Raw genomic sequence first — 66,800 nt, 5'->3', positions numbered from 1 at the left:
ATTTTCAAATTAATATTAAAATAAATAAATTGCATCCATGTGTAAAGTGATAGGCTATTTTAGGAATGTTATAAAATTATTGTGAACTTTTGTTGTACTCCTAACTATATTATTGTTAAATTAGTTATTTTTTTGTTAATTTGATCTCTCATTTCAGTTTGGGAATTGTTTATTTCTGGTAGTTTATTTGCAGCATTTATCAAAAGATATAATTTTTTTTGTAACTTTTATATTAAGTGTGTTACCAAAAAACTAAAAGCTAGATTATTTTGACACACAAAAAAGAGCTTAGACAAAAAAGCAACCAAAAAAAAAAAAAAAACTTTTTTCAACAATTCCTAAATGCACAATTTATAAATTGAGTCAATATGGTCCTTTTGTCCAATTTTGTTAACAAATAACATCGTTTTAAGGTTTAAACATTCTTTTTTAATTAAAAAGTTAATTGAAAACGTTCATTATATGTCTTTTAACATATCTTGTTATTAAATGAGTATTTTTTAATCTCGGCAAAAAAAAAAAAAAAAGAGTATTGCTTAAAAATAAAAATATAAAAAGGAATGTTTAAATGTTTTCATATGTTAATGGATTTGCAAAATGATTAAATTGGATCTTTTTAACAAAGTGGGGGATTAAATTGACAAAAATTAAACTTGAAGGACTAAAATAACAATTGAAGTTCTTTAAATAAAATAAAATAAAAAATTAAAGCAAAAAATCAAGAACTAAATCGAATTTTCGATTTTTTTTTTTTTTTTCAAATCACCAAAAACGAAAAATATTTTAGCTTTTAGGATATTTTGAAGGAGGTTCGGAATTCGATGCGTGTAAACATTGGGCTGAAGAAATTGCTTTAGGCATTTAAATTAGGTGGTATCCCAAACCAGGCCATGTTCGCCAGATTGGGTTGAAATAAATAATCATTTCCGGCCTAACGGGCAATAAGGCCCACCTTAGTTTTATTGACTCAATTTTCTAAGGAGTTCAATGATTTTTCCAATTAAAGCCTATTGTATTATGTGGGCACCAAGGTTTTGGTAACTTTCAATGGATGTTCATCTAAAGTATCTAGCGACAAGACCAATCCAATCCAATCCAGATCAACTATCTAGCGACAAGACCAATCCAATCCAATCCAGATCAACTCAACGCAGTGCAGCGCTTCAGGTTGATTTTTTGTGGGTTGGGTTGAATTTTTATTTTTAAGTTTTGGGTTAGATTGGGTGAAAGTTTTTTCAGACCTATCTCACTAAACATGACCCACCATATATATAAATTTATATTATTATTATTATTATTATTATTTTAAAAAAAATTAGTTGTCTTCTTATGGGAATTAGTTTTGATGAATTTAAAATTTTAGAATAAAATTCAGGCATATTACATAAATTGTAATAATTTATTAAAAAATGCAAATTATTGATAAAAGCCTAATTTTTTATAAAGCATGAAACATGTAAGCGCAATCTGTCTACTCAACCTAACTCAGTAAGTTGGATTGGGTTGAAAAACAGAAAAACTCTTCCAAAGAAATTGTGACTTTGAGTCACAATTTTAGTTATTTTTTAGACTGTGTAAAACAATTTGTGTGTAACAAATACGGCTTGCTTTCTTATATACCTCACAACATGTGAGACAAGAAACACAAAGCAAATTTTGAGTTAGGTAAAAAACTCTTTAACATAATGTATGTATCACTCTGTGCGAAATTACCCCCCCCCCCTGCGGGCGCGGGTCAAGAGTAATGTTTGTGCTAATGGTGTGCTAGACATTATCCATCAATTCCACATAGAATTTCCTCCAAAATAATTTTCCTTATCACAATCTTTATACCCAAACACCTCCGATCCTCGCCTAACAGTATCTAATAAGAAGACAGCAAGGGATCAAAATTGTTTGCTTAGCTCCCCTACTTTTCTACAAGAAGACAAGAAGCTAATACATTTAGGTGCTGAACTCAAATTTCTCCCATTCGTTCCCTTGTTCCTACTTTCTTCTTTGAAAAGAGATTATTGTTTGTACACCATTTGCAAAAGAAACTCGGAATGTGAATCAAACTTCATGGTTTTCATTATTATCCATCAATCATCATTAACTGGTTGGGCATAACCATTTTTTTTGCCATGTCCTTAGCAATGGACGGAGCCATGGTTGGACTTGGGGGGCAATACCCCCCAAAATTTAAAAAAAAATATATATATATATATATTATTAAATATATGGTACTAATTTTAGCAATTTTATTTTAGAAAATTACACTTTTGCCCTCTTAAAAATATCATTGATTCGTTTAGGAGTATTGTTATAGTAACAAATTTTTCTATAACATTTTTACAAATTGTTAAAGTAGTAAATTTTTATTGGTTTGCATTTGGGCCTATCACTTACATTATCAGCAATTTGTAAAAAAGTTTGTAATTCAAACATTTGCCTCATTTTAAAGACTAATTAAAAAATATCAATAAGTCTAAAATCTAAAAAAGAAATATACAAGCTCAAAAAATTTAGTACAACAACAAAAATTACCAATAGTAAAACTAAAAAAAATTAAGCCTAGTCAACAAATTTTTACCTAAAACAGACAATCTAACCCTTTAAAAAAAATTTAACAACTAACAACTAAGCAACTAAGTAGCAATAAAGTCGGAAGCCGAATTCACTATACACAACCAACAACAAAGCCACCTCCCCTAATTCTAAGTTCTGGCTTTGTCTCTGTCCTTAGCATTGGGGTGCTCTACATGCCTTGTATGTATTTTAATGGGATTCTGAAATAGAAAAAAAAAAATATATATATATATATATATATTAATGGGGATGAACTTATGAAAATTTCACATTACTGATCTTTTGAGAATGAGAAATATTTCATTTTTCCCATTTTTTCCACTACACTGCACCTTATCCAGCTAAAATTGTGAAAATTAAAAAGTTTTACTGCTCTAAAAAAGAAAGTATCAAATACTGTGTAACAAATGTTAGTTGATTACACACAAAAATTCTCAATAAAAAAGAGTTTTATTGATACTTATAACATTACACATACTTTGCTACATACACCACTCTTCATTATTCACTCTATGATTGTTTATTTCCTTACACTGGCATTTGCTTTCTAGCTTATGTACTGCTTCTCAAAAAAAAAAAAAAAAAAGCTTATGTACTCATTTGAGTTATCTCTTTCTGAAAGTGCTTATGCACTTAGAGCACTGGCATCAAATGTGTTAAATGCTAAATATTTAGCATTTAACACACCAAACACAAAAAAATTACAATCATGAGATGTGTCAAATTTGGTATTTGCTATGGTATCGATCTAATAATAGAATAGTATGGACAAATATGCTATCAATATTTTGAAAATTTTTTATTCATACATTTTCTCTCATTTCTGTTGACCGGTTGAGCATTACTGAAATTTGCTCTCGTGTGACGTGGAGACTTGGGAACCAAAAAGAAATAATAATAATAAAATTAAAAAAATAATATTTAAATAAAATATAAAAGAATAGAAGATATAATATAGAGTATATTATAAAGTAATGTGTTAAAATTTAAAATAAATAAAATAACTTTTTTTTACGTGTCAAAATAAAAAAATTTTTTTATAAGAATTTGGATACAAATTAAGTTAATAATTCTTTATTATTAGACCAAGATACCAATCACTTTTAATATAGACAAAAATTAAACCCTAAATTTTTTATATAACTATCAAAAACTTCACCAATTTAACGGAACTACCGGTGAATGAAATTAATGAATAATGTGTAGAACTCATGAAAAACAAACCTAGCAGAAGAGACAGAATGCATTAAAAGCCTATGACCTACCTACATGAAAATGTTTCATGCGTGGAAGAAGAAAAGCCAAGGAAAGCGGGCCGGCCCTAGGCCCCTAACATAAGAAACGCCCTTAGAATCAAAAAACATAAGAAAGGCTCTTAAATACGGGGCCACTTGTAATTTTCTTTTTAATTAAAAAAAATATGTGAGTTGTGTACTTTTTTTTTTCACTCTTAAAGAAGAACTAAAAAATTAAAGTTATGTTAGCATATTTCAAGTTTTACTTCAAAACTCGTAAGTTATATAAATTGATACTTTACCGATGACAAAAAAGAAATCAATATTCATTTGTTCTTTTGTTGATGTGTCACTTCATTATTACATTAATTTGTAGGTTTTTTATATTAAAATTTGTAATAACTTTTAATATTTTTTCCAAAAATATTATGAATTAATAGATAACCAATCCAACCACCATTAAGTGAATGAAAAAAATGATAAAGCTATCACAAATTTTACAGCAAAAAACTTACAAAAAGATGCAGCAAGAATATGATTGGTGTTTCTTAAAAAATATAATAAATGAATATTTTAATAATTTATTTTTTATTGGTGACACCTCTGTTTGTAAAACCTATATAATTGTATCACTAGCTCACTATGAGTGAATTAGAGATACGTGTGGGTGAAAAAATGTGTAAAAATGCATGTAATATTGTTTAAAAACTGAAAATATATGTGTAAACACATGTACCAAACGACCCCTAAAATGTAAGAATTAATAATACATTTGAAATTTAAAAAAAAATTATAATATAAAAAACAAATTAAATATTATTTAAGTGATACTTGAATATAAAAAAGTTTTTTAAAAACTTTCACCTTAGCCCTCAAACTATCTTGCGCCAGCCTTGAAAGCAACTTGCAAGCATGACTATTTTGTGCAATATTTCTAACCGTGTGTCCTTTTTTATTTTTATTTTTTGAGAAAATAGTGTGTCCGCTTTTCTGTTTTTTTTTTTATTATTATTTTTTATAAGAAAAAAAATGCTACCGTTAATTTTAATGGTTTTAAAAAAAATTATAATATAAAAAACAAACTAAATATTATTTAAGTGATACTTGAATATAAAAAAGTTTTTTAAAAACTTTCACCTTAGCCCTCAAACTATCTTGCGCCAGCCTTGAAAGCAACTTGCAAGCATGACTATTTTGTGCAATATTTCTAACCGCGTGTCCTTTTTTATTTTTATTTTTTGAGAAAATAGTGTGTCCGCTTTTCTGTTTTTTTTTTTATTATTATTTTTTATAAGAAAAAAAATGCTACCGTTAATTTTAATGGTTTAAAAAAAATTATAATATAAAAAACAAACTAAATATTATTTAAGTGATACTTAAATATAAAAAAGTTTTTTAAAAACTTTCACCTTAGCCCTTAAACTATCTTGCACCAGCCTTGAAAGCAACTTGCAAGCATGACTATTTTGTGCAATATTTCTAACCGCGTGTCCTTTTTTATTTTTATTTTTATTTTTTTAGAAAATAGTGTGTCCGCTTTTCTGTTTTTTTTTTTTTTAAAAGAAAAAAAATGCTACCGTTAATTTTAATGGTTAAACATTTGGGACATTTTCTACCTTTGCCATTCATTAAAAAAAGTTTTTCATGTAGTTTTTGTATGTTAGCTGTAAGGACTCAATTTGTAACGACCCTAAATTAGTGTATTGGGTTTGAATGTTAAAGACCCAAACAATAAATTTGTAGAGAGTGGGCTAAAAGGTTAGGCCTTGGTGAACGAATGGCCGTTAGTCATGGTGTTCAAGATGATCGTACAGAGGTGAACTGTGTTTGCCCAAAAAGACTTTCTCCTTGGCACAACCTGGGTGGCTCTAGTTCTTGGCCTTGGTCCCAGCCCCTTTTCTGGACTGCTTCATTCTCCTTTTATACTAGCTTTTCCCCTCCCTCCAACGTCCACGTGTAGGTTCAGCTTTCTAGGGCTGATACTTATCCTATCAACCCATACCCAAAGTGGTTAGGAGTGATTGTAAAAGCTGAAAAGCATGGCTTTGTCAGGCGCAGAGTACTTAATTGCAGTAATGGCAGCCTTTCCCTTGTTCTTTGTCGCCACACTGTTCAGGGGTCCTTTCCCTATCAATGTGGTCAGGACGTTTGTTGGCACATTCAATGCGGAGGTGTTAGCTTTTCCTTAAACTCCTATACTGTACTCGCTCTTTCTTCTGTGAGCACTTTGGGGACTGCCTTTGATGGCGTGCCGTTCCTTCCTTTTAGGTTTTGGGATACCGAGGACAGAATCGTTCTCGACTATATCTCTAGGCCATTTGGACTTCCGTCGCATGTCCTTGGCAACGCCTTTCCTCGGCGCGAGCCTTGGGCCCTAATATAAAGTGGGCCGGGATCACAAATTCTCTGACCCCACATTAGCATATTTCAAGTGATACTGTATGTTAAGGCATATTAAAGTGGTATAATTTGGCCCAGCTGAGATTTTTTTTTTCCGATTCCGCCACTGTATACAATATATTAATGATGAAAACATTAAAAAAAAAAAGAAAAAAAAAGAAAGAGGGAAAATGTTTTCGACATCATTTCTTTGGTAGCAGACAAAACCAAAACAAGTGATTTTCACATAACACGTTTTTCTTAAAAAAAAAATATTTGAGGTGACAACAAAAATATCTATTGCTTTCTCACTTCTCAATAAAGTCCTCGAAGATGAAAGACTTCCAATGGAGTCACATCACATGTATAGGGGCACGCTTAAAAAGACAAACAACTTAATGCCATTTAGGACCCGTTTGGTACATGTGTTTAAAAACTGAAAATTGTTATTTGAAAATATTTATAGAAATATTTATGGATAAAAAAGTGTGTGCAAATACGTGTAATGTTATTTAAAACTGAAAATAGTTGTTTGAAAACATAAACTAAATACCCCCTTAAACTTTGGAGGGAAAGGAAAGAGGAAGAGTAGGACAAAGTAGAGTTAATAAGAAATTGGTAAATCCTTTCGTGATTGTTGTGCAGCCTGCAAATATTGAGAAAATATTACTAATGAAACACACAGTGTAGTTCATGTCTCCATTCCAAAATGGCAACAATCAGAAGCCTGATTCTCAGCTTTAATGCTTGAATCAAAGAGCTAGGGGCTGCTTAGTATAGTAGTTTAAGTAACATTTTTTAGTTTTTAAACAACATTATATGTATTTTTATACGCTTTTTCACCAACACATGTTTTCAAAAAATACAAACAACGTTACTAGAATAATGTTACCAAATGGCCCCTAAGTTACCACTGATCCAAGCATGACAAATTGACTTCCAATGCCGTGCCCAAGTGCTAACTTTGTTCTCTGCATTTACTATGCAAATCTATTATTGGATAATGATACAGAACCAAACTTCCATTGTGGATGCATGCTACGATGACACATGTTCCTTTCTCAAAGTATATATACTACAATGACATTTTAACAACTTCCTATATTTAATTGGTATTACATGGACAAACAATGTCATATTTCAAAAATTTATTTGTCCATGTCAATGAGTTAGCCATGACACTAGACATGTGGCATATAATTTAAAACTTTGAATTAAGTAAATGCATTTCTTTATTATGGTATTTATGTTCATATTTAAATTCGTATTTCATAACCATTCTCCTTCTGGCTGCTATTCAATTATTAATGTTTCTAAAAGAAAACTTCTCCTAATATTTTTGTTCCAATAACCCAAAATTCTTTGTTTTTCCAATTTTTTTTGTTACTTTACTTTAAAACAGTACACACACACACACACACACACACACATATATATATATATATATATTTAAGAGATAGTTTCAACATATGTTCTCTCATGATGAATATTTTTTATCATAAGACCAAGACACCAATTAGTTTTTAATATTAGTGGAGATCAAATCTCAAATATCTTATTCAATGACAAGAGACTTTACTTGTTGAACTAACTAATGAACCCACTTAAAACTGTACATATATGGTAAAAACTTCTATATGAAAATTTTCGAGCTTCTTATTTTGGGCTCATAATTAAGAAAAAAAAAAAACCCAAAAGTAATAAAAAAAAAAAAAAAAAAACTCTTTCTTTACTTTTACTACTGCGCACACTTTGTGCTATGGTTACTCCATAAGTATAAGTGCTTGTGGGGTTTAGGGAGTAAGAGTCAAGTTTCCAGGAAGAAATTTCACATACATACACTTAGAGTAGACTAGAGTAGATTTTCAAAAAAAAAAAAAAGAGTAGACTAGAGTATAATTCTATCTTAGATTTTTTTTTTTTAAATAGTAAAAAAAAAACGCTTTCTTTACATTTTCTTTGATTTCCATTGAGTTATTACCTATTAGTTTTCCTTAAAAAAATGATAGCGTTTAATAGTAAATTATAACAAATCAATTACACATTAAATATATATATATATATATATAAAAAGAAAAATATGATCATAAATTTATGTCACTTTTAATTAAACATTAACTTTTCTAAAATAATAAATAAATTAGACATTAACTATAAGGACACAATTTGTAATGACCCAAAATGATATTGGGTTTGCACGTAAATAGGCCCAAACAATATCATTTATAGAGCGTGGGTTTGAAAGGCTAGGCCTTGGTCACCAAACAGTGGATTTTTCGTAATGCTCATATATAATTAAATCGTGTTCGCCCTACGAGTCTTTCTCCAAGAGACGGGCTGGGAGGCTCTGGTTTTTGGCCATTTTTCCCAGCCCCTCTCTCTAGATTGCTTACTTTTCCTTTTATATTAGCCTGTATCCCTTATCCAATGTCCACATGTGGGTTCAACTTTTCAGGACTGATACTTGTCCCATCAGCCCATACTTAGAGTGGTTGGGGGTAGTTGTAAAAGCTGGAGAGTATGACTCTGTCAGGTGCAGAGTATTGAATGGCAGTAAGGGCATCTTTCCCTTTGTTCTTGGTCGTTATACTATCCAGCGTACCCTTCTTTATTGACATAGATATTTTAGATTTTTTCCCAAACTGTTCCTATACCGTTCTTGCCATTCCTACTAGGGGGACCTCGGATATGTCGAGGACAGAATCATCCTTGGCTGTGTCTCAAGACTATTTGGACTTTTATTACTTATCCTCGGCTATAACCTTCCTCGGCTCGGGCCTTGGGCTCCAATGTAAAAATGGGCCAGGGCCACAAATTATTGGACCCCACAATAACCTCTCAAAACCCTACTGTCTGACCTCTTGGTCGGAGAGGAGGGTTTTGGTAATGCCAAGCCTTTATTACGGCTCGTTCAGCTCTGTTCTTCATCAATGTGGGTGTCCCTTCATCTATCTAGGAAACACACCGGACTACGAGATATTCCTCTGAATTCATTCACACTACGTTCCTGCCGTTTCATTATCCAAAACGCGCCTTTAATGACTTCCCTTTACGAGACCATTTAATTTCGACGGTTATTGACGGTGTGGGGAAGTGGAGTGGGTATATTCTCGTTTACAGATTTTCTTGGAAATTTGGATAGATTGAATGCCTCCCATTTTGCCTTTCATATAAGAAGAAAGGCAAGAGGTTATTTCTCTTACACAGTGACCTTTTAATTCTTTTAAAGTCTGAAACCCTTAGCCTCCCCCAAAGTTTCCTTTATCCGCTAGTTTACACCTTGAATTATGATATGTTCGAGATAGGAGCGGGAATGAAAGGACCATACCCTTCCCAGAAATGTCATGTTCTTCTGAAACTTAAAATGGCTTAATCAGGGCAGGGATGGCAGAGACTCAAAATACCTCTCATCCTCCCTTCAGCCAAAATCCGAAGCAGGGGCTCATCGCGTCAAACTCTTGGTGCGACTGAGCTGGGGTTACCCATTATCAGTACCAGCCACTCTCTTATGAACATAGCTAACATGACACCAGCGTGTTAGGAGTCAGGACTGACGTAGGGACAAAATTTCCCTGCTTCTTCCTCTCTTCCTTCACTGGTGCCTCCTTTTGCCTCTCCTTCTTCTTCTTCTTTCCCATCACCAGATCCATCCTGGTGCTTTTCCTTCTTCCTCTTCTTCTCCTCTCCCCCCAAGGAAGGTCCTCCTCTCAATATGGGTGCTACTGGGGCAGAATTTGGAAAGACTTGGGAGCAGAGCTTAAAAAGATTTCTGGCTGTTTGCTTGTTTTGTTTTTTTATTGTTTTTGTAACTCGTTTTCTATATAGGCTTGTTTAAACCCTTCATTGTACGTTGTAATACCTCTTTATATTAATAAAAGTCAACATTGCTTTATTTTGTACATTCTACCTCTTCTTTTTAAAATAATTATGCCATGAATAGACGTACTACCATATGACTTCTTTTCTATTTTTGTATTCTGAACGATGCTTAGGGCCGAAATCCCAGTTAATAAAAAGAACTTGTTCTGTGCCTATTGAAACTATCCGGCACAACAATGCCGACTTGAACAAATGATGTTTAGGGAAAAAACCTTTGTTTGAGAGAAAGATGTAATTCTATATTTATCGGGCTATTTGGCCTGATAATGCCGTCCTAAAAAGAAAACAATACTTAGGGCTGAAAACCCTGCTAAGGAAAAGGTGTTAAGAAAAAGATGTTATTACGAACTTATGAGAGCTGTTCGGCACAATAATGCCAACTCAAACAAATGATACTTAGGGTCGAAACCCTTGCTAAGAAAAAGATATCTTTATGTTCCTAATAGAGTTGTTTGGCACAATAATGCCGACCTGAGAAAACGATACATACCCCAAAATAGCCGAGATGACAGCTGAATGCTCGGTGCGGTGTAGGAGGTAACCATCCGAGGATGGGTGATTCCAAAGTGGACTGTCCATGTGGGCCGCCAAATACTCATAGTGTTTCGCCGCCTTCCTAATAGCTTTTGTAGCCTTAACCTTTTCTGGTATTTGGTCCGAGGACTGAGCGACTTAAAATTCTTCTTAAGTAGCTGACCTTTCCATAGGTTTGAGTCTTGAGGACCATGTAATATCTTGGTTCTGGCCAAAATTTGATATTTTAGTAGTTGGTTTCCCCATAGGTTTGAGTTCGAGGACCATGCAATACCTTGGTTCTGTCCAAAACTTGATTTCTAAGTAGTTAGTTTCCCCATAGGTTTGAGTCTGAGGATCATGCAATACCTTGGTTCTGTCCAAAACTTGATTTCTAAGTAGTTGGTTTCCCCATAGGTTTAAGTCCGAGGACCATGCAATACCTTGGTTCTGTCCAAAACTTGATTTCTAAGCAGTTGGTTTCCCCATAAGTTTGAGTTTGAGGACTATGCAATACCTTGGTTCTGTCCAAAACTTGATTTTGATAAGTAGTTGGTTTCCCCATAGGTTTGAGTCCGAGGACCATGCAATACCTTGGTTCTGTCCAAAACTTGATTTTGATAAGTAGTTGGTTTCCCCATAGGTTTGAGTCCGAGGACCATGTAATACCTTGGTTTTGTCCAAAACTTGATTTTTAAGAAGTTGGGGGAATTAACCCCTTAGTTATGGCGTGGGACCTTGGTTTAGGGGGATTAGCTCCTCGGCCAAGCCCCTAGCACCATCAGTGTTGCTGACGCTACGAAGCGTAGCCCCTAGTGAAGAAACGTAGCCCCTAATGGAATTTTACGCTAGAACACTACAACCAGCTGTTGGAAATTATAAGGGGACTGTCTCGACCTACTGCCTATGCCAACACACAAGCCTTTCCCACAGACGGCGCCAATTGTAAGGACACAATTTGTAACGACCCAAAATGATATTGGGTTCGCACGTAAATAGACCCAAACAATATCATTTATAGAGCGTGGGTTTGAAAGGCTAGGCCTTGGTCACCAGACAGTGGATTTTTCGTGGTGCTCATACATAGTTAAATCGTGTTCGCCCTAGGAGTCTTTCTCCAAGAGGCGGGCTGGGAGGCTCTGGTTTTTGGCCATTTTTCCTAGCCTCTCTCTTTGGATTGCTTACTTTTCCTTTTATATTAGCCTGTATCCCTTATCCAACGTCCACGTGTGGGTTCGACTTTTCAGGACTGATACTTGTCCCATCAGCCCATACCTAGAGTGGTTGGGGGTGGTTGTAAAAGTTGGAGAGTATGGCTCTGTCAGATGCAGAGTATTGAATGGCAGTAAGGACAGCTTTCCCTTTGTTCTTGGTCGTTATACTATCCAGCGTACCCTTCTCTATTGACATAGATATTTTAGATTTTTTCCCAAACTGTTCCTATACCGTTCTTGTCCTTCCTCCCAGGGGGACCTCGGATATGCCGAGGACAGAATCATCCTCGGTTGTGTCTCAAGACTATTTGGACTTTTATTACCTATCCTCGGCTATAAACTTCCTCGGCTCGGGCCATGGGCCCCAATGTAATAATGGGCTAGGGTCACAAATTATTAGACCCCACATTAACTTATTAGAATAGTGACAGATGGCAATTATATCAAATGCATAATGCCTAATAATTACCACCAAAAAAAAAAAAAAAAAATTGGTGGTACATATAAATTTTTTTTTAAAGCAGAAGGTGGTACATACAAGTAAAATAATAATTCAAAAGGAAAGAAATGTCATTAACCTAATACATATTGCTTTTGAAACTTTGCATTACATGCGAAATCATAGCACAGGAAACACTGGGTATATGGCACTTAAATTGGATATGAGTAAAGCATATGATAGGGTTGAATGGTTGTACATGGGAGAAATTGATGACAAAGATGGGGTTTTGTGATGCATGGGTGAAGTTAATGATGGGGTGTATATCTACTGCCACTTATTCAATCTTGATAAATGGTGAGCCACATGGAAACATTGTGCCAACTAGGGGGCTTCGCCAAGGGGACCCTCTTTCCCCATATCTTTTTCTACTATGTACTAAAGGCTTTCATGGCCTGTTAAAAAAATCCAAAGATTTGGGAGAAATCAGAGGAGTGTCCATCTCTCGTAATGGCCCTAAACTAACCCATCTCCTTTTTGCAGATGACAGCCTTATTTTTTGTAGGGCACAAAATGATGACTGTCAGAAGTTATTGGAGATATTAGGTACATATGAGAGAGCATCTGGACAACAGATAAATCGGGATAAAACCACTCTCTTCTTTAGCAAGTCCACAACTCCAGATATGCAAGAATCAATAAAGCAAGCACTAGGAGTTCCGGTGGTCCAACAATATGAGAAGTACTTGGGGCTGCCATCTTTTATTGGACGGAAGAAAAAAAAGAGCTTCGACAACATAAAGTAAAGGGTGTGGAAAAAGTTACAAGCATGGGAGGGGAAATTGCTCTCACAAGCGGGAAGAGAAGTTTTAATAAAGGCTGTGGCTCAAGCACTTCCTACTTATACAATGTCATGTTTTAAATTGCCAATTGGGTTATGTCATGAAATTGAGGCTCTCATAAAAAAAAGAAATTTGGGGGCAAAGGGGAGAGAGCCGAAAGTTCCATTAGATTAAATGGGAGGAGCTTTGCAAACCAAAGACACAAGGTGGGATGGGATTCAAGGACCTAGCAAGGTTTAATGATGCATTATTGGCTAAACAAACTTGGCGACTTCTACATGACAAAACATCGCTATTTTATAGGGTGTTTAAGGCAAATTTTTTTCCAAATAGCTCCATCATGGAGGCAGCCAACCCGAGCTCAGCTTCATACGCCTGGCGTAGTATACTCAGAGGTAGAGAAGTCATTAAAAGAGGAGCGGTATGGAGGATAGGTGATGGACGGTCTGTGGATATTTGGGAGGATAACTGGCTGCCTCGAAAACACTCTCCAAGAGTGTTATCCCCACGGCCTGAAGCATTGATAGGAACCAAAGTGAGCTCACTAATAGACCCGGTGCAGAAGCTATGGAAAACTGAAGTAATGGAGAATATGTTGCTCAGCTTTGAAGTAGAAACCATAAGCATAATAACCTTGTGTCGCACAAACCAGCCAGATATACTTACATGGCCTTATAATCCTAAAGGGGAATACACCATTAAATCTGGGTATCAATTTTTGCAAAGGGAGTTTTAGAATGCACAACCTGGACAATCTGATGTTGCAGGTGTAAAACCACTGTGGCAAGCCATTTGGAACCTTCCCGTGCCTAACAAAGTCAAGAATCTGATTTGGAGAGCAGCAAAAAACTCTCTGCCTTCAAAGGTGAACCTGGTTCGTCACAAGATTATTCAGGATGATTGCTGTGATCTGTGCAAGGAACACAAAGAAGATGTGAAGCATGCTCTATATAGCTGTCCGAAGCTAAAAGACTTCTAGAAAAAAATGCCACAATGGAGTCATGATAATTTAAAATGAGCTGTGACCTTTATTGATTTGTTGGGGACTGTTTTTGCAGAAAACAGGGAGCCGGCTTTTTTTGCTATGGTGGTGTGGGCCTTATGGAATCGTAGGAACAATTTGATGTTGGGAAAAAAGGCTGAATTGTTGAATCATTTGATGCAGTAGGCAAAGCAGCGCCTGGGGGATTTCCAGCATCACAACACAGCACGGGTTGAACCTATGGGACGTCCACCAACAAGCTGGCAGCCTCTGGGTCCTTTCCAATACAAGGTAAACGTGGACGGAGCTCTCTTTGAGGCAGATAATACAGCGGGTCTGGGGGTGGTTATTAGGAATGAGCATGGACAGGTCATGGCTTCACTATCTGAACGTATCCTTTTGCCCTCTACGGTGTTAGAAGTTGAAGCGTTGGTAGCAAGAAGAGGGTTGGAACTAGCTGTTGAAACAGGCTTCAGAAACATGGTTTTGGAGAGCGACTCTCAAATCCTTATCAAAGCACTCCGAGAAGGCTCTTATTCATTATCTAGCTTTGGTCATATAGTTCAGGATATCAATTTTATTGCCTCATATTTGTCATCGATAAATTATACTCATGTTAGAAGGCAATTAATGTAATGCTCTAGCTCACTCTCTAGCAAGGCGAGCTAAGTTAGTCTCTCAATGTCAAATCTGGATGGAAAATGTTCCACCAGATAGTTCATTTGTATTACAGGCGGATCTTTTTGGCCTCCTTTAATAAGAAGCACGATATTGATTCTCAAAAAAAAAAAACCTAATACATATGAACATTAATTAATAAGATAATCTTAAATTACTCAAAAATAAACGACTAAATAAGAATAGTTTAAAGGAATAATTAAAAAAGTTTCCAAATATATTCCATTGACATTCACCTAATAATATATGTACATTTTGAAAAATAATATCTATATATATATATTTTTTTTTCTTTTGAGAGATAATTACAATTCCGCAGCTTGAACTTCTTTCTCGCTAGACCTCAAACACTTTATGCATGAAGAGGTGTCAATTCAACTACAAGACTTTTGACATATATATGTCTTTAAATATGCATTGTTAGTGGTTTTTTTTTTTTTTGGGAATTGCATGTAGGGGTGTGCAGAAAACCCACCGACTCGCCAAACCTGACCCGTCAGGTTGGGTTGGTTTTTAAGGCTTGGTGGGTTGGGTTGGGTTACAAAAAAAAATTTTATGGCGGGTTGGGTTGGGTCTGGGTCATAAAATTACAAACCCGCCAAACCCAACCCGACCCACCCATATTTAATATATATTTAAAATATATTTTCATATTTAATATTTTTTTTAAATCAATTGTAGGGAACTTTTATATATATATATATATATATATTATATTTAATAATTAAAAAAAAAAACAGTTGTAGAGCAGTATTTCCTCAGTTTCTCCTACTAATACTAATTTAATATATATAAAATATATTATATAATTAATAAATTTTTTTAAATAGTCAGTTCTTTCTATCCTATATAAAAGCCAATTAGTTCACACAAATCCTAATAAATTAATATTGTTGTTTAGTCATTAGTGTTGTTTGCCTTTAAGGAGTTACATTGTTACTAATCTTTAGGTTTTTTTAATATTTTAATTTTTTTTTACTTAATTTAATAATAATAAAAAAAAAAATTTCAAACCCATGGGTTCAACCCGACCCAACCCGACCCATGTGGGTTGGGTTGGGTTGGGTTGGACTTATGTGATGGGTTGGGTTGGGTTGAGTTTTTTTTGACCCACCATGGTGGGTTGGGTCAAAAAATCCCTCAACCCGACCCAACCTGACCCATGCACACCCCTAATTGCATGGTTAGCTTTGATGAATTAAATATTTAACACTTTGTTTCTTTAAAAAAAAATTAAAAATTAAGAGGTGTCAATTCAACTACAAGACTTTTGACATATATATGTCTTTAAATATGCATTGTTAGTGTTTTTTTTTTCTTGGGAATTGTATGGTTAGCTTTAATGAATTAAATATTTAACACTTTGTTTCTTTAAAAAAAATTAAAAATTAAAAAAAAAATTGTAATCCTACTAATTAACATCTTCGGTATTCAAGATTATAACCATGGTTGTCAAAATCCCGATCTGGATCTTACGATCCTACGATTTTACGATCCCACCTACCCAAAACGATCTAAATCTTTCAAGGATCTTTACGATTGTTCAAAATCGGTAGGATCGTATGATTCTGACGATCCCAAATGACCTTGGTTTCTTGCAATCTTCTTTAACTTAACAGAAGGCTCAGTTGGACCTAAATGAAAAATAAAATCCCAATAGACCAAGTTTTTCCACTCTAATATATAGAGAGTGTCAGTTAGACTCAAATAAAAAATATTCCAATAGAGTGTCACATTTTGATGTTTTTGGCATCTTTAAATAATGCTTACAAATGAATGTAGTGATGTATGATAATTATATCAATGAATATATAATTTATGTGATTATTTAACATACCAATGTGTATTTTTTGTTTTTTTCTCAAATAATGTAGGATCTTACGATCCACGATCCTATCCTACGATCCACGATCCCACCTACCTCCCACGATCCTGTGTAGGATCTCGATTTTGACAACCTTGATTATAACGGCTCAAATCCAAATCGCCTATAAATCCACTTTTATCAAATTTTAAAATTATATTGATCCTTTCTTTTTCTTTCACTCCACTTTAGATGCAAACTTTTCTTTTTCCTAATTTCTTATATGTATCAATGTGTAGCAAACTTGAAGGCATATGCAACAAGTCACTCTCTTTTTAATTTAGTTTGCAATACAATTTCTACATTGACTTTTGTATATTTAGTTTCAAGATTAAGGCCACGTGGTGATCTTTTCACAACATGTTTTATGTTTTGTTTCTAGAAAGACTATGATACCTTTAAACAAGATTGACATCATCAACCATGTCACCATGAAGAAAAATTCATCTAAAGAGTATATCCGGATTGTTCCAATCGACGGTTATGATTTTTGGTTTTTGAGTTTTGTTTATTATTAAGTATAACTGGTGGTGGTGCATTAAAAGAGTGACAATGGTTGTTGGGTTCATGTATTTACTGAAAAATGCTGAAGGCTGCTGATGGTGATGATTCCTGTCCCTTTTGTAGTTGTGGCACTTTCATTGAATTGTCACATGATTTTGACAAACCATTATTGCTTTCTCAAAATCATGCAGCGTGTTACACGCTTTTTAATGGAGGTGTCTATTTCACAGTGTTACACACAATTGATTCCTTTATTATAGAACTCGCAAAATGCAAAGTGGAGAAACACAATAAGCAAATTTGAGTTAATGGACCACCAAGCATTTTGGATAATACTTCCCATCGTGTGGGCATGCATTGCTGTGCTCACCTCCGCTCTAGGAGGCCGGAAGTCTGGCTCATACACACTTCCCCCAGGCCCCCACCCTTTTCCAATCATCGGAAACATCTTGGAGCTGGGCAACAAACCCCATCAAGCTGTTGCAAAGCTCTCCAAAACCTATGAACCCCTTATGACTCTCAAGCTTGGGAGCATAACAACCATAGTCATTTCCTCTCCAGACATAGCCAAAGAAGCACTCCAAAAAAAAGACCAAGCCTTCTCCAGCCGAACTATCCCGGATACCGGCCGAGTAGCTGACCACCACAAAGTTTCAATGGTGTGGTTGCCCGCATTGACTCGTTGGAGGAACCTCAGGAAAGTTTCTGCCACGAAAATATTTGCTCCACAACAACTCGATGCCACACAAGCCCTTCGACAAAAAAAGGTGAAAGAATTACTTGACCATATTAATCAATGTTGCAGCAATGGTGGGGAAGTGGTTGATATTGGTCGAGCAGCCTTCATTACAGTACTTAATTCCATATCAAACACTTTTTTTTCCATTGACTTAGCACAGTATAGTTCAAGTGCATTGTCCCAAGAGTTCCAGGAGCTTGTATGTGGTGTCATGGAAGTAGCTGGAAAGCCTAATATTGCAGACTATTTCCCAGTACTTCGTTTAGTTGATCCACAAGGTGCACGGCGAAGGGCCACCATTTATTATGAAAAATTGATGGGGATTTTTGATGGTATCATCAAGGAACGAGTGCAATTAAGAGCTTCATCAGTGAATTCTAAGGCAAGCAACGATGTATTAGATTCCTTTCTCAATTTCTCTGAAGAAGATGGATCGCAACTTAGCTTCCACGATTTCAAACATTTGCTTCTGGTAATTAACCACCTTTCTTAAGTATGCTTCAGAATACATAATTATATATTTTCTTTGATTTTCTTTTTAGGTAACTTAAGAAGTAGAAGGGCAGGATGAAGCTCATAATAAGCTTTCTAATTAAGCTCATCTTAGGTTATAAATACAATTTAGTCATTTTTTAAATGAGAGAAAATGATTCCTATATTTCTTCATGTAGTCATGGGAATCTAATACTACTCGGTAGCCTAGCTAGCTCATCATATTTATCAACTTCAAGGTCATCATCATTTTCGAAAATTAGTAACTATATTGTAGCACTGATTCGAGCAAGAATATTTGGAAAGTGGGAAAAAAGGAGAATATTGTCCAAAGGACAAAAATATATGAGTAGATTGTTCAGTAGTTTTGTTGGAGTCACGTAATCCCTACTCTTTGTTAGCACTAACCTTAAGCAGCAAAGCAAACGCAAGAGCGTTACTTTTTGTTTTCATTAATAAACTTGGGCAAAGTGCTCTGTAACTCTAGCTCTCACACTATGTTGTATTAGGATTTATTTATTGCAGGGGTCGACACAACATCAAGCACTGTTGAATGGGCACTAGCAGAGTTAATAAATAATCCTGAAAAAATGGCTAAAGCCCAAGACGAGCTTGAAGAAGTCCTTGGCAAGGATCGGCTAATTCAAGAAGTAGACATCTTAAAGTTTCCCTTTCTACAAGCAATAGTGAAAGAAACACTTCGTTTGCACCCACCTGTACCTTTTCTAGTTCCTCACAAGGCTGAGACTGAAGTAGAAATGTGTGGCTTTACTGTGCCCAAAAATGCACAAATACTAGTAAACGTGTGGGCAATGGGACGAGACTCAAGCATATGGACAAACCCAGATTTATTTATGCCTGAAAGGTTTTTAGAACAAGACATTGACTTTAAAGGCCAATATTTCGAGCTGATTCCCTTTGGAGCTGGAAGAAGAATTTGCCCTGGATTACCGTTAGCTAATCGGATGGTGCACTTGATGTTGGCATCTCTTGTACATTTCTTTAATTGGAAGCTTGCAGATGAGATGAATCCAGAAAATATGGATATGAGTGAGACCTTTGGACTCACCTTACACAGGGCCAAGCCTCTCCGGGCTATTCCAATCAGAGTGTAACTTCAATTACTTCTGTTCTTTAGGCCCGTATATGTGTGTGAGTAGAATTGTTTAATGTTAGGATTTTCCACGAGCATTATCGTTCACCTTTGGTAGTAATCTTCTTGAATCTTCATGCTGTATTACAATAAATTTAAAAATAATATAATAATTGCTGAGAAACAGGGTGGACATGGAACTATGTTTATTCCACTAATGTCAATATGCTTAGATGCATCTGTGTTTTTTATATTAACTAGCACGGTTTTGGTCCAATTCTGTTCGTTGGGTCTATTTCGGTTCAAATCGGCCCATCGGGTCTATTTCTGTCTGTTAGGTCTACTTTGGTCCAATTCATTTTATTCGGCCCACTTTAGTCCATTGGATCTATTTCAGTCCATTTTGATTCAATTTGGTCCATTCAGTCCACTTTGATACTATTCGGTCTTTTCGGTCCAAACAACATGATATGTGAAATTAAATGTATAAAAATATGTTGACATTTGTCAACACAGATGTTTGTCAGAATAATAAATGTAACACTCAAGAAGAAAGTATCAAATACTATGTAATAAATCTCACTACAATACTCAAGTAAAATACAAAAAAAAAGTTATCAATAAAAAAAGTGTCTTGTTGTCACTTTTAACATTACACATACTTTGCAATACATATCACTTTTCACTAGGAGTGTACATGTGGTAGGTTGGATCTAGTTAAGGGATTTTTTCAATCTAACTCACCATGGTTGAGTTGAAAAAATCTCAATTCAATCAAACTTATCCAACCCACGTGGGTTGGGTGGATCAGATTAGACCCATGAGTTGGACTCTTCATATAAGCCTATAAGCTACAAGTTAAAAATGTAGCATGGATGGAAGACAAGACATCAAGAAAAGGAACTCTTCATGTTGAACTCTTGCATCTCTTGTTTTTACCAGTTGAACCACTGGTTTTTTCGATTTTTTCTGGAACAGATTAGGGTCTAGTTCTAGGTTGAACAGGTTGGTTCGATTCAATTTTAAGACAATGGTTGAGAGTACCTATTCTAATTTTGAATTAAAAAAAAAAAACTATGTTAGGCAGTAGTTTATCCTATATAATTGCAAGTGGAAATCTTTAAAGAGATTTTAGTGCTAACGTGGTTTGTTGTTAAGGGCAAAATAGATTTTTGAGTTGATGCTAATGTGGCTGTTTCATTTCAAATCCTAGATTGTAGGTTGGATAAAAACAAAAGAGCCCTATATTAAATAAAAATTGTTAATAGCATATCAACAAAACCAAAAATCAAATAGGACAGAATTAAAATCTTTTAAAAATATTATTATGTCTGTCAAAATATTATAAACCAAATGTAAAATAAAATAAGAAAGAACTAAAAAGAAAAAAAAATTGATAATAACTGTGGGGTACAGAAATTTAATAAGGTAATAATGCCATATATCATACCCAAGGCCAAGGAGGCCAAAACAATGCCGAGGAGTCTATACGCTTGGACAGTAAAGCCGGAAAGGCGGGCCATGACCACATCAATGGCACATTACCAGAGGAAGGCCACATTGTAGAGGAAAAGCTTCAGAGAGGGGGTTAGCCTTGACGTGATGGGAGGGATGGTAGCTGTCACAACATTTATTGCACCTCACCAAACCCTCTGGCCGCATTTATGTAGAGAAGACCCTTGAACAGAATTGTCTTGGTTGTCGCAACTCACAAGAGACTGGGGAAGGTGTCTGATGGGACAAACACTCGAGTAGTGACCAGCATAATGAACAAATGGAGGGCCAAGATCAGCCAAAAGAGGCTATATAATGTGAGAGATCCTGTAGGGATAAGGGGAGGTTCATCGAGAAATCTGTAGAGAAAACACTATAGCAACAAGAATTGAAATTGTATCCAAGTCTAAAAGAAATATATTCATGGACCACTCTCCTCGGATTTTGCCGAGGAAGGATTTCTTCATATAGAGTTTGTTTTTCTTTGCTTTCTTACTATCCTTAATCCATTGTGCGCGTTGCTCGATCCATGGAAGCCTAGTTTTTAAGCCCACTCTCTACAAATTTATTGTGTTGGGCTCTTTGGGCCCTAATCCAATTACTTCTTGGGCTTAGGATCCAAACTGTGCCCTTAGAATAACAATTAAGCTGTTGCAAATTTAAAAAACTAATTTTTTATAAAATGAAGTTGATATGAATCTAGGTTGCATGTTTTGTTAAAATACTAACAATAGTTTTTTTTTAATAGAGAAACACTAATAATTGTTGATAAGAATAAATAAGTTTTTTGTTTTTATCTAAAAATTGTAATTTGGTGCAGCCATTTGTCGCAACCACGGCTTCTAAACTCAATTTTAATTATTATATGATATGATATGATGTCAATTCTAGTTACCATATGCGATTGTTTAACCCTCAAGCATTCCTAGGCCTAGATGTATAAACAAAGCGATATGTGAAATTAGATGTACAAAAATATGTTGATATTTGTTAACACAAATGTTTGTTAGAATAATAAATGTAACACTCAAGAAGAAAGTATCAAATACAATGTAATAAATCTCACTACAGTACTCAAGTAAAATACAAAAAAAGAAAAAGTTATCAATAAAAAAGTGTCTTGTTGTTACTTTTAACATTACACATACTTTGCAAACATACTAGTTTTCATTAGGGGTGTACATGTGTTAGGTTGGATCTAGTTAAGGAGTTTTTTCGATCTAACTCACCATGGTTGAGTTGAAAAAAATATCAATTCAAGGTCTGTTTAGATACTGCTTATTGCTGAAAACTGAAAACTTATTGCTGAAAACGCTGTAGCAAAATGACTTTTAAATGATGAATAGTGCCTGGGGGTCTCATGAACAGTTTTTAAATGATGAATAATTTGTGTTTTTTTGTACAGCTGGGTCCCATGAACAGTGCACAAGACCCAGCTGCTGAATGCAAACACCAAATGTAATGTCACAAACTTATCCAACCGACGTGGGTTGGGTCAGATTAGACCCACAAGTTGGACTCTTCATATAAGCCTACAAGCTACAAGTTAAAATGTTGCAAGGATGGAAGAGGAAACGTAAAGAAAAGGAACTCTTCACGCGCTTCCCATGTCCACGTTTTGCGTTTTTTTTTTTTTTTTTTCAAGTTGTGATTGTTGACTATTCTCTCACGAACTTCACTTTTTAGTAACTTTTTCATTAAAAATGGGTCCCACGATACTATTCATACATTTAAAAATTATTTTACTATAGTGTTTTCAGTTTTCAACTGCATCCAAACGGACCCAAAGAACTCTTGCATCTCCATGTTTTTACTTTTTAGTTTTCTTCACAATTAGAACTTGAAAGATAACCTACCAAAATCATGCAAAATGTTTTAAACAAATCACCTCCCAATTGAAAAGTCGATGATAAATCTTACTAAATACATGGAACTTATAATACCTTCTAACCAACTCCGTGCCTTCTAACCAAACTCTCTGTGCCTTCTAACCAAACTCCGTGCCAAACTCCAAGCTAGTTGGCTTTCTAGTAGTGGGGCTCTAAATTAGATGTATAAAATCACACGCATTTTGTACACATTCGGTCCGTGAGTATATTTAATTATATATTTATTTCAGTTTACTATACTTGTTTACATAATTTATTTATAAAATCTAATTGTTGTTTTTTGTTTACATAATCATAAAAGTAAATTATTTTGTACTGTACTTAAATTTTGTCTACTATATATATATACACAAACCCTAAAACAAGTCATTTACCAGATTGCACATAACACATTTTCCTTCTAACGATAAATCTGGAAAAAAAAAAAAAAATCCTTATTGGTAACTTTCTCACTTTCCAATTAAATTCTCAAAGATGAAAGACTTCAATATGGCTAGAACTAGAAGGGACCTAGTTAGTAGTTAAGGGTATGCTTAAAAAGATAGAACGTCTAGTAAAGTCAGGTTGTGCAATTTGCGAACATCGAGAAATTATTATGCCTGCCCTAGGCCTTAAGGAGTATATAATAATTTTTCGTAAGAAAAATATTAAAGTTATTACGAATTTCATTATAAAAAACTTATAAACTAATGTAGCAAGAATATGATCTCATTACTACTAATAAAGAACATAATTAACAAATGTTTAAAATAATTTTTTGTGATTAAAAATAAGTTAGTTTGTAAACCTTATATATTAAATCCATAGGAAATTATATAATATATATGACGTCCACCTGATGGATTCCACTGCCTCTTAATTAAAGGATGTGGTGTTTCTTTGAAAATCTAGACGGTGGTTTTTGAGATAGCACAACCATTGCTTTCTCATATCTATCGTACATATGTCTTGTATTAAATTAATACATAATGTAATACGCACATTTATACTGCACTTATCATATGATTGTCTACATAAAGGCAAACCCCATGCAATTTTACACATTGAATACAATATTCACAATTCTAATAGAACTTTTGAGCCGACACCCGTTGCCTTGTGTTACCTCACAAAATACAAAGACAAGAAACACAAAGTAAAGTTGAATTAATGGACCACCTAGCATTTTGGCTAATACATCCCATCGTGTCTCATCATATGATTGTCCACATAAAGGCAAACCCCATGCAATTTTACTAGGGGTGTCAAATGGGTGGGTTTGGGGTTGGCATAATTGGGTTGGGTATATAAGAGGATTCTGGCATTTTACCCCTAATTTTGAAAAAAAATTAGCAACATGCCCCTGTTTGCAAACTATATAGGAGCGTGCCCCTGTTTCGATACTCGATTATCCTAAAATCGAGTTCAATTAAATACTCGATTTGTAGAAAATCGAGTTATGCCCGATCAAACTTAAAAAAAAAATAAAAATAAAAAAAAAATTTCCATGGAACTCGAGTTTCAAGAAATCGAGTTCCATGCAAAAAAAATTTTTATAAGTGTGATTGCTCTATATTCAGGGAGCCCTATAGTGGCGTTTTTAAGCCCTATAGTGACGTTTTAAAGCCCTATAGCGGCGTTTTCATGCAAATTTTTTTAAAAGTGTGATTGGCCCATATTCAGGGTGCCCTATAGTGACGTTTTTAAGCCCTATAGTGACGTTTTAAGGCCCTATAGCGGTGTTTTTTTGCAAAATTTTTTATAAGTGTAATCGCTTTGTTCTGGTGCCCTATAGTGATGTTTTTAGGCCCTATAGTGACCTTTTTAGGCCCTATAGCGGCGTTTTTCTGCAAAATTTTTTTATAAGTCCCCATACCAAGTTCAAGGGGCCCTATAGTGGTGTTTTTAAGCCCTATAATGACGTTTTAAAGCCCTATAGCGGCGTTTTGGAACTCGACTTCCCTAAAATCGAGTTACATGCTTTTTTTTTTTTTTTTATAGTTTTATTTGAAATAACTCGATTTTCTACGAATCGAGTATTTTAATGAAACTCGATTTTAAGGTAATCGAGTATCGAAACAGGGGCATATCCCTATATGGTTTCGAAAGAGGGACATGTTGCTAAATTTTTTAAAAATTAAGGGCAAAAGGCTAGAATCTTCGGGTATATAATACCCATTTGCCCATTAAAACCCATTTAACTAATACTTTCTAACCCAAACCCAACCCAACCCAATTATAATGGGTAAATCCCAATCCACCCAATTATCAAAATTACCAAAATGTCCTAAACACAGTAACAGCACACAGACAGGAAAATGGAGGAATGCCCACCGTTTGGTTGCCGAGAAAATTTAGAAAAATAAGGAAATGACTTTTGAAAATTGGATTCTAGTTATTTACGAACCGAAAACCAACATACAAAAAAGAAAAAAGAAAAAAAGCTTTCTCCTCCATCGATGAAACCCCCAAGCTCATCATCCATCCTAACTCGGCCAGGACCCAAATCTACGGCATCGCGTGTCGGGTCAAGTACCTTGTTGACTCGTCGGAGAACATTTGGGGATGCCACGATGAGTCCATGTTCGTCAAGTCCACCAAGTCCATGTTCATCGAATTTTCCTCTGCTTCACCATAAATGGCAGATCATCGAGAGCTTCAAGGTTTAGATCTCGCAGCGGAGCTGCGAGCGGTTGCTGGAGCAAGAGCTTCCGATTTCGACTTACGCCAATGCGTTGGTTGGCGTCGCCGTCATCGACGAGATTCACCTTAATCAGGTTCTTCCCATCGATCATCCAATCGTTTCTAGCTTCGATTCCGTCTTGAATTTCTCTCAAGGTTTGGAAAATGCTTCCTTCGATGCTTCGAACCGAGAGAAATGGACTCTGGCGAGCTCTCTTTTGCTTTTGTTTAAGATATTATTGAAATTGGAATGTGTTTGGTTGCCGAGAAAGTTAGGGAAACATAAATAAGAAAATTAGAGTCTAATTTTGTCTGAGGGCTGGTGTTTTTTTTTTTTTTTTTTTAATATATGAGTTGGGTTGGGTTGAATTTGGGTATATTGTTTTTGGGATAAACTTAAATGGGGTTCAATGGGTTTTTAGTTAAAACCCAATAATTATTGGGTCTAACTGGGTTGATGCCTATTTAACCCAACTAATAATTGGGTGAGTTTGGATTCAATTAGAATGGGTGGGTTTGGATAGGCAAATAGGTTTGGGCTTAGTTTGCCACTCCTAAATTTTACACATTGAATACAATATTCACAATTCTAATAGAACTTTTGAGCCGACACCCATTGCCTTGTGTTACCTCACAAAATACAAAGACAAGAAACACAAAGCAAAGTTGAGTTAATGGACCACCTAGCATTTTGGCTAATACTTCCCATCGTGTCTCATCATATGATTGTCTACATAAAGGCAAACCCCATGCAATTTTACACATTGAATACAATATTCACAATTCTAATAGAACTTTTGAGCCGACACCCATTGCCTTGTGTTACCTCACAAAATACAAAGACAAGAAACACAAAGCAAAGTTGAGTTAATGGACCACCTAGCATTTTGGCTAATACTTCCCATCGTGTGGGCATGCATTCATGTGCTCACTGCCGCTCTAGGAGGCCGGAAGTCTGGCTCTTCCACACTTCCCCCAGGTCCCCGCCCTTTTCCGATCATCGGAAACATCCTGGAGCTGGGCAACAAACCCCATCAAGAGGTTGCCAAGCTCTCCAAAACCTACGGACCCCTTATGACTCTCAAGCTTGGGAGCATAACAACCATAGTTTCCTCTCCAGACATAGCCAAAGAAGCACTGCAAAAAAATGACCAAGCCTTCTCCAGCCGAACTATCCCGGACTCTATCCAAGTATTTAACCACCCCAAAGCTTCAATGGTGTGGTTGCCCGCGTTGGCTCGTTGGAGGAACCTCAGGAAACTTTCTGCCACGAAAATATTTGCTCCACAACAACTCGATGCCACGCAAACCCTTCGACAGAAAAAGGTGAAAGAATTACTTAACCATGTTGACCAATGTGGCAGTGGTGGGGAAGTGGTTGATATTGGTCGATTAGCCTTCATTACAGTACTTAATTCCATATCAAACACATTTTTTTCCATTGACTTGGCACAGTATAGTTCAAATTTACAGTCCCAAGAGTTCCAGGACCTTATATTTGGTATCATGGAATTTCTTGGAAAGCCCAACATTGTAGACTATTTCCCAGCACTTCGTTTAGTTGACCCGTAGGGTATACGGCAGAGGATGAAGAGTTATTTTACAAAATTGATCGGAATTTTTGATGGTATCATCAAGGAACGAGTACAATTAAGAGCTTCATCAGAGGGTTCTAAGGCAAGCAACGATGTACTAGATTCCTTCCTTAATCTCGCTGAAGAAGATAATTCAGAATTAAGCTACGACGATTTCAAACATTTGCTTCTGGTAATTAAATACCTTTCTAAACTTTGCTTCAAAACACTTAATCATATAAATTTTTTATCAAGTAACTTTAGAAGTAGAAGCGTAAAATGCATTAATGTGGTACTTTTTTTTATTATACAAGCACCGATGAGTGCTCTTAGCAGTTAGCAACTTAGCATTAATTTTTAGCCGCAGAAAAAATAGCAATTAAGAGCATTATTTTTTGTCTTCATTAATAAACTTGGGCAAAGTGCTCTATAAGTCTAGCTCTCACACTATTTTGTATTAGGATTTATTTATTGCAGGGATTGACACAACATCAAGCACTGTTGAATGGGCACTGTCTGAGTTAATAAATAACCCTGAAAAAATGGTTAAAGCCCGAGACGAGCTTAAAGAAGTTCTTGGCAAGAATCGGCTAGTTCAAGAAGTGGACATCTCAAAGTTCCCTTTTCTACAAGCAATAGTGAAAGAAACCCTTCGTTTGCACCCACCAGGACCTTTTCTAGTTCCTCACAAGGCTGAGACTAATGTAGAAATGCGTGGCTTTATTGTGCCCAAAAATGCACAAATACTAGTAAACGTGTGGGCAATGGGACGAGACTCAAGCATATGGACAAACCCAAATTTATTTATGCCTGAAAGGTTCTTAGAACAAGACATTGACTTTAAAGGAAAATACTTCGAGCTAATTCCCTTTGGAGCTGGAAGAAGAATCTGTCCTGGATTGCCGTTTGCTAATCGGATGGTGCACTTAATGTTGGCATCTCTTGTACATTTCTTTAATTGGAAGCTTGCAGATGAGATGAATCCAGAAGATATGGATATGAGTGAGAGTGAGACCTTTGGACTCACCTTACACAGGGCTAAGTCTCTCCGGGTTATTCCAACTAGAGTGTAACTTCTGTTATTTCTGTTTTTTAGGCAAGTGTATGTGCATGAGTAGAATCGTTTAATGTTAGGATTTTCCACAAGCATTATTGTTCACCGTTGGTAGTAAATAGTAATCTTCTTTAATCATCATGTTATGTGTTACAATAAATTTAAAAATAATATAATAATTGTTCAGAAACAAGGTGGACATGCAACTATGTTTATTCGATTAATGTCAATGTTCTTAGATGCAACTGTTTTTATTTTTATTTTTATATATTAATGTTAATGCTAATTACTATATGTAGTGTCAGGGTTCATATTCTTATGCTTACTTGGTTGATTCTATTGATGTGTGGCATGGTGGACTTGGACATATAAATCTTGGTTACATAAAGAAAATGAAAGAATATGGAATCATAAACTCACTAAGTGAAGCAAACATGGAAAAATGTGAAATTTGTGCCGAAACTAAAATCACCAAGAAACCTTGTAAATCTGTAACAAGAGAATCTGAACTCCTTAGTTTGGTACATAGTGACTTGGGTGATTTAAAACACACAATGACTAGGGTGCGGTTTGGATCCGCGTTTGCTGTGTCCACGTTTGCTGCAATGCGCGTTTCAAATTTTTTTTTTTTTTTTTTTTTTTTTGCTTTCAGCCGCAAAGGTTGACTTTTCAACTGTGAACAGTGCATCCTTGCACTGTTGTCGAACCCACAAATACCACTTTTTAACAACTTTTTCATTAAAAATGGGTCCCACAGCACTATTCACACATTTAAAAATTATTTTGCTACAGTGTTTTCAATTTTCAGTTTCAGTAAAATAAGTTCTATCCAAACGTACCATAGAGGTGGTAAAAATTTTCATGTAATCTTTGTTGATGACCATTCTAGATTCACTAAAATTTATTTACTAAGAACCAAAGATGAAGTTTTGGAAATGTTTATAAAGTATAAAAATGAAGTTGAGAACCCAAAGAATAAAAGGATTAAAAGACTTAGAACTGATAGAGCGGGAGGTGAATATGAGTCGAACTCTTTTAAAGAATTTTGTGAACAAAATGGCATAATTCATTAGGTAACTCCTCCTTATTCACCTGAATCTAATGGAATAGCCGAATGGAAAAATAGAACTCTTAAAAAGATGATGAATGCTATGCTTGTTAGTTTTGGGCTATTTTCCAATATGTGGGGGGAAGCCATTCTTTTGGCTTGCTATATACAAAATAAGGTACCTCATAAGAAAATTGGTAAAACCAAGGTTATCGATTCCGTACCGTACCGGCCGGAATATACCGTACCGGCCAACAATCCGGTATGCTTGACCCCCTTGTTTCGTATCGGAAAAATACCGGCCGTACCGACATCGTACCGGCGAAATCCGGCTGTACCGGCTGGTAATTGGATATCGGACTGAAACATGAAATATACCTTTTTTTTTTTAGTTGATGTTACAGTTTAAAACTATGAATTATTTGTTCTTAATTGAAGTAATGTTTTATGGTAAACATGAATTTTTGAGGTATTGTTTTATGGTAAATAGAGATTTTGTGTATATATGTGTGTGTGTATATATACATATATTAAATATATAAAATAGCGGTAAACTCGAAATGGTACACCGGTCTCCGAAATATATCGTACCGGTGGCCAAACTGGTACAGCCTTCGGCACGGTATTGACATCCTTGGGTAAAACTCCTTATGAACTTTGGGAAAGACGTAAGCCTCTAACTTGGAATACCTTAAAGTGTGGGGGTGTTTGGCTACGGTTATGCTGCCTGAGCCTAAAAAGAGAAAACTTGGTTCTGGAACATGTGATTGTGTATTTATTGGATATGCTAGCAATAGTTCATGTTATAGATTTCTAGTTATCAAGAGTGATATTTTAGAATCTTACATTATTATTGAATCTGAAAATGCTATATTCTTTGAACATTTGTTTCCTTTAAAAAATAAGGAAAAAGTATTGCATGAATCTGTTGATACTTCTAATGATCTTGTTGATGATGTGCAAAAATTAAGGAGTAAGCGAGCTAGGAAGGAAAAGAGTTACAGTAACGATTTCCTTGTCTATATTGTTGAAAATGAACCTGTAAGTTATTATGATGCAATTAAATCTATTGATTCACCATTTTGGTTGGAAGCTATTAATAGTGAATTAGATTCTAATATGTCTAATCATACTTGGGAATTAGTTGAGCTTCCTCCTAAGGTTAAGCCTATTGGTTGCAAATGGATATTTAAAAGGAAATTAAAACTGGATGGTACAATAGATAAGTATAAAGCACGCTTAGTAGCTAATAGCTATAAGCAAAAACATAATGTTGATTATTTTGATACTTATTCTCCGGTACTAGTATTGCATCTATAAGAACTTTGTTTGCCATTGCATCTATTCACAAACTTGTTATACATCAAATGGATGTCAAAACTGCTTTTTGAAATGACGATTTAGAAGAAGAAATTTATATGGAGCAACCCGAGGGTTATGTTGTCCATGGACAAGAACATAAAGTTTGTAAATTAGTTAAATCCTGGTATGGATTAAAACAAGCACCTAAACAATGACATGAGAAATTTGATAATATGATGCTTACACATGGATATGTGATTAATGGTGCAGATAAATGCATATATAGTAAGTTTAATAATAATGAAGGTGTCATTATTTGTTTATATGTTGATGACTTGCTTATATTTGGAGTTAGCCATAATGTTGTGCAATACTAAAAGTTTTCTTGCCTCTAAATTTGATATGAAAGATTTAGGCGAGGCAAATATTATTTTTGGCATTAAGATCCTTATGGACAATGATTGCATTATACTATCACAATCTCATTATGTGGAGAAAATTCTTAAAAAATCTGAACATTTTGATATGTCACTTATGTCTACTCCATTTGACTCAAAGGTGCGCCTAGTTAAAAATCGTGGTGATAGTGTTTCACAAGATAAATATGCACAAATTATTGGTAGTTTAATGTTTTTGACAAATTGTACTCATCCTGATATTGCATATGTTGTTGGTAGATTGAGTAGATACATTCGTAATCCTAGTATTGAGCATTGGGATGCAATATCTAAATTATTGAGATATTTAAAGGAGACTTTTGATTTTGGTTTGTCATATTGTGGCTGTCCTACTGTTTTAGAAGGATATTGTGATGCTAATTAGATCTCTGATACAGATGAGGTAAAGCCCACTAGTGGATATGTGTTTAGCTGGAGGGGCTGTCTCTTGGAAGTCAACCAAGTAGACTTACATAGCGAGTTCCACCATGGAAGCAGAGTTAGTGGCCTTAGAGAAGGCTAGGTTCAAAGCCGAGTGGCTTAGGAGTTTATTAATTGATATACCTCTTTTTACTAACTCTATTGCTTCTGTTTGCATTCATTGTGATTGCCAGGCTGCCATAGCACGTGCTAAGAGCAAAATTTATAATGGGAAAAGTCAACATATCCAATTGAGGCACAATATTGTGAGGCAGCTTATTGATAATGGTGTTATGTCCTTGGACTTTGTGAGGTCAGAAAGGAACTTGGTCGATCCTTTGACCAAACCACTAGCAAGAAGGCTAGTGAGTGAGACATCTAGGAGGATTGGACTAATACCTAAGTTGTGACACTGTGACTAATGCCCAACCTCTATAATGGGTGATTCCATGTAAGGGGTTAAATGAGTAGAGGTCATTAATGGTCTATGTGGGCACTGTCATTTATTATGTGTTTTTCGCTATCTTGTTAAGGAGATTAGTGATGAGTCCATCCTTATGGCGTGAGACAGTGCTAAGTTGTAGAATTTGGTGAGGATGAGCTTAGGCTTTTAATGGATCCATATACCTACCTGTTAGGATGGGGTGTATCTACACGCACTCTTGATGGATGCCACTGATTAAGTTGCAAATTGTTGGAGGCTGAGCTTTAGGCTCATAATGGATCCATACTCCCTACTTGTTAGGATAGGGTGTTCTGCACGCACTCCTGATGGATGCCACCTATGTGTGAGTGGAAGTTGTGCCGCTTCCTATGAGACTTTTTGGGTAGGTCTCTAGAGCTCTCATGAAACCCAGTGGCGCATGGCTTGGATAACGCGCCAACCTGCTTAAGAACAATCTTGATAAAGAAGTTATGTGGGTGGTAAGTTTGGTTTACTAATATCTTGGTTAAAAGAGTTTTAACTCCACCATTGTCTTTTAGTTCCTAGTTATTTATCCTATGTATGGTTAAAACCTTCTGGTACCTTTCTTTAGCTGTGTGCCTTTCTTATTTTGTGTTTGTAACATGTGGGGGATTGTTGATGTGGGTGTGTGTTCAAACACTTTTATTCTTATTTATTTTTTAGTCGTTGGAAATTTATGAAAAAAAATAGCCGTTAGGCAATTATGAGAAAAATAGCCGTTAGGCAATAATTAATAATATAGCTGTTGGGCTTTTAAAGGTTATTAGTAACTAATAACTATAGACTATTATCTTCATAAGTAGCCTATATAATACTCATCATAACACATTTTCTAAATGGTCTTTTTACTACTCTATATTTTAGATATACACAACTCTATTATCTTTCTCTCCCACATATTTTTCTGTAAGAATTTTTTTTTTTTTTTAAGGAAAGGCAATAGAAGGTTATTCTTAAACCTTTTGTGAGTGGAAGTGCGTACATCACAAAGGTCGATACTATAATCTAATCCTGGGGGGTTGTTTGGCCAAGAGAACCAATCGCACCAAGTTTTACTTTGGGTGACATGAATCAACCTTTAAGGACAACACTCTTTGCATGATTCTATAGCATTGTGAGATTGTTCCTAAATTTACTTAAATTTATATTATTATTGCTTATTTACATTCTTGCTAATTATTTGGGATATTGTTTGTTGTATCAAACTTGTTTATTCACTATTATTTTTTCAACAATCCACACTTCCCCCAGGCCCCCACCCTTTTCCAATCATTGGAACCATCTTGGAGCTGGGAACAAACCCCATCAAGTTGTTACAAAGTTCTCCAAAACCTATGGACCCCTTATGACTCTCAAGCTTGGGAGCATAACAACCATAATCATTTCCTCTCCAGACATTGCCAAAGAAGCACTCCAAAAAAAAAAAAAAAAGACTAAGCCTTCTCCAGCCGAACTATCATGGATACCGGCTGAGTAGCTGACCACCACAAAGTTTCAATGGTGTGGTTGCCTGCATTGACTCGTTGGAGGAACCTTAGGAAAGTTTCTGCCACGAAAAAATTTGCTCCACAACAACTCGATGCCACATAAGCCCTTCGACAAAAAAAGGTGAAAGAATTACCTGACCATGTTAATCAATGTTGCAACAATGGTGGGGAAGTGGTCGAGCAGCCTTCATTACAGTACTTAATTCCATATCAAACCCTTTTTTTTTCCCATTGACTTAGCACGGTATAGTTCAAGTGCATTGTCTCGAGAGTTCCAGGAGCTTGTATGTGGTGTCATGGAAGTAGTTGGAAAGTCTAATATTGCAGACTATTTCCCAGTACTTTGTTTAGTTGATCCACAAGGTGCACGGCGAAGGGCCACCATTTATTATGAAATGTTAGGTTCTAAAAACTTAGGATTTTATGTATTTAGAACTCTAATTTGTATTGTTGGCAAACCATGATCAAAACGATGTGCTTAGAAGTGTTTTTAGTCTAGCTCAAAGTTGTGCATTTATGTAAAGTTGGAATCGAGTTAAAGCAGGAAAGCATTGTGCCTTTCAGCCTAGCTAGGCTCGATCGATCGAAGCTTAGGCTCGATCGATCGAAACTCGAGCAGAATGGTTTTCTGCAGATTTTTCGAACTCAGCCCTAGGTGTTTTAAAACTTTTTTAGGGTTTTTTATTTGTCCTAAGTATAAAAGGCAAACCCTAACCACGTTTTAGTGTTGCTCATATTGCGGTTTATGTAAATCTCTTATGAGATCTAGATGAGCTTTCCTTTACACAAACTTAGGGTTTTCAAGGAGAAGATTTATCTACACCTTGATGATCAACTCAGTTGCTGCCATGGAAGTTTAAAGAAAACACAAGCGGGTGTGCTTGTATCTGGTGGTGAATCCAAGAAAGAAGGAGTCCGTGGATTCGGAGCTTGCACGTGGTCGTGTCAGTAAGTTCTACTGGTTGGTAGCAATAAGAAGTCGAGCGTGAGGGCTTGTAAGTCTTATTGTATGAACTTCGATTCTTTCAAGATAGTGGATTTAAGCTTACCTTGAGGATAGTTAGGATAGTTAGGTCAAATCCTCCCCAAGTTTTTACCGATTTAGTTTCCTAGGTGATCATATCTTGTGTTATTTATTTTTTGCTGCTTTGCTTGATTTGATCTTTGTTATTATGATAACCTAGACTTGTTAAATTGAACTAAGTAACAACTTGGTTAATTACCTAGGTTAAATCAATTGGTTTTAAGGAGTTTAAAAACTATCAAGTGGTATCAGAGCGGGTTGCTCTTTTGATCACTAAGCTGATCCTTAACACCTGTTGTCGTGGAACACGGACATTCTCTAGTTATTCCTCCTCACTTTGATGGGAATAATTATGCTTATTGGAAAGTAAGGATGAAAGCATTCCTGAAATCTATTGATGAGAGAGTGTGGAACTCCGTTGAATATGGATTGGAGAAGTCCACTACTCCTGTTAGTGAGTAGGAAACTTCTCAAAAAGAAGCAGCTGTGTTTAATAGCAAGGTTATGAATGCGATCTTTAACGCTGTTTCTATAGAGGAATTTAAGAGAATCTCTAATGTTGAGGTTGCTCATACTGCTTGGAATATCCTCCAGACTGTGCATGAAGGTACAAAGGCTGTCAAAATCAATAAATTGCAGCAATTGACTTCTAAATTTGAAAGAATTAGGATGTCTGATGATGAATCTTTTGATGAATTCTATGCTAAATTAAATGACATTGTTAATTCTGCTTTTAACTTGGGTGAAATCTATGATCAACCTAAAATTGTTAGGAAGATTCTTAGATCTTTAACTGAAGACTTTAGACCCAAGGTGACTGCCATTACTAAAAGTAAGGATGTGAACTCCATCCCTGTTGATGAACTTGTAGGATCTCTTCAATCTTATGAGTTGGATCTACCCAAAACTACCAAATCCAAATCAATGGCTCTTAAGTCAGTTGATAATGTTGAAGGTGGTGAATTTGATGATGAGCTATCTGCTACAGAGATTGCTTACCTTGCCAAGAACTTTAGAAACTTTCTCAGGACTAGTAATAGAAAGGCAAGAGGCACAAACACTGTTGAACCTAGAAACTTTAGGAAGTACGATCCCACTAAGGTTAACAATAATGATAAACCTAGAGAAAAAGTAGGTCAATCTTCCAATAATTCTTTGGGCTCTCAGTGTTTTAGATATCAAGGGTATGGACACATGAAATCTGAATGTCCTACCTATTTGAAGTCTAAGGGTAAGGCTATGGCTGTAATCCTTAGTGATGGTGAAGTTTCTGATAATGAGTCTGATTATGATGAGTATGGAAACTTCATTACTTTCACTGCTACTGCTGTAGTCGATGAGAGCATATATGTTGAAGAGAACCCTTTTGATGGGGAACTCTCTAAAGATGCAGATCTTCAAGAAGTCTATAATAAACTTTGCAAAGTTGCTGCAAATGATGCTATGAATGTTGAACTTGGCCCAAAGAAAATTGAATCTCTTGAGCTTGATAAGAAGAATTTGCTTGTTAAACTGTTTGATGCTAATGATTTTTTGAACAATGTGAAAACTGAGAATATGCTTTTGCTTGATAAAGTTAAATTTTTGGAACTTGATTTATCTGTTGCTAGATCTGCTAGTTCTAAACTTGATCAAATGTTGAGTGTTCAAAAGTTTTTTTCTAACAAAACTGGATTAGGTTATGTTGAAAGCATCTCTGTGTCTGCTCCCCATTCCACTAAGTTTGTTCCTTCATCTTCTTTTGAACCTTCTGTGAGTGAGATAGTGAGTGAAACTGTCAAACCCCCCGTGAGTGAGGTTGTCAAACCCATAGAAGTTTCATCATCTAAGAAGATTAAGGTTGATCTGAAAGAGTCTAAGTCTAAGAAGACTACCCTATCTAAGAACAAGACATATGATAAGCCTGCATGGGTTTATCACTTTTGTGGAAAGTCTGGACACATTCATCCAAACTGTTACAAGCTGTAAGCTGCAAAGAGAGCAAACAAACCAAAAGTACATGTGCCTCAAGCACAAGATCCTATGGTACTCATTGGTGAATTGGTAAAGGTTTTAAACCTTTATTCCTATCTTGGAGTTGGTAATCATTCCCATGTGAATAAAAACTCCAGTGCTCATGGTGCATCTAAAAGGTTTTAGATGCAAAAGACTCGAACTAACTGAGTCTTTCTGACATGGTCCTTATGCTTCATTGCTTTACACTTTGTGACCATTGTTCTTTGGTTTTGTTTTGTTTTTTGTTTTCTAGGATTTGCAGTGCATAACATTCATGCATTTCATTCTAGGTGTTTTTTTTATTTAAAAAAAATTATAAAAAAAAGGAAGAAAAAGGAAGAAAATTTTGTTTTGTACTATTCTTCTTAGTTTTTGAGAACAAGGTTGGTCAATTTGTTTTCACATAACATGTCATTTGTACCTTGTTTAGTTTTGATGAGCTTACTTATTGCACTTTACTAGTTAAAACTTTGTAGTGCATGTTGTGTGGGAAAGATGTTTATGGTTTTTGATTACTTTGTCTTAATCTTGAAGTCACATGTTTTTGAATGTTGGACTTGAACTTTTAGAGAAAAGCATAAATAACCATCTCACCACTGTTCACTAGCCAATCATGAACACCTTAGTGCATATTATAAGATTTTGTGCTCGAGAAAGTGTAGCACATGCACAAAATGAACATAAGGTGAAGCCTCGGTTTAAATTGCTTAATACTTAAAATTGGTGTGTACTATTAGGCTTGATGCCAAACTCACATGACTTAAAATTGATATGTATATTATGAGGTGATAGTTTTTAGACCCCTTAAACAATTGATTAAATCTAGGTAATTAGCCAAGTTGTTACTTAGTCCAATTAAACAAGTCTAGGTTATCACAATAATAAAGATCAAATCATGCAAAGCAGCAGAAAATAAATAACACACGATATGATCACCCAGGAAACCAAACCGGTAAAAACCTAGGGAGGATTTGACCTAGCTATCCTCAAGGTAAACTTGAATCCACTATCAGAAAGAATCAAAGTTCATACAAAAGGACTTACAAGCACCCCCGCTCGACTTCCTAATGCTACCAACCAGTAGAACTTACTGACACGACCACGTGCAAGCTCCGAATTTACGGACTCCTTCTTTCTTGGATTCCCACCAGCTACAAGCACCCCCGCTTGTGTATTCTTTAAGCTTTAATGGCAGCAACTGTTTTGATTATCAAGGTGTAGAGAATATCTCCTCCTTAAAAACCCTAAATTTGTGTAAAGGAAAGCTCCTCTAGATCTCACAAGAGATTTACACAAACCGCAATATGAGCAACACTAAAACATGGCTAGGGTTTGCCTTTTATACTTAGGACAAATAAGAAACCCTAAAAACATTTTAAAACAACTAGGGATGAGTTGGAAAATTCTGCAGAAAAGCAATCTGCCCGAGCTTCGATCGGTCGAGCATAAGCTTCGATCGATCGAGCCAGGCCGAAAGCCACAGTGCTTTCTGCTTTACACTCGATTCTAACTTAACATTGACATACAACTTTGAGCTAGCTTTAAACACTTCTAAACACATTGTTTTGATCATGGTTTGCCAACAATACAATAAGATTTTATGTATTTAAGACTCTAATTTGTACTGTTGGCAAACCATGATCAAAACAATGTGCTTAGAAGTGTTTTTAGTCTAGCTCAAAGTTGTGCATATATGTAAAGTTGGAATCGAGTTAAAGCAGGAAAGTATTGTGCCTTTCGGCCTGGCTCGATCGATCGAAGCTTAGGCTCGATCGATCGAAGCTCGGGCAGAATGATTTTCTACAGATTTTTCCAACTCAGCCGTAGGTGTTTTAAAACGTTTTTAGGGTTTCTTATTTGTCCTAAGTATAAAAGGCAAACACTAGTCACGTTTTAGTGTTGCTCATATTGCGGTTTGTGTAAATCTCTTGTGAGATCTAGAGGAGCTTTCCTTTACACAAACTTAGAGCTTTCCTTTCTCAATTTCGCTGAAGAAGATGGATCACAATTTAGCTTCCATGATTTTAAACATTTGCTTCTGGTAATTGACTACCTTTCTTAAGTATGCTTCAAAATACATAATTATATCTTTTCTTTGATTTTCTTTTTAGGTAACTTAAGAAGTAGAAGGGCAGGATGAAGCTCATAATAAGCTTTCTAATTAAGCTCATCTTAAGGTTATAAATACAATTTAGTCATTTTTTAAATGAGAGAAAATGATTCCTATATTTCTTCATGTAGTCATGGGAATCTAATACTCGGTAGCCTAGCTAGCTCATCATATTTATCAACTTCAAGATCATCATCATTTTCGAAAATTAGTAACTACATTGTAGCACTAATTCGAGCAAGAATATTTGGAAAGTCGGAAAAAAGGAAAATATTGTCCAAAGAAGGACAAAAATATATGAGTAGATTGTTCAGTAGTTTTGTTGGAGTCACGTAATTCCTACTCTTTGTTAGCACTAACCTTTAGCAGCCAAGCAAACGCAAGGGCGTTACTTTTTGTTTTCATTAATAAACTTGGGCAGAGTGCTCTGTAACTCTAGCTCTCACACTATTTTGTGTTCGGATTTATTTATTGCAGGGATCGACACAACATCAAGCACTGTTGAATGGGCACTGGCAGAGTTAATAAATAACCCTGAGAAAATGGCTAAAGCTAAAGACGAGCTTGAACAAGTCCTTGGCAAGGATCGGCTAATTCAAGAAGTAGACATCTTAAAGTTTCCCTTTCTACAAGCAATAGTGAAAGAAACACTTCGTTTGCACCCACCTGTACCTTTTCTAGTTCCTCACAAGGCTGAGACTGAAGTAGAAATGTGTGGCTTTACTATGCCCAAAAATGCACAAATACTAGTAAACGTGTGGGCAGTGGGACGTGTGATGCCCCAATTTTATTGATTGTGTGATGTGTGTGAGTGTGTGATGAGTCCCACATCGGGTATTTACTTGGTTGAACTGGGCTTTATTAACAACTACAATGAGCTACAATTGTGACTAGTCCTTTTGAGGTATAGCGTAGATATAGCTAGCGCTTTTCCTTGGGTCGTTACATATGATATCAGAGCCGGCCCGGTAACCCCGTGTGAGCTTGGAGACATTACCCCACAAAGTGGGCCCTAACGAGGACGTTAGGGATTTAAGTTGGGGAGATTGTGATGCCCCAATTTGATTGATTGTGTGATGTGTGTGGGTGTGTGATGAGTCCCACATCGGGTATTTACTGGGTAGATCTGGGCTTTATTAACAACTACAAGGAGCCTCAATTGTGACTAGTCCTTTTGAGGTATAGCGCAGATGTGGCTAGCGCTTTTCCTTGGGTCGTTACAGGACGAGACTCAAGCATATGGACAAACCCAAATTTATTTATGCCTGAAAGGTTTTTAGAACAAGACATTGACTTTAAAGGCCAATATTTCGAGCTGATTCCCTTTGGAGCTGGAAGAAGAATCTGCCCTAGATTACCGTTAGCTAACCTGATGGTGCACTTGATGTTGGCATCTCTTGTACATTTCTTTAATTGGAAGCTTGCAGATGAGATGAATCTAGAAAATGTGGATATGAGTGAGAGTGAGACCTTTGGACTCACCTTACACAGGGCCAAGCCTCTCCGGGCTATTCCAATCAGAGTGTAACTTCAGTAACTTCTGTTCTTTAGGCCCATATATGTGTGTGAGTAGAATTGTTTAATGTTAGGATTTTTCACGAGCATTATCGTTCACCTTTGGTAGTAATCTTCTTGAATGTTCATGTTGTGTTACAATAAATTTAAAAATAATATAATAATTGCTGAGAAACAAGGTGGACATGGAACTATGTTTATTCCACTAATGTCAATATTCTTTAGATGCATCTGTGTTTTTTATATTAACTAGCACGGTTTTGGTCCAATTCTGTTCGTTGGGTCTATTTCCGTTCAAATCGGCCCATTGGATTTATTTTTGTCCATTAGGTCTACTTTGGTCCAATTCATTTTATACGGCCCACTTTGGTCCATGGGGTCTATTTCAGTCCATCTTGATTCAATTTGGTCCATTCGGTCCACTTTGATACTGTTCGGTCTTTTCGGTCCAAACAACGTGATATGTGAAATTAGATATATAAAAATAAGTTGATATTTGTCAACATAGATGTTTGTCAGAATAATAAATGTTACACTCAAGAAGAAAGTATCAAATACTATGTAATAAATCTCACTATAGTACTCAAGTAAAATATATAAAAAAAAAAAAAAGAAGTTATCAATAACAAATGTGTCTTGTTGTTACTTTTAACATTACACATACTTTGCAATACATATCACTTTTCACTAGGGGTGTACATGTGTTAAGTTGGATCCAGTTAAGGGATTTTTTCAATCTAACTCACCATGGTTGAGTTGAAAAAATCTCAATTCAATCAAACTTATCCAACCCACATGGGTTAGGTGGATCGGATTAGACCTGTAGTGACCTAAAAGGGGGTCTTGCAATGGAATCCCACATCGCCTAGGGAAGCACATGGGGATGTGCTTATAAGGAGTGACCTTCTTTAAATATGTAGAGACATTTTCCCCTACTGCTATGTGCTTTGAGGGAAAACAAAACCGTAAGGAGCATGGGCCTCAGAGCGGACAATATCTACACAATAGGGGTGGGGTCGTTATAGATGGTATCAGAGCCATGCCCTAACCGGAAGTGTGGATCCTACACATGAGGACACGTGTGCTCGTAAGGGGGGTGGATTGTAGTGACCCAAAAGGGGGTCTTGCAATTCATGGAATCCCAAGTTGCTTAGGGAAGCACATGGGGATGTGCTTATAAGGAGTGACCTTCCTTAACTGTGTAGAGGCCTTTTCCCCCACTGCTATGTGCTTTAAGGGAGAACAAAACTGTGAGGGGAATGGGCCTCAAAGCAGACAATATCTATACAGTTGGGGTGGGGTTGTTACAAGACCCATGAGTTGGACTCTTCATATAAGCCTGTAAGCTACAAGTTAAAAATGTTGCACAGATGGAAGACATAACATCAAGAAAAGGAACTCTTCATGTTGAACTCTTGCATCTCCTGTTTTTACCAATTGAACCATTTGTTTTTTCAATTTTCACAGGAATTGATTGGGGTCTAGTTCAAGGCTGAATAGGCTAGTTCGATTCAATTTTAAGACCATGGTTGAGAGTACCTATTCTAATTTTGAATTAAAAAAAAAAAAAAAACTATGTTAGGCAGTAGTTTATACTTTATCCTATATAATTGCAAGTGGAAATCTTTAAAGAGATTTTAGCGCTTACGTGGTTTGTTGTTAGGGGCAAAATAGATTTTTGAGTTGATGCTAATGTGGCTGTTTCATTTCAAATCTTAGATCGTAGGTTGGATAAAAACAAAAGACCCCTATATTAAAACAAATGTTAATAACATATCAAAAAAACTAAAAATCAAATAGGACAGAATTAAATTTTTTTTTTTAAATATTATTGTATCTGTCAAAATATTATCAACCAAATGTAAAATAAAATAAGAAAGAACTAAAAAGAAAAAAAAATGATAATAACAATTAAGCCGTTGCAAACTTAAAAATCTAGTTTTTTTATAAAATGAAGTTGATATGAATCTAGGTTGCTTGTTTTATTAAAACCCTAACAATAGTTTTTTAGTAGAGAAACACTAATAATTGTTGATAAGAATAAATAAGTTTTTTTGTTTTTATCTAAAAATTGTAATTTGGTGCAGCCATTTGGCACAACCACGACTTCTAGACTCAATTTTTATTATTATACGATATGATATGATGTCAATTCTAGTTACTGTAAGGACCTAGTTTGAACTTTTAGCCCAACAAACTTATGGACTTAATCCCAAAAAGCCCAAAGTAATAAATTTGTAGAGAATAGGTTGGAAAACTGGGCTTTAGTGAATTAATTAATTGGCCTATAGATTTAAATGACATAAAAAGAAAGATAATAGATGTTCACTAAAGAAAAAAGTCTCTGGCCAAGTCCGAGGAGACTAATTCTTAAATATTATTCTCAAAGCTTTGCTACAAGTCTGGTTCTAGATTGCTACAATGTTACTTCCTTTTCTCTTCTCTCTTTGCTTCCCCCCCTTAGAAGGAGGGTCTCTCCCATTATATAGCCCCCTTTGGATCATCTTGATCCCACACTTGTTGATCATCTGAGCCCTTACTTGAATACCTATCCCATCAGACACCCACTTTGGCTTTCTGTGAGTTGCGGTTGCCAAGGCAGTACTGTTCAGGGGTCTTCTCCACATAAATGCAGTCTGAAAAGTAGTTACAGTGCATTCAATGTAGTGGTAGCAGCTTTTCCTTAGATATTTTTTGGGATTTCCTTCTCTCTTACACGTTTCTGGGGTACGTCCTTCTCATTGATGCATCTTGGGAGATCGCCTTGATCATTAGGTCCTGTGCTTGACTTATTCTTAGCCGGTTCGAGGAGACACTCCTCCTCGAACAACCTTCCCGTCCATGCTCTGTTCGTAAAGTCTGACTCGAACCATTTTGTACTTCTTGCTTGTCTTCGGATTACTTACCTCCTCGAACAGGACCTAAGGCCCAGTATGTGATTTGGGCCCTTAACCCCACAATTACTATTTGTGATTGTTTAACCCTCAAGCATTAGACGTATAAAAATATGTTTATATTTGTTAACACAAATGTTTGTTAGAATAATAAATGTAACACTCAAGAAGAAAGTATCAAATACTATGTAATAAATCTCACTACAGTACTTAAGTAAAATACCCAAAAAAAAAAAAAAAAAAGTTATCAACAAAAAAGTGTCTTCTTGTTACTTTTAACATTACACATACTTTGCAATACATACCAGTTTTCACCAGGAGTGTACATGTGTTAGGTTGGATCCAATTAAGGAGTTTTTTCAATCTAACTCACCATGGTTGAGTTGAAAAAATCTCAATTTAGGGTCTATTTGGATACTGCTTATTATTGAAAACAGAAAACTTATTACTGAAAACATTGTAACAAAATAATTTTTAAATGATGAATAGTGCCCATGGGTCCCCTGAATAGTTTTTAAATGATGAATAATTTGTGTTTTTCCGTACAACTAGGTCCCATGAACAGTTGCTGAATGCAAACGCCAGACGTGATGAGTTTGGAACGCAATCCAAACTTACACTCAGAGTTTGTTTGGATACCGCTTATTGCTAAAAACTAAAAACTGAAAAAACTATAGTAAAATAATTTTTAAATGTGTGAATAGTACCGTGGAATTTTAAAGTTGTTTTTTTTTTAAAAAAAGTATTTGCGGGTCCCGTGAACAGTGCATGAGACCCACCAAAAAACGCTTGGACGCTGACGTTGGACGCATTGTCCAAATGTTCACTCAATCAAACTTATCCAACCGATGTGGGTGGGGTGGATTAGATTAGACCCACATGTTGGACTCTTCATATAAGCCTATAAGCTACAAGTTGAAAATGTTGCACGGATAGAAGAGGAAACGTAAAGAAAAGGAACTCTTCATGTTAAACTCTTGAATATCCATGTTTTTACTTTTTAGTTTTCTTCACAGTTAGAATTTGAAAGATAACCTACCAAAATCATGCAAAATGTTTTAAACAAATCACCGCCCAATTGAAAAATCGATGATAAGGATAGGTTTGGATAGCATCCAGCGTTTGGAGTTTTGCACGTCCAGCGTTTTTAGTGGGTCCCGTTCATGGGACCTGCAAGTACTTTTTTTTCTCTTAAAAACAACTTTAAAATTGGGTCCCATGATACTATTCACACATTTAAAAATTATTTTGTTATAGTATTTTCAGTTTTTAGTAATAAGCGATATCCAAACATACCCTAAATCTTACTAAATACATTGAACTTATGATACCTTCTAACCAAACTCTATGCCAAACTCCAAGCTAGTTTTCTTTCTAGTAGTCGAGCTCTAAATTAGATGTATAAAATCACACGCATTTTGTACACATTCCGTCCGTGAGTATATTTAATTATATATTTATTTTAGTTTACTGTACTTGTTTACATAATTTATTTATAAAATCTAGCTGTTGTTTTTTGTTTACATAATCATAAAAGTAAATCATTTTGTATTGTTCTTAAATTTTGTCTACTATATATACACACACACACACAAACCCTAAAACAAGTCATTTACCGGATCGCACATAACACATTTTCCTTCTAACGATAAATTTGGAAAAAAAAAAAATCCTTATTGGTAACTTTCTCACTTCCCAATTAAATTCTCAAAGATGAAAGATTTCAATATAGCTAGAAGTGACCTAATTAGTAGTTAAGGGTATGCTTAAAAATATAGAACGTCTAGTAAAGCCAATTTGTGATTGTTGTGCAGCTTGCGAATATCAAGAAATTATTATTATGCCTGCCCTAGGCCTTAAGGAGTATATAATATTTTTCATAAGAAAAATATTAAAGTTACTACGAATTTCATTATAAAAAACTTATAAACTGATGTAGTAAGAATATGATTCATTACTACTTATGAAGAACATAATAAACAAATGTTTAAAATAATTTTTTGTAATTAAAAATAAGTTAGTTTGTAAACTTTATATATCAAATCCTTAGGAAATTATATATGACGTCCACCTGATGGATTCCACTGCCTCTTAAAGGATGTGGTGTTTCTTTGAAAATCTAGACGGTAGTTTTTGAGACAGCACAACCATTGCTTTCTCATATCTATCGTACATATGTCTTGTATTAAATTAATACATAATGTAATACGCACATTTATTCTGCACACATCATATGTTTGTCTATATAAAGGCAAACCCCATAATTTTTACACGTTGAATACAATATTCACAAGTCTAATAGAACTTTTGAGCCAACACCCATTACTTTGTGTTACCTCACAAAATACAAAGACAAGAAACACAAAGCAAAGTTGAGTTAATGGACCACCTATCATTTTGGCTAATACTTCCCATCGTGTGGGCATGCATTCATGTGCTCACTGCCGCTCTAGGAGGCCGGAAGTCTGGCTCTTCCACACTTCCCCCAGGTCCTCGCCCTTTTCCAATCATCGGAAACATCCTAGAGCTGGGCAATAAACCCCATCAAGATGTTGCCAAGCTCTCCAAAACCTATGGACCCTTAATGACTCTCAAGCTTGGGAGCTTAACAACCATAGTCATTTCCTCTCCAGACATAGCCAAAGAAGCACTGCAAAAAAATGACCAAGCCCTCTCCAGCCGAACTATCCCGGACTCTATCCAAGTATTTAACCACCCCAAAGTTTCAATGTCGTGGTTGCCCACGTTGGCTCGTTGGAGGAACCTCAGGAAACTTTCTGTCACGAAAATATTTGCTCCACAACAACTCGATGCCACACAAATCCTTCGACAGAAAAAGGTGAAAGAATTACTTGACCATGTTGACCAATGTTGCAGTGGTGGGGAAGTGGTTGATATTGGTCGAGTAGCCTTCATTACAGTACTTAATACCATATCAAACACATTTTTTTCCATTGACTTGGCACAGTATAGTTCAAATTTACAATCCCAAGAGTTCCAGAACCTTATATTTGGTATAATGGAGCTTCTTGGAAAGTCCAACATTGTAGACTATTTCCCAGCACTTCGTTTAGTTGACCCGCAGGGTATACGGCAAAGGATGAAGAGTTATTTTACAAAATTGATCGGAATTTTTGATGGTATCATCAAGGAACGAGTGCAATTAAGAGCTTCATCAGAGGGTTCTAAGACAAACAACGATGTACTAGATTCCTTCCTTAATCTCACTGAAGAAGATAATTCAGAATTCAGCTGTGACGATTTCAAACGTCTGCTTCTGGTAATTAAATACCTTTCTTAACTTTGCTTCAAAACACTTAATTATATTAATTTTTTATTAAGTAACTTTAGAAGTAGAAGCGTAAAATGCATTAATGTGGTACTTTTTTTTATTATACAAGCTCCGATGAGTGCTCTTAGCAGTTAGCAACTTAGCATTAATTTTTAGCCGCAGAAAAAAACTAATTAAGAGCATTATTTTTTGTCTTCATTAATAAACTTGGGCAAAGTGCTCTATAAGTCTAGCTCTCACACTATTTTGTATCAGGATTTATTTATTGCAGGGATTGACACAACATCAAGCACTGTTGAATGGGCACTGTCTGAGTTAATACATAACCCTGAAAAAATGGCTAAAGCCCGAGACGAGCTTAAAGAAGTTCTCGACAAGGATCGGCTAGTTCAAGAAGTGGACATCTCAAAGTTCCCTTTTCTACGAGCAATAGTGAAAGAAACCCTTCGTTTGCACCCACCAGCACCTTTTCTAGTTCCTCACAAGGCTGAGACTAATGTAGAAATGCGTGGCTTTATTGTGCCGAAAAATGCACAAATACTAGTAAACGTGTGGGCAATGGGACGAGACTCAAGCATATGGACAAACCCAAATTTATTTATGCCTGAAAGGTTCATAGAACAAGACATTGACTTTAAAGGAAAAAACTTCGAGCTAATTCCCTTTGGAGCTGGAAGAAGAATCTGTCCTGGAATGCCATTTGCTAATCGGATGATGCCCTTAATGTTGGCATCTCTTGTACATTTCTTTAATTGGAAGCTTGCAGATGAGATGAAGCCAGAAGATATGGATATGAGTGAGAGTGAGACCTTTGGACTCACCTTACACAGGGCTAAGCCTCTCCGGGTTATTCCAACTAGAGCGTAACTTCTGTTATTTCTGTTTTTTAGGCAAGTGTTTGTCCCTGAGTAGAATCGTTTAATGATAGGATTTTCCACAAGCATTATTGTTCACCGTTGGTAGTAATCTTCTTGAATCGTCATGTTATGTGTTACAATAAATTTAAAAATAATATAATAATTGTTGAGTTACAAGGTGGACATGCAACTATGTTTATTCGATTAATGTCAATGTTCTTAGATGCAACTGTTTTTATTTTTATTTTTATATATTAATGTTAAAGCTAATTACTATATGTAGTGATCGTTTAACACTCAAGCATTCCTGGGCAATTGGGACGAACAGAAATAAAGCTATATATGGAATTAGACGCATAACAATAAACACTCAAGTAGAATACAAAAAGAAGTCCTCAATAAAAGAGAGTTTTATTGTTACTTTCAACATTACGCATATTTTGCTATATAAACAACTCTTTACTGTTTCGCACTTTAATTTTTTATTTCCTTACAGTTGCATTTTCATTCTAGCTTAGCTACAAGTCGAAAATGTTACATCAACCTTCTCCAAAAAAAAAAGAAAAAAAGAAAAATGTTACATCAACATGGAAGATGAAAAGTCAGGAAAGGCAACTTCTCTTAATGTTAACTCTTCCACTTCCGTGTTTTGCAAAGAAAACGTGCAAAATGTTTTAAACAAATCACCATCCAATTGCAAAAGTGGATGATAAATCTTCTAGTAGCTAGGGCGTTAAATTAGATGCATAAGATTACACCCATTTTGTACACAGTCGGTATATGACTATATTTAATTATACATTTATTTTCAGTTCGTTGTACTAATTTACATCATTTGTTCCTGTAGGGCTAGAGAATTTGTGGTCCCGGCCCACTTTCCATTAGGGCCCAAGACCCGCGCCGAGGAGAGTGGTTGCTGGAAAAAGAATCTGTCCTGGAATGCCATTTGCTAATCGGATGATGCCCTTAATGTTGGCATCTCTTGTACATTTCTTTAATTGGAAGCTTGCAGATGAGATGAAGCCAGAAGATATGGATATGAGTGAGAGTGAGACCTTTGGACTCACCTTACACAGGGCTAAGCCTCTCCGGGTTATTCCAACTAGAGCGTAACTTCTGTTATTTCTGTTTTTTAGGCAAGTGTTTGTACCTGAGTAGAATCGTTTAATGATAGGATTTTCCACAAGCATTATTGTTCACCGTTGGTAGTAATCTTCTTGAATCGTCATGTTATGTGTTACAATAAATTTAAAAATAGTATAATAATTGTTGAGAAACAAGGTGGACATGCAACTATGTTTATTCGATTAATGTCAATGTTCTTAGATGCAACTGTTTTTATTTTTATTTTTATATATTAATGTTAAAGCTAATTACTATATGTAGTGATCGTTTAACCCTCAAGCATTCCTGGGCAATTGGGACGAACAGAAATAAAGCTATATATGGAATTAGACGCATAACAATAAACACTCAAGTAGAATACAAAAAGAAGTCCTCAATAAAAGAGAGTTTTATTGTTACTTTCAACATTACGCATATTTTGCTATATAAACAACTCTTTACTGTTTCGCACTTTAATTTTTTATTTCCTTACAGTTGCATTTTCATTCTAGCTTAGCTACAAGTCGAAAATGTTACATCAACCTTCTCCAAAAAAAAGAAGAAGAAAAATGTTACATCAACATGGAAGATGAAAAGTCAGGAAAGGCAACTTCTCTTAATGTTAACTCTTCCACTTCCGTGTTTTGCAAAGAAAACGTGCAAAATGTTTTAAACAAATCACCATCCAATTGCAAAAGTCGATGATAAATCTTCTAGTAGCTAGGGCGCTAAATTAGATGTATAAGATTACACCCATTTTGTACACATTCGGTATATGACTATATTTAATTATACATTTATTTTCAGTTCGTTGTACTAATTTACATCATTTGTTCCTGTAGGGCTAGAGAATTTGTGGTCCCGGCCCACTTTCCATTAGGGCCCAAGGCCCGCGCCTAGGAGAGTGGTTGCTGTGAACAAGTAGTGAAAGACCAAATAGCCTAAAGATGCAGCCGAGGATGACCCTGTCCTCGGCATCCCAAGGCCTAAAAGGGAAGAACAACATGTCATTAAAGGCAGCCTTCAAAGCGCTCTCAAAAGAAAAGGCGAGTAGAATGAGACTCGCACGGGGGTACAGTGTGGGAGTGGTTCAAGGAGAAGACGTAACCTCTGCATTGAATGCGCCAACAAACGTCCTAGCCACATTGATGGGAAAAGACTCCTGAACAGTGTGACTTCAGTTATTGCAACTAACAGAAAGTAGGGGGAGGCGGCTGATGGGCAAGTGCTCGAATAGTTACTTGCCTGATCAACAAATGGAAGGTCAGGATCAACTGAGAAGACCTATATAATGTAAGGGCTTAAGCGCCAAAAGAAGAGGCTGGAACGATAGTACCCAGAAAGGAAAAGGAAGAATAAGAACATTAAGCTCAATGGACAAGGTCCATGGATAAACTTAGTTCTCCTCTGTGTGTCCACCATGAAAACCATGACTAACCACCGTCCAATGACCACGGCCTAACCTTTCAACCCACTCTCTACAAATTTTATTATTTGGGCTTTTAACGTACGTACCCAATATCAGTTTGGGATCGTTACAAATTGAGTCCTTACAATTCCTATTCATAGAATCCATTTGTATTTTTATTTATAGAATCTCCTCTAGTTGTTATTTTGTTTACATAATCACAAAAGTATATCGTTTTGTACAATAGTTATGCTTATAAAGAACTTTTGATGTTCGTATGTTGAACATGATAGCATGCTATTACATTTAACCTAGTCAGGGCCAACTCCACATTGTGTCTAGGGTTGTCACAAGACCACTGACTTGGAAAATAAAATAATTACTATTTTCTATGACAATTTTATTGTTAAAAAAAATTTGTGACTACCCTAAAATTTTTAGGCTCAATATAATAAATTTTGACCAAAGTTTGGCAATAGACTTGATTGTAGTATTATAAATTAACGTTACAACTCCATTCAATTTTTTTTTATTGGATATAAATTTTGACAAATCCCCACTATTGGATTACATTTTTTTTTTTTTATTCTCCATACTTACAAAAATTTCAAAAAGATCAAACATTAATAATTATATTATCAATCAAATTTTTAAATTTCAAATTTTTGTAATTTAAAATAATACATAAAAAATAAGTTATGGATTGAATAGTAAATAATATCCAATTGACATGAATTTTGAAATGTTTTTTAAGAACATGAACATGCAATTCAATGATTAGATTTTCAAAATATGTAGTCATATTAATATGGTTAATAAGAGTTGTAACTTTTTACTACAACTAAGTTTGTAGCAAAAATTTGTTCTTAAACTTTGGTTCTCTTAACAATATATTAGGTATTTACCAAAAAAAAATGCCCAAGAAATTTTTTATTAAAATAAAAATTTGAAAAAGATAGAGCTTACAACATTAATAATGAGATTATTATGTAACGATTTCAAAATAAGAAAATTCATAAAAGGAAATTGTAAAACTTTATATATTTGCATTTTTTTTTATCAATATATGAAGTTCTCTTTTTATTAGATTTTATATAATTTAAGTTTTTTTAATGACCACTTTAGAAAAAAAATTTGGAACCGCCACTGAACTTAGTTAATATATTTTGGATACTACAAATTATTTAGTTTTTGTTTGTTGAAAGTATATGGTTTATGATTTCGTTAATATTTGTGAACTAGTAAATATGGGTGTCTTTATTTGTTAAGGGATATGTTTAGTTGGCGTATATAATATTTATATTTTATGTATTTTTTCTTGTATAATTATATGAGATATTAATGATTATCAATGTGAATATATATATATACACACAAACTGTGGGAGTCAGAAACACAATAAAAATAAGACACTCATTCAAAACAGGGGGATTTTTTGTATAACTTACTAGTACAATTTATTTATTACAAGAAAAAGGGTGGGAATTCCATAATGGGAAGCTGAAACAGTTGATTAAGATAATTTGATTACAAATGTGAAGAGCAATGACATACATGCTGCCTTCTCGAGGTACAGGGGAATAGCAATTAAATAAAGGAAAAGAAAATCACCATATGACTCTAGCTCTTTTCTTTGTTTCTCTCTCAATATTTCTCGACCCCCTCTTTGTTGCAACCTCTCCCCTTTTTATAAGCATATTTCTCCCCCTTATCTCTCTAGTTGGTCTCTTTCTCCAGGTGGCCTGCTCCCAACTAGATTTCTTGGGGATATTTACCTCCTTTTTCCCTGGTTCCCCCCCCCCCTTGCGTTTTTATCTTGAAACAGGACTTTTGAAGGGTATTTGTACTATTTAGGTTGTCCTATATGTATTTAATGCGGAAGAGATTAGGTAGAGAACTTCTCATTAATGTGGAGGTGATAGTCTCTGTGATCCTTATCCTCTCAAGGAGTTTCCTGAGGTATACCTAGTGAGAATGGCATCTCGATTAAAAGAGGGATTAGTTCCCTAGGATCGCTCCTTTGCCTACTTCAAGGTCACTTGTGTTTATTACCTCGGAGTTTCAATGTTGGTGGCATACCTAGAACTTCACGGGAATTGTTTGGGGTGACATTTCCACTTATGACCCACAGAGATGGGCCTAACCCATTCTTTCGATTATGAGCTTTCAAGCCCTTTAGACCTCGACCCAGAATTGAACTTAAGCCCCCACACATATACTATATATAAGATGATTCCCCTTTTTCAACTAAAATTTTATGTGGTTCATAATATCATCTTTAGGGTAACTTTATTTAGAAATAGAGTCATAAATGTCAAATAACAAATGTCATTTTGAATTCAAAAAGAAAACTCATAAAATTTAGGATTTTTTTTTCTTCACGTTTAAAAAAGAAATTACAGTTACTACTTATCTCCAAAGTTTATCCTTTTTATTTGTTTGAAAGATAAAAAAATATATTTATAAATTATAATAGATGCAAATTATTTATCTTTACCCAAAAAAATAGAAGAGCCTATGAGTAAAATCAAGTCATCATTGGATCTCTTATAACATTTTTTTTTTCTTTTAAAAGAAAATATCTGAAATGAAAACATACATAGTGGCAACTTTCTCACTTCTCGGTAAAATCCTTGAAGATGAAAGACTGAAGTTACATAAGTAGTTGAGGGTACGCTTAAAATGAAAAAATTTGACTATAAAATTGGTTGTAGTCTAACACATGGCATACTATGATTGGTGAAGAATAAAGAAAAATACAAAAAGTAGAACAAAATTTTTTTGTATTCAGTTTGAATTAACTTCTTAAGGCTATGTGTTGCAAGAAATTTAAAATGCATATAATAATTGTTGAAAAACAAAGTTGAACATGCAACTCTGATTATTCTATTAATGTCAATGTTCTTAGATGTGATCTTTTAACCCTCAATCATTCATAGGTATTATGGACACACAAAAAGGCCATATGTGCAATTTAAATTAGATTTATACGAATAAATTGACCTTATATACCTTCTGAGTTATCTAAAACCAAACGTCGTGCTAAATGCTGATTCCATAATTGTTGGTATCCTAGTATAGCATCAATCCCTGGATCTTGTTCCCTATATGCTATATTCCCTGTATCGATAATAATGCGATAGTTGCAATCAGATCTGTTAGTTATTAGCTAAACAATTTACTTATTTAAAAAAAAATGGTAAGTCTATAGATATGTGAAACAGAAAATTTTTAAATTAAATTAGAAAAAACAAAGATTTCAAATTAATTTGTCACACCATTTTGTTATATTTATAAATTTGATAGTTACAATAAGGGATTTGAAAAGTGGATATTTCTGTTGAAAATACTAGAAAATGTTAGTTGAACTACAAGACTCTTGTTATGCACAATTTATTACATCCTTAAATGATAGGATTTAAAATATAATCTTCTTTTTTAACTATGTATGTACTTGTAAAATGAAAAATTATTAGGTACTCCCGGAGTACCATAAATGCGTACTCCCTTCTCTCACATGAATGGTGGGTCCCATTAATTAAATGATGGGACCCACCATTCATGTGAGAGGAAGGAGTACGCATTTATGGTACTCCGCGAGTACATAATAATTTCCCTTGTAAAATACTCTAGCACTAACTATGTTGTTTAGTAGTTTCTCAACAAAAAAAAAACTATGTGATTGAGTACTAACGATGTGATAGATAACCATTACAATTCTCCTCAAGAAGAAGATTAGACAATACCACTAAATTACAAGATTATGAATTCATTTAATGGGCAAAATGGGCAAATGCCCTTTTTGGGCAAAATAAGCAGCGTTCTGCCCTCTTTCTCAAACTAATTAGGGAAATGCCCCTCTTTTGTAACAGAATAATAGTAAAATCGAGTCATGTGAAGAACTCGATCTCACTATTATTGAGTTAGCTTCAGCTTCGTGCCACGCTAGTTGTCCAGCGTGGAATTGCTTTCTTTAATCCCTACATAACTCGATTATAAGGAAAACGAGTTATATAACCGACTATACAGATCTCGAGTTATGCTCTTGTTAAAGCTGTTTTCACACTGTCTTGTTGTCAGGCGTTCGGGTTCAAGTCTTTTAAGATAACTCGATTAATTGAATGTTGAGTTATAAAGCATACTCGAACTTCGTAAAATCGAGGTATTCTCGTATATTTCTTCTCCTCCCATTAACAATGTCTTGCTTTTTGTCTGAACTAAATTCCACTCTGCTCCACAGATCCACAGCTACTTCCGAACTGAACTAAAATTTATATCACCTCAAGTAAAAAACTCACACCAGAATTTTATGGCAATGGTATTTTCATTTGATATTGTACTGAATTTTTATTTTTTTGGTTGAATGAGTGTGAAGTAAGTACATTGGTGTGATTTTGGTTGTTTGTTGTAGTAAACGTTGGTCACAAGAGAATGAAATCTTTACTAGAGCAACATTTTGTATTGCACATAATCATCATTGGTCATAATCATATAGGCAGTGTACATAATCATCATTGGTCAGACATTAACAACAATATTTTGTATTGCACACAACGTATAGACATTAACAACAACGTCTAATGTATATGGTCAAATGTTAATGTTAGTATTTCATTTTTAGCATGTAATAGTACACAAATTTATAAATGTTTTTGTCGTGTACCATTTTATGCTGCATTACATTATTTACCAACAGTTGATGCACACTGTTAACTTGATCATTTGCTGTTATTGTATTCAGCGTCAATGTTTGGTTCTGGCAACCCACAACTCTATAGGCCTCACGATGTGTTCACAGCTATGGGTCGTTGTTGGGTATTAGAAGATGAGTTCAGCTATCCAATTAATTTGAATCTGCGAAATAGTGCTTACGTTCACAATACCATGAGACAGGAGTGGGCTTGGTTATTTCGTGAACAGCAAATATTTTATGATGATTTGGTTGGTTTTAAGTTGGTAGTGCCTCGGCGACTCGCATTGCAGATGTCCAGAGACATGATCGACGAACTTCGTAAAGCATTGAACTGCATAAGAGAAGAAAATAATTGAATGAAGATACATCTTAATCAATATCGGACCCAAATTAAGATTCGAGAGTCAGTGGAGGGAGGGTGGTACGAGCACACACAATTCATACAATCACTTCTTGCTGATCCCATTTATCAGTCAGACGTGGAGATGTCAGATGAAGAGCAATCGTGTCATGGTGTAATTAGACTTTGTTGTTGAACTATTTTGCTTAACTATGTTTTAAATGTATATGTGTCACTGTTGTTGCATTTGTACTATGTAAACCTTATGAGCATGCACGTCATTCGTAATCTAATTTATTCCCATATAACGCATAAAAGTTAAATATTCCCACACATGATGTTTTTCAATAAGCACCTATAACATAACACAGAAAACTTAAAATAACTTACACGATGTCACCAATATGCATGCATTGCATATTGAACACTAACACTACTAACATTATTAACTTAACCCTAGACATAACACACATATACCACATAGGCTTTCACTCTGACAGGTAGTCCTCGTAGTTGAGGACATTGTTACGTTCCGCCGAAGTGAGTTGCCTGTTCGTTGCGGCGACTAGCTCTTCCGCCAATTGTAGCATGTGATACCTAGACCTACGAAGTATCATCAGATTGCTCTCTTTTTTTATTGTTGTCACTGCATGCTCATATTGGTGCATGTTTCGCCGTGATAGTGTGAGCGAGACACAATCGACAAGAGGTGCTTTGAGTCACACCAAGTCGTATGAGATCATCATGTAGAGCGTTGGACTTGTTCACGTGAAAGTCCCACTCTCACTGTAGTCAAGCATAGTATTCCCTCTTGTCGGAATCTCTCTTCCTCCTATAGTTATCTGGGAAACGAGGTAGCATCCAATTGCACATTAACATTGGAAAATGTGACTTCTGATCTGTATATGTAGATGTTTTGCAAGGGTAGATGTAAATGGGACTTTATATAGGAGTGTTGCAAGGGCAAGTATTCACGTGAATGTGACTATATGTAAGGGTAAGTATTCACGTGAATAAAGATGATATGACTCGACAGTGTATTGTTCAGTGAGGTGTTGAGGAGCATATGAAAAACTGCGAACATGACTTAGGTATATAGTGGCACCTATTGGTGCATGTGGTTCGCTGAGGCAGCTGTTTGATATGGCTATAGCTTGTGCTATAGCAATAGGTTGGTGAAGTGTACTGCAAAGAAGGTTGTGTATTTATTCACGTAAAGACTATTCAGCATTCTTATGCTTCATCTGACATGACTTGACAAGATAGTGCTGAGCTTCGTTAAATTGTATCATAAACTTTTCAGGGATGCTCTGCATTCTTGAAAGCGGTGCATTGCAAAATGATGCATATTGTGTATTGACGTGTGTGTAGGTGATATGACTGGACAGGATTCAACAGCACGAAGCTATTGAGCAGTACATGCAGCACTACGAACATCAGTGTAGCAATGGTGGACAACTCACTCCCAAAATTGATGCATAAACTTTCCAAGGATGTTCTGTGTATTCACGTGAGTGTGGATGGGTACTTGTGGTCAGGGTTCAACAGTGCTATGCTATCCACCGTAGCTACACTTATTGCTCCCTATGGTGGTATTTGACAAGTGGGATTGAAAAAAGCTAATAACAACATTTTAAACTAGAAACTTGGTTGGGAGCATTTCGTTGAATACCATTCTATCTGTTATGGTTATTTTTTAGTCTTCAAATATGAAGGAAATTCAAGCTTCCATGTTCTTATATTTGATAAGACTACCACTGGGATTCAATATCCACCTAGCAAGAATTGTAAATTGGAAGATCATTAGTTAGAAATAATAGACTTAGATGAAGATGATACAAACATATCTCCCTCAAATGATTTGCCCACAAAACATAAAGTCAGAGAAAATTTTGTTACGAAAATATTTTCTAGCATGTCCAGAGGAAGAGAGAGAGCAATCCAGGTAGCCAAAAAGTTCAAGCCTAAAAATCCTTCTTTCATGGATATCTCACGGCCGCATAATATGGTGAGCCTTTATACATAATGTGATCATGATGTTTTCTTAAATATGGCCTTGAAACATATATGCTTTAATGCTTAGTTGTTTCTCCTTCTTGTGCAGTATGTACTTACTGAATTTTCTACCAAGTATATTATTGGGAAGCAATTTGTTACACTTTAATGTCTTATGCTATTACCCCCCATCAAAACTTATTCAGCAATGAGATTCGAGAAGGGATGGGTTGTATTTTCAAAAGACAATCATTTAGAAGAAGGAAATGTCTGTGTCTTCGAGGTGATCGAGAGGAAGCCTGTTGTGCTTAATGTCTCAATATTTCACGTGGTTGACCATCAGAGTTCGTACTAGGATAACCTGTTTAAATTTTAAACTAGTGATGTTTATGCTTATATTTAATGGTATGCTTTATATCTGATAGATGTGGTTTTAAGGCTTTTCTCTTACTACTTTGGTATGTCTTGTTGAAGACTATTCAGCATTCTTGTGCTTCATCTGACATGACTTGACAAGATAGTGTCAAGTTGTGTTAAATGTATCATAAAATTTTTAGGGATGCTCTGCATCCTTGAAAACGGTGCATTGCAAAATGATGTATATTTATGTATTGACGTGCATGTAGGTGATATGACTAGACAGGGTTCAACAATGCGAAGCTGTTGAGCAGCACATGCAGCATTGCGAACATCAGTGTAGCAATGATGGACAGCTCACCCCTAAAATTATAATGAACCAATTCAGGGATGCTCTGCCTCCTCGAAAATGGTGCATTGCAAAGGGTTGCACATCTGTGTATTCACGTGAGTGGGGATGGGTACTTATGGTCAGGGTTCAACAGTGCCAAGCTGTTGAGCATCACATGTAGAACTACAAACATCAGTGTAGTAATGGTGGACAGCTCACCCCCAAAATTTTGCTTACACTTTTGAGGGATCCTCCGCATCATTGAAAACAGTGCATTGCAAAAGGTTGCATATCTGTGTATTCATGTGAACATGGATGATATGACTGAACAGGATTCAACAGTGCTGAGCTGTTTAGTAGCACATGCAGAACTGTGAACGTGACTTGGCTGAACAATGCTGAGCTGTGTCAGCCTTCTCCAACCTCACTTGCCCATTGTATTGTATTACGAGTAGTAAGTGTAGAAACACTGGAAAGTTTTATCCCCATATTCCCTTACAAACTTTTCTGTGAGTCTTTGCGGGTACAAGATGTAGTTACATTTTCTCAACATTAATGTAAAATTACATGAGTGCAATTATGCTTCCAAGGTTTACATCAATGGCTTCCGATCATCACAATTGCAGCATTAGGGAGCTGTGGAGCAATTTTACAACAAACCAATAAGTTGAAGGAAACATTTTAGAGGCTGATCAGGTTTTTAGGCATTTGCCCTATTTTTAAGTAAGCCAAATATCGTCGTACTAATGACCTTGTGTGAGCCATATGGATTTTCAGTGAGTGAGTGGTTAGTCTGGTTTGGATGAGTCTATAAGATACATGGATATGTGTATATGATACAGCGACTCAAACAACTCATATAAATGAATTATTCGTATTATTGAATCATATGTGTGGTTGGTCTGTGTGGTTTGGATGAGTCTGTATGTATTGAATCTATTAAATTTTCCTACAAGTAATGTGCAATAAATCTAATTTGGATGATGAGTGTTATGTGTGTAACATTTCAAGTTACATAGACAGAATATTGGAAACATCAACATATCTAACTAGAGACATTTCACTTCCTAAGGTTTTTCCTACATTACAAAGCAGAGGACATTGTCCAACCAAAGCAGAAGAATCATATGTAGCAACAAAGAACAGCAGGGAAAACAAGAGAAACTGAATTCATATAAACTTAGCCAAAAGTAATGAACAGTTAATCTTTAGAGTTGCAAAAGTTGAACGTACATAATCATTATTTGTCAAACATTAACAACAACATTCTGTATTGCACAGAATGTGTAGACATTAACAACAACGTCTAATGTTCGTAGGTAGAAATTTTTTGAAATCATCATTGCTTGAATTTGAGAAGTCTGATATATCTCTTTCATCATCTAACACAGTAGTTTCATTAATAGACTTGATGGCTCGCTCTTGTGCCTTTCCCTTTAGATGCTTCCTAGCTTTTTGGATTACGTGAAAACGGTCTAGTCGCCTTTGCATTTTATTGTTCTTTTGTTCAAGACTAGCAAGTATATTGGCAGGTTCATCTCTAGGTAACTCGATTGAGTGTGCCCTAGGAACTCGTAACCCGTGCCATCGACAATACACCTCTAACTCACACCTCTTCTCATATAGGGTTGACTATGGTGGTTCTGCTACGGTGAACTCTATTGCGGTGGTATCTGTACTTAGTTTTGTAAGTTTGCTGACCATGATGTGCCTAATGCTTCCAAGACTCTCGTATGTGTATATTGGCATATTAACGAAATCTCTCTTCTTTCCAACCCATTTCCCTCCATAGTGGTTTGTGTATGTCTGTAGTTGTTGATCTATTGGAACTTGTGATGATTCATTTGTTGAAGTAGATCCAAACTTGTTTCGCATTGTACAATTTGATGTTGAGGCGTTGCGACTCATAGTTTAATCAATCTACGAAGTTAGCGGGGTAGAAAGAAGATCATTATTGTGGTGCATTTATAACCTAATTTTATGGTCCAAGCATTACAATTTCAGTTATTAGGACTTGTTATGTCAATACAGGCTGGAAAAACACTATATCAACAGGATTTTAAATGTTCCCAATGTCACATCAAAGGTGGGCAGTAGTTGCAACATTAAATGTAAATGGGACATCTGTGCATCCAATTTGACAATTGTGTATTCATGCGAGTGTCGGTGTGAAATAGTGTCGAGCCGTTGAGTAGCACGTGCAGAATTGCGAACATGACTTCACTAAACAGTCACATCTATTGGCTCATGTGCTACGATTAAAGGAATTTGAGTTGACTACAGTTGGTGCTACAGCAGCAGGCTAGTGACGTACCCTCAAAGTTCGAACTTGGTCATCTTGAAACTTTGCTATATTAATTGTGTTTCGTCTGTCACGCTGAAATTACACTATATTAATTTATTAATTGTGTTTGGTCTTTCAGAAAACAGATCCTGAAGATCACAGTGTTTATTATCTTTGGTCATTTTCAAGGTGTTTAAACATCACGGTGTGTAAACATCACGGTGTTTATTATCTTTGGTCATTAAACATTTATAGGTTAAAAGCATCACTTTGCTCTTAGAACCATCACTCTTACAAATTACGCAACCCCACAGCCTGAAACACTGAAATATCTCTGGTAATCGTAGCCAATTAATGTGACACTGCAAATTTGGAATACACATTTACTCAACTGTTCGATCAAAGATCACGGTCATATACATTCGATTACGGCAGCTAAATCAAAGACTTGCCAGTTTCATGTGAAGCCCAACTAGAACTGTCTTTGAAAAGTGTTTTACCTTTGGTGTCGATGGCTTGAGCTCACTGTTATATCTGTTTAATTGTGTTTGATCCTTCACAAAACATTAAACTTCACGGTATTTATAATCACGGTGTTTATTATCTTTAGCTCATTGCTATCTATACTATTATGTATACAACCTTCCCCTGTTTGGATTCCTCATATTTTAATTCAAAAATGCCCTCACACCCTTATGTTTAAGTAAAGACAAAACTAAGAGACAATCCAGTAACAATACAATTGTAACTCTCACTAAAACATTGCCCAAAATACCCTCATCATACCCACCTACAAGTTTTCAATTAATGTGGATAAATATGTAAATTAAAATTCCTATACTTTAAGACCCACAAACTCACGTACACTGCCAGTTTCTATCTCACTTTCTATCTCTCACTCTTCTTCAGATTGAAGGCATTTAATTTAGCTTTACATCCTCCTTTATTGTTTAGATTGAAGACATTTACTGTCAAAGGCTTCAACAAGTTTTTAGGTTCTATCTTTTCACGGTGGCTTATTATTGTGGTTGACTTCAAGATTTTTAATAGAAGGGTTTGTGCCTAAAATGGCTGCTTGAAAAATAATACTGGTAAACTAATTTTTTTAGTGTTTTTTTTTTTTGGAATTTACAGTATTTTATTAAGGGAATTAAGCTACTTGGATGATAATTAAGATTGCTTGGTTTTACATTTACGTGTGTAGCTCATTATGCATGATTTGATTCAACAAGACTCTCTCTACTTATGCGTGCAGGTACTTATATATATATATATATATATATATTTTTATCTATTTTGGTCCAATAACGTAATATTTAGTGTAATTTTAGATTGCTAACACTTTTTCTGGTTTTTGGGTTCTAGATTTGGTGAGCAATTTGGGTTCAATTACGACGTCTGGGACCAAGGAATTTATCGAGGCATTGCAGGCTGGAGCAAGGAATGTGTGCATGATTGGTCAATTTGGGGTTGGGTTTTAAGGGAATTAAGCTACTTGAAGTGGTAATTTATGCTACTTTCTTTCTACTGTAATTTACACTAATTCTTTTTAGAGGGTATTATATAAACAAGTTTTTCCATGTTATTTATGCTATTTTTGTAAATGTAATTTATGCCACTTTTTTTTACAGGGTATTATTATATATTTGATGTATCGTGTTAATAGTTACCCAATTGAAATGTCACATGAAGTGGTTGTTATCTATCATCCTTGTAAACAAATTTCTGTTGTATCATAAATTATAGGGTTTTTTATAATTATTGATTTGCATCTCTATAAACGTGGGATAGTTTTTGAAACAGTACATGTAGTTTTCACATGATTCCATTATCTAATATGACTCAAATTGGGGCAACAGTAACGGCTTGATGAGGGTACCGTGAGAAAGTTTGCGTACATATTCACGTGAAGCAATTTGATAGGACTAGACTTGGCGCAAAAGTAGCTGGCGTATCCAACTACTTTTTTTTTTTTTTTTTTGTGGGAATGACTTGGCGCCCGTTGTAGTTATTATTGCTATTATAGTTATTATGACTATTACTGGTCGCTAACCTGTGCGATGCATGGAACAATTGAACAACACGATGAAGATTAACATCCTATAAGATTAACATTTGTATACTCCATTGCAATAGCGCGAAATCAATACACTCATAATATGATTTATAAAAAAAACCATTAGACCTAATGCGGGAGTGCATGACGTCGTGCCAAGTGTCGCTTTTTTCTTTTTGGATGAGTCTGCACTGCAAGGTTTCATCTATAAATTTTGTAATGAAAATATGATGCATGAGATACAGTCCAGACGGGGACTAAATTCATAATAATATAACTATTGATTTAAGGGCGACAACAATATCCAATTAGTGGAAAATACATGATACCATGTTCTTCAAATTACCACTAAAATAACAAAATATACAATTAGCTGAAAGCCACTTAATAGAATTGTCATACAATTCTCCAAATATGCTATAACAACTACTAAAAATTCGTCCCCCCCTTGGGTACAATGGCCAATGGCAATCATCAAGAGTCAGATGGAGGAGAAGGTGGAACAGCACGTCTATAGTCAGCAAAGTCCACTCACAAAGCTGCAACCTTGGCAAAAAGATCATATAGAAGCTGCTCATAGGCTGCTTGAGTTGTCATAATGGTCTCCATCATAGCATAAGAGAAAGAGGAGGAGGGCCTGTATGCACTATAGTAGCAATGTCAACATCTACCTCATCATCACCATCCTTGGCAACAACTGCTGTGGGATCCCCATGCATGTCCTCATGTGGAACATCTCCATTAGTAGACCGTACTCATGTTCTCTTAGATGAACCAACACTGGGGTCAACAAACTTCTTTTGGGCACTTCGCTGTTTCAGAAATTTGGCTCCTATGGGGGCTTGGATGTGAACCAATTCTTGGGAAGGAAAGTTGTTTAATCCTAAATATTTGAGGACCCTATGGATGAGAATTGGAAAAAACAAACCATGCCTCTTATACTTGCTCCTACACACCTCCACAACGATTTCAATGAAAAGGGAAGGAAAACAAATGGAACCATAGGTGACAAGGGCGTAAAGAAAGAAACACTTGTCTACAGGGATTGTATGGATATAAGAGATAGGGAAAATGTTGTGACAAGCTATCCTAAAGAAGATATAATTAAGCTCAGTCAACTCACTTGAGCTAATACTTCAGTCAGAACCCCGAGCGACAAATCATCCACAAAGGACATTCATAACATCATCAATACGAGGAGACCTAGAGTATGGATAAGTAGGTGTACGAATTATAGGTACATCAAGAGCTTTAGATATGCGCTTTCTGGTTATTGTAAACGGTACATCACGTATGCACAATGCCACTGTGTGACCATCGAGATCCTCATGCATCGAGAGATTCGAATAGAATTCTCTAATTAAGTCAACTGGAGGGGGTCGTATGTTTGTACACAGGGACAACCAAAGCCTAGATTGTAGATTCTCACGGATAGAAGGATACAGTTCATGTAGATTGATTTGCCTTTCTCCCTAAATACACCAGGGCTTAATCAAGGTTTCAAAGATTTGCTCATTTTTGGGCGTGAGGAACCTTAATTGATCAACACCACTTCAGGTTTGGATGCAGTTTTGGATTTTCCCGTCTTAGCCCTCTTTGGAGCCATAACTAATTGATGGTCAGCATTGGAAACACAATCAGGGATAAAAAGAACAGAACCAAAAACCGCATTACGAAGAGATAAACACAACACTCATACCACCTGACCCATTCATATTTTCATAGCTAAACAGATCATTTCATCACAATCTACATAGACAATGAAGTTTGAAGCAGAGAACAACAATTGGAGAATAACGCACTACCATGTGTAGAAAATCATCCATACAATGTACTGTCTAGAGCAATTTACAACAATACAATGAAAAAACAATATTCTTATTCACAGGATGTTTAGTTGGTGAAATATTTGTAATGCATTTTGGTCCAAGTCAATAATTTGAAGATAGAGACCGAGAGTATATAAACTTTAGTAGAACTCAAAGAGCCAACATGTAATTTGTTAACATATTGAATTTTGTGAAAATGATCAATAATGTCACATGAGCCAAGATCCAAAACCTTTGGTCCTCTGAAAACATGAGCCAAAGCCCAAAAAACTCTTGGTCTTCTGAAAACATGAGTCAAGATCCAGAAATCCTAGGTCCTTTGAAAACATGAGCCAGGATTTAGAACATTTGGTCTTCTAAAAACATGAGCCAAAGCCCAAAAAACCCTTGGTCCTCTGAAAAACATGAGCCAAGATCCAAAAATCCTAGGTCCTTTGAAAACATGAGCCAGGATCCCAAACCTTTAGTCCTCAGAAACACATGACTAGAATCTCCATATATTCTTGACCTCAAGTAAGCACATCACATTAAAAAAAAAAAAATTGCATGCATGAACTACGTTTGGACCTGATCTCCCCACCAAGAAGTACGTAGGCAATCTCCACTGAGATTCGGTCCACATTTTGATCCACTATATGACCGTCTGCATTTTTATCTACATGCATCATACATTCACCACAGTTAAATACTGATTGCAAAGTTAGGTATCTCTTTCATACATTGACATTTGCTTTTCAAGCTCTGCCAATGAGGGGCATTCTGTTGACATCCTATTTTGCAACCCACATTTAACCTCACATGGAGGGTAAAAGGGTAATTTCACCTTGAAAATATACATCTTGATTCTGGTCATTAGATCCTTAATCTCATTTCACCAAAATATCTTGATGTTGTAACAATTAAATCGACTGGTCATAAGCCCGAATCGGACCACCAAATTGAAAGTTATCATAAAATCAAGTTTTAATGGCTAAAATGCACCATCGCAAATTGAGTCCAACTATATGTGATTATGAACAATTGATTTCAATTGGTTATAATTATAATCAATTTGAGATTAATGATATGTGATAATTTGATTGGTTATAACTACATTATATGGTGGGGTTGTACACATCTAATTAACTAGATAGTTAAACATTAATTATTCAATGAGTAATTTGTGCAATTATCTTTTAATTATAGTAAATTTGGAACCAATTAAGTCTGAAATGGAAGTGATTGGAGCCATTTAATGTTAATTGGGAGCTAATTTGAGACCTATTAATGTTAATTGTACTGAAACCATTTTCTAACAAATGACCTCTGGTCACTATTTCATTAATATCTTTTCAGAATATTTTGAATCTATGAATGAGATTAATTTTCCCAGAAATTAGACATCCGGGGCTTCAATTTGAGCACAAGAATGAGACAATTCCGATCAGAATTGAGTCAGATATGATTTTTCGAAGTTGGCTCTATAGGCTGTTACAGCAGTTACGGGAAAACCGAACTTTACTTACTCCTCACTCACATCAATCTCCATATTTAATGCACCAAATTTTCCCAAAGGATAAAATGAGGTCTAGGTTCATGATTCTTTGTCAACCCTTATTAAATGACCTTCCATTCATATTTCCTCTACCACTACTATATAAACCCCTCATCTCTTTCATTTCAACACAAAAAACCCGCCTCTATTCTCTTCTCTTGAGTTTTAGTGAAGTTGAGTAGCTTTGTCATATCTTGGTCTTCCTAAGACTCAAGGTATTGAGTGAGACTCACTCTCTCTCTCCTAACTCTTCTTTTCCTCCATTCTTAGGACCTTCATCAAGAGTCCCCTCTTCCACCATATGGATCTTACATGAAGGTATAATCCCCTTCCCTAACTGTTTGTTTATATTGTCATGATGAGAATTTAAGATTAAAGCATGATAATTCCCTTGAATATGTTTGAATGTTCTTAATTGTTCTTATGTGTTTATTACATGTTCTTGCTTGTTCATCACATGTTCATGCATATCATTAGATTTAATCTTAAATCCACATAAAAAATATGAAAAACTTGTTTGTTTAATAATTCTTTCAAATCCTTGAATCTAGGTTATCACCATCCACACACATTTACTAGAATTTATTTTTCAATTCAAATGCAGTGCTTAATAAATTGAATTAGTATTTATCACATGCACACACATTAAATTCAACATGCAAATCGATTGGTAACATATTGGATGATGTGATATGAATGTTGTCCACCATAGTCTAGAAGATCGGTTTCACTGGACAAGGTGGGTGCCTAACACCTTCCCACCTTGTAACATAGCCTCCAAGCTTAGATCAAGGGTTAGTAGATCAAATACTTGTCCATGTAATTTTCGATTTTTAGATTGTAACTAGGAAACAAAGTCATGTACTTTATTTTAGATTGTATCTAGGACCAAAACCATGTAATTTTCCTATAATCAATGTAAATTCAATTACAAATTAATAAAATGAGGAATTTTTCAATTTTAGTTTTCTTATTTATTCCAATAATTAAATAAGTGGCGATTTCATTGTAAAACCCTTAATCTAAAGGGGAAAATATAATAGTTGAATCTCCATTTTGAGAGGCAATAACACGACTCCACTCATTCACATGGTTTTGGCCCAACATCCTATAAAACGGGCCTGGGGCATGATCTCTCACAACACATTATTTTTCTGATTTGAAGTTACATACACTGCCGGTGGGTCTTGAACCCACAACCTCACCCTCCACGTTACTCTTACAAGGTAAGTTTGAATGCATTGTTAAATGCATCACATGCCATACAGCACAATTAACCCTGAATGCACATTGGGCACTAATGAGACATCTTTTCCCCCTAAAGTGAGGTCACAATAGTTCAAAGTAAGAGTGTGGTATGGAATAGTGTTAATTATTGTTGTCGCAATGAGAAGCCATTGAAAACACAGGAGGGAAAACTAACATGAAGAAAAACTACGAAATTAGAAAGCTGCAATTTTATATTCTAGAGAAATTGCAATTTTAACATGTGCATATCATACGAACTTAGTTTTAATTCAAATGACATGGATAAGCAATGGTGCTATCATGCTTTATTTTACTTTAAGTGGACCTTCTTATGCCTTAAACCTCATAAACCCATTACCGTAGCCATTATTGTCATGAAGTTAATTATATAAAAAACACCACTGTCAAATCCATTAAACTATAAGACATGCATATGGATTTTGACTTTCATGAGCACTATAATTTTACCTTTGAAACCATATATGATAGATGCAACCCTCATGAAAACCTAGAAACATAGGGGATGGGTTCGAAGGCTGAGTCACCTATAGAAGGTGGCATTATTAACACAAACAATAGCATATATTTAGAGAATTAGGCTAGGTAGAGAAATTGCCACGTTCTCAATCCCTTATATTCTAGAAATTTTCAGAATGAAATACACGTCTTATCTATGCTAAC

At 35.4% G+C, this 66,800-nt stretch overlaps 2 protein-coding genes and 1 pseudogene across 2 annotated transcripts; all 3 read left to right on the top strand.

Annotated features, from left to right (window-relative positions):
• Nucleotides 1–17,352: 17,352 nt before the first annotated feature.
• On the top strand, nucleotides 17,353–19,633 carry LOC115958284 (cytochrome P450 76T24-like). The gene is made up of 2 exons (XM_031076689.1): nucleotides 17,353–18,308; nucleotides 18,838–19,633. Exons 1-2 carry the CDS (start codon nucleotides 17,406–17,408, stop codon nucleotides 19,441–19,443), a joined length of 1,509 nt encoding a protein of 502 aa, XP_030932549.1. The 5' UTR covers nucleotides 17,353–17,405; the 3' UTR covers nucleotides 19,444–19,633.
• A 6,477-nt stretch (nucleotides 19,634–26,110) lies between these two features.
• LOC115958283 (cytochrome P450 76T24-like) lies at nucleotides 26,111–46,972 on the top strand. Its single transcript, XM_031076688.1, has 3 exons — nucleotides 26,111–26,155; nucleotides 45,188–46,071; nucleotides 46,339–46,972. Exons 1-3 carry the CDS (start codon nucleotides 26,140–26,142, stop codon nucleotides 46,948–46,950), a joined length of 1,512 nt encoding a protein of 503 aa, XP_030932548.1. The 5' UTR covers nucleotides 26,111–26,139; the 3' UTR covers nucleotides 46,951–46,972.
• LOC115958285 lies at nucleotides 26,300–28,202 on the top strand (annotated as a pseudogene).
• Nucleotides 46,973–66,800: the final 19,828 nt, after the last annotated feature.

This window comes from Quercus lobata, chromosome 8, assembly GCF_001633185.2.
Source record: "Quercus lobata isolate SW786 chromosome 8, ValleyOak3.0 Primary Assembly, whole genome shotgun sequence".
Lineage (NCBI taxonomy): Eukaryota > Viridiplantae > Streptophyta > Magnoliopsida > Fagales > Fagaceae > Quercus > Quercus lobata.
This window is presented reverse-complemented; position numbering and strand designations above follow the sequence as displayed.

What these genes read in the sequence shown, in the direction of transcription:
- LOC115958284 (XM_031076689.1), top strand. Translation starts at nt 17,406, where the DNA reads ATGGACCACCAAGCATTTTGGATAATACTTCCCATCGTGTGGGCATGC. An exon ending in ATTTCAAACATTTGCTTCTG is followed by an intron (nt 18,309 to 18,837) that starts GTAATTAACCAC and finishes ATGTTGTATTAG; the next exon opens with GATTTATTTATTGCAGGGGT.
- LOC115958283 (XM_031076688.1), top strand. An exon ending in ATTTCAAACGTCTGCTTCTG is followed by an intron (nt 46,072 to 46,338) that starts GTAATTAAATAC and finishes ATTTTGTATCAG; the next exon opens with GATTTATTTATTGCAGGGAT.